The sequence below is a fragment of the Mercenaria mercenaria genome, unplaced genomic scaffold (assembly GCF_021730395.1).
Source record: "Mercenaria mercenaria strain notata unplaced genomic scaffold, MADL_Memer_1 contig_4193, whole genome shotgun sequence".
NCBI classification, from domain to species: Eukaryota; Metazoa; Mollusca; class Bivalvia; order Venerida; family Veneridae; genus Mercenaria; species Mercenaria mercenaria.
In genome coordinates, this window is record NW_026462404.1 from 10990 (window position 1) to 73674 (window position 62685).

Sequence of the window (62685 nt, forward strand, 5' to 3'; positions counted from 1 at the left end):
AGGATTTTTTTCTATGGTTGGAAGCATATTTCGTATCTGGTACAACAGATCTTGGATGCTCCAATAACATATCAATGAGCAAGGTACTTGGCTCTTAGACTACTCATTCCAACGAACATTATCGCCGTAGCCTTCCTGGAATGTATATAGAAATCCGAGAACCATGTGTAATCTTCTTAGCCGCTCGAAGTCGTTGATCATTGCAAACCATTTCATCCAAGCCATATTAACAGAAATTTAGACTACACGTACGGCAGTAAATGACTTTTTGAACATTTTATCGGTCATTATGGCTTTCCAACACGCTTTCATAGTGACCAAGGTCGGAATTTTGAAGGAGCAGTGATAGATGTTTATGTAAGGTTACAAACAATAATATGCCTGGCACAGTACTTAATCACATATAAAATAAGTAGATATCAATAAAATATGTCATTGCAGTAAACTAATATTGACAGGTTGTGCAGTTTATTTTTTTGTGAATAAATTACTTTCGATCGGAAGGCATAGTTTCTTTTTTAGTTTTGTCGTAAACTAACAAAACAAGTTTACCATACTAGTAACACTTTATGAATCACCCGTTTCGTCTTACAGTCTGATATTAACATAATTTTACTAACATGTTTTGTTTCAGTAAGGAAGAAATTTATTTTCTTTTTTGTGTTTGTGTGTGTTTTTATCTGACTGTGTATCAGTTTCTCAGCTCTACCTGGGGCGCTCCACATTTACACAGACTGGTAATTGTGGCTCCCTTTTTAAATTGAATGCATGCACAAGGAATACAAACACTTTTTATCTAAACACTGCCGGAAATATTCGCGTTAGAGTTAGCAATTTTCCCTATCTTTTATCTAATGTTTGACATGTTATGAGTGGAATACATCAATTACATAAGTTTGGTATTATTTAAATATTCTGGCTTCAAGATATTGAAACAAAATTCTGACTCCAAAATCACTGAAAAGATTTTGGCTGCAAGTCTGACAAAAAAGATATATTTGTTACTCTGAAAGCCATATTGTTTGCCTTTAAGATTTAATATTTCACAATTACATAATAATATAACTAGTAGTATATAACAAAATACTTTTTCTCTAGTAGGAAGAGCAGCATTTCCATCAACGTTGAAATATTAACATGATTTTTAATAATGCTGAAAAAAAGAGTGCGAGATTGATTTGAAAGAATTATAGCTATGTGGTTTAATTTTGACTGTAATGTTATACTGATAATTTTAGTATATGTAATAATCCATAGTCTGTATAATTAGGTGTAAGGGGAGGGAGGTGGGGGAGGGGCGCCACACCTATTGAGAATATATATATATTTCGTTCTTATTTATAAGATCATACTGATAAATTAATCCTTAACGCTCACTAGATATTGAAAATTGGTTTCAGCTATTATTACCATAAGTAAACAATCAGTTATCCTATGTTAGTGCTTAAGGTGTCAATGACTGCCAGACTAACGCTTGTTCACTCTTATTGAAACGTTTTTTGTATTCTATAAAAATACGTTACGTTAAATTGAACACTGAACACTAGGTCATTTCAAGACCAGTACATTCCTCTCATTTATGAATTTCATGTTTACCAAGTGACAAAATAAAAGAAAAAAGAAACTTCTTTTGTTGTTGTTTTTTTTCTTGTTTTATTTTCATATAAATATAATTTAAATCCATTTTCCGATTACAACATACAGCAAATACAGTGTAATCTTCATGTCATAGTTTTGTGTGTATGTATACTTTAATTGCCTATCAATCATCTCAAATAAAATAAGACGCTGCCTAAATCGGGAATCAACCTGCATTCAACTCATCCGAAATAATAATGAAAATGTAAGGTTATGACCAATGTGTTTAAAGTCATTTTCTTTTAGACTGCTTGTAACATATTTATGAAAGTTACAATATGCGAGCCAAATTACTCCTAAATCGTTATGACGTGACTTCCTCCCTCCCTCTTGAGAACGAAAATTAACTGTAATACTGTAGAAATCCACTGGTCCACGAGATTTATTTTTCAATTGCTGGATGTGGTAAATCACATTTGAAGTTTACATGTTTATCATCTTATCTTGCACATTTTTCAGTCACGCACGTTTATGGAAAGATACAAGATTACATCCTGGCTGCATATTTCAATTCCAGTACTTCTGTAAAGCTTGATAGTTGCAAAGAAGCTTATTAGCGTCTTCTTCCAAAAAATCCGAAGCTTACCGCTTAGTCGGAAGGACTCACTTTTTTATTTGATAGTAATGTTTTATTATGCTCACCTGTCACTACGTGACAGGGTAAGCTTTTTTGATCGCCCTGCGTCCGTCGTCCGTCCGTCCACAATTTCCTTGTGAAGACGATAGAGACCACATTTTTGTTTGATTTTAATCAAACTTACACTCAACTTGTACGGGCATAATATCTCGGTTCCTTTCGAAAACTGGCCAGATCCCATCATGGGTTCCAGAGTTATTGCCCATTAAAGGGCCAAAATTTTTCTTTTTTTGGCTTGTGAACACGATAGAGACAACATTTTGCAATCAACTTTAATCAAACTTGTATTGGCATAATACCTCGGCTTCTTTTGAAAACTGGCCATATCCCATAATTGGTTCCAGAGTGATGGCCCCTTAAAGGGCCAAAATTCGCCAACTTTGGCTTGTGAACATGATAGAGACCACATTTTGCAATCAACTTTAATCAAACTTGCACACAGCTTGTATTGGCATAATATCTTGGTTCCTTTCGAAAACTGGCGAGATCTCATCATTGGTTCAAGAGTTATTGCCCTGCATAATATCTTGGTTCCTTTCGAAAACTGGCGAGATCTAATCATGGGTTTAAGAGTTATTGCCCCTTGAAGGGCCAGAATTTGCTATTTCTGGCTTGTGAACATGATAGATACAACATTTTGCAATTAACTTTAATCAAACTTGCACACAACTTGTATTGGCATAATATCTCGGTTTCTGTCGAAAATTGGCTAGATCTCATCATGGATTTCAGAGTTATGGTCCCTTAAAGGTCAAAAAATTTTCTATTTTGGCTTTTGCAGTCATATAGAGACTTCATTTATTGTTTGATTTGATACAAACTTGCAAAATATCTTCAGCAACAATAAAGCTTGGATTCCATGATGAATCTGTCAGATCCAAAATGTGCTATTTTTTCTTGTTAACACGATAGAGACAACATTTTGCAATCATCTTTAATCAAACTTGCACACAACTTGTATTGGCATAATATCTCGATTCCTGTCGAAAACTGGCCAAATCTCATAATGGGTTCCAGAGTTATGGCCCCTTAAAGGTCCAACATTTTCTATTTTGGCTTTTGCAGCCATATAGAGACTTCATTTATTGTTTGATTTGATACAAACTTGCAAAATATCTTTAGCAACAATAAAGCTTGGATTCCATGATGAATCTGTCAGATCCAATCACAGGTTCTAGAGTTATTTTATATCTGATTATCTCACTTGATTTTAATCAAAATGGATTTATATCAGTAAGTACTTATAGGACTAATTTGAAATTTCATTTTTGTCATTAGTTGGACTGATACAATCAGGATAGATAACTATGGACTGATTTTATGTCAAATTACCTCCCTTTATTTCAAATTAAAATGAGTATATCTCCGTAACTAATACAGATACTGATCTGAAATTTCATTTATGCCATCAGATGGCCTGGGAAAATCAGTGGAGATACATGTTGACTGAATTTATAACAAATTACATTCCTTTATCTTCTATGTAAAAGAATATACCTAGCAGCTTCTAATGAGATTGGTTTGAAACGTTATTTATGTTTTCCATGGAAAAAAATTTCTACTTTTACTTACTTTGCTAATATGTTGTTGTAAAGGCTTGTACTCTGTATGTTCTACATGCATATACCAATGCATGATTACCTACCCTGATTTTACTAAAAATGGATTTATCTCAGTAAGTATTTATAGGACTCATTTGAAATTTCATTATTGTCATAAGTTGCACTGAGACAATCAGGGTAGATAACTATGGACAGATTTTATGTCATATTACCTCCTTTTGTTTCAAATTAAAATGGGTGTATCTCAGTAACCAATAAAGATACTGATCTGAAACGTCATTTATGCCATCAGTTGGACTCGGACATTCAGGGTAGATAACTTTCGACTGAATTTATGAAAAATTACCTCCGTTTACTTTATGTAATTGAATATACCTCAGCAGCATCTAACGAGATTGGTTTTAAATACTATTTAAGTCTTCCAAGGTAAGGAATAGTCAGGCTAGTACAAAAATGCAGCATTTGAGCCTAAGGCCCTCAGACTTGGTATGGAGATTGGCCCTGACTAGTATGTGACCCATAAGTCAAAAGGGACTGTTACAAAAAAATATCTATCCTAATGATATTTAATGTGTATGCCTATATGATCTATGTCAAAAAATGATCTTTTTATTAAGAGCAATGGTACTCAGGTGAGCGATATAGGGCCATCACGGCCCTCTTGTTTGATATTTTGCAGGTTACAATAGAGGGATCGATTTCCGTCCTTCTAAACACACACAGTAATACATCATTTCAGAAAAGCACACGTTAAAGAGCTGGGCGAGATTAAACCCCGTTAGGTAACCTATACTGGACATGTTACTCTTATGAGGCTTTCTGAACCATCAGCTATTGGCAAACATTAGAAATAAAGATTTACAACATATGATAACATAACCTTTTTTAAAAGGTTGTTGCAGGGTATACAGGTAACTGTCTTCACGGGGTCACACAGAACTATGACTATCTGGATAAAAAAATACCAGACAACAGCTTTTATCGGATTTATTAACTAATAATGGATAAGCAGGTAAGCAGAGTACACTGTCCCATCATCGAGCTTAAATCCACGAGTTCCAAGGGCTCATGCAGGTATCCACATAGTTTAAAACTACCTAACAAGTTCACAGAAATAAAGAGAAGAGTCTGGCGTAATAATGCTACAGAATAAATTATGGGGATAGAAATGTTGCTATTTCATAACATGTTTTATTTTATCAAAATGACTATCTAATCATGTAATTAGGGAATTTCGCCCCTATTTGCATAGGACTATGCTGTCAATAAGAAAGTTCAACAATTCATATAATCCGCTAGATCTTAGACACACTCGTTGAATTTCAATGAATTAAATTTGATCATGCTTTTACACGTATATGTCAACAGTATACAGGTACGCTTATACTTCAACTAAAGTATGGCGATATCTTCAAGGTAGTTTAATCTTTTGTAAGTGTCATGAGAAAAAAGTTTACTTCCTTCTTGGAAGCTAGTCATCTTACATTACGTTTTCGTTTGGGCCATAAATACAGCATTCATAGGAATTATTTGTTACGGAAGCATGAAATCGTTTTAAAAACTTCTACGAAAAACGGATGATTTTGTCATGTTTCTTAGTATCAAAAAATAAATGGGTCATAAACATGGATTCAAAGGCGCTATTTGTTTCCGGGATGGGGGAGATTTTTACATTCTTCTGAGAAAAACGGTTGATTTCATCATATTTCTAGGTAACCAAGATAAACGTAAGAGTAGATAAATGGACAATCAGTGCATGTATTCAAGGACGTCCTTTATTATAGAGGAGGGACACATTTTCAAATACCTCCGCGAAAAACGTTTAGTTCATGACACTTGTTGGGCTTGTACATTCAGTGGCGTTCAACTGTACATGAAGGAAATCTTTTCAGTTATCTTGTTTACCTGTGTCTGAATAACAAACTATCAATTTATAATGACTTTATTAGAAAGAATAAAATAATTAGCCATTGATATAATCAATATACAATACTACAGTTGAAAGTACACGAAGAGTTATTAATAAACTAATGTATTCACCCAGAAAAAATAGACCTCACACAAGTCTTCATAATAGGAGTTTATGGAAAAATCACAATTTTGATAACATTTGCACGAACAGAACTTTTTTTAACAATGTAGATTTTAATGAAACCTCTCACAGTCATAAAACATATGGTATATATTATGGTGAAATAAAATGTATGTACAAGTCCGTGTGTTTATTTTTGATATATTTGTCCATCATTAAAGAGATACGCACACTTGGAGCTCGTTTTAAAAATTGAACATGTCAAACTTTTCAATAACTTATTCTATCTTCCGAAAATAATATTGTAGCAGTTTTAGTTACTTTACGCACGTGCTTTCATTAATTCATAGGCGTTATTCTACGTAAACCGGATAAAAGAGATTGCGCCAAAACTTCTGGTTTATCAAACGTGCGTAAGTACCTTAAATTAATGAAATTATATTCAGTAATTAGAGCTACGTTGTTGTAAAATAGGGAAAATGAAACCCATCTGCAGGGACAAAACTTTTTGTAATTGCATATATTATTCATCAGTATAGTATAAAATGATTGAAGTGAAACAAGTAAAAAAAATCATCTCCAATAATGTTTCCGTTACACGAATTACATGTTCTTTGTGCTCTATCAATGTTACAAAATATGTAATTTTCTATTGGTAACTTATAATTCAGATATCTTAATTTGTAGTGTGACAGCAAGATAAAAAGGCGAAAGTATGTAGTAATTCTCAAGTACAAAGTCGTACCTCTTTGTCCTATAATTCAAATATTGTCCATTGTCGATATAATTGATCGTGCTATTTCAATTTTGCACAGATTGATCTATAATTCCAATATTAATAATATTATCTAGAAATCACAGAGTGGGTTTTATGTTCTAACCTATAATCAGACATACCAAGATGGTTCATATCATCACTAACATAATTTATCCAACTGAAGTTTTCATTCTGAGTGAAAAATAATACAAACATGTTCTGTAAAAGATGTTACTAATTTTATCTTCCTTAGGACTGACTAGTACTTTGTTCCAGAAATTCAAAACTCTACCCTTAATACTTGTTGAATGTGGAGTAATACCAAGGTCACCATAAATAATACAACTCGATATACTTTGATTCAAAATGATTTGCCAGAGTTTGATTAAATTCCATTATGTTAAACTCGATAAAATAGCAGAAGTACCAACTTAAAATTGACAAAAATATGCAAAAATAGACCTTGGGTCTGCTGAACAAGTATTCCTTTCTTTGAATCATGTTCTTTTGATTTCTCTGAGCATGTTTCAAATAGATATATTATTTTCCGTTATAAAAATGCTTAGATAATCAAATTTATGCTGATTATTGCACTTTACTGAAATATATTTTAGGATTACAGAAATTTTGAAAAATGTTTAAAATAGCACCGTATCTAGGGGAAAATTAAATTGAAACAAAGCTGGTGACCTAGTATTTTTATTTTATTTTTCAATACATCATAACATGATCTTTTAATACAAAACATTTCATCAAAATCTATTATTGTAGCGAGCGTCCTTAACATGTATGACAAGTGCTGTGAGCCATATCCGTTGCGACCGCCTCGGTAGCCTATTGGTAGTGCGCCCGCTTCGAGTACGGGAGGCCGTGGGTTCGATCCCTGGCCGCGTCATAACAAAAACGTAAATAATAGGGCAAGTAGCTTCCACGCTTGGCGCTCAACATTAAGAGAATAGTATTAGGACTGGTCAGCCCGTTGTCAGTATAATATGACTGGGTGGGTTATCACTTGTCTACGGTGTGATGTTCAAATGAGGCAGCAATATAAAGTTGGGCGTTAAGCTGATTGCTACAATTAGTCACCGTCGTTTATTTGACTGAAAAAATATTGAAAAAGACGTTCAACCCGAACACACATATATCTTTTGCGAATTTTCATAAGACATAATATCAGTTCCTAAAAATGCCTTTTCCTCTTTCTGCCTCCCTTCCTACCAGAAATACGAGATGTAGCCTGTTATCATCCCACAATTTTATGTTCCGAGCAGCGGGCTGAATTGCTTCAAATAGCTATTTCAAAAGCTCAACAGTTGGCACTCCGAAATAATGAAAACACAGTTCCTTTCTACTCAGAGTATTTTCAATGAATGGATTATAAACATCTGTTTGGACTGACTTATGAGATATGGTATTACAATCCTAAGGTTCACACTTTTCAAAGCTGTCTTTCTAACAGTTTTCACAATTATCAAGGAAACTGACAAAATTGTGTAGTTATGTTTTTAACATTTCAGACGAGCAGTAGGCTCTGGACATATTCAGAAGAGTCAGTAGTCAGTAAACGATGATTAGATTCATAGTTAATTCTACTGGGTGCTTTCCACTTGTTGGTGTTGGTGTTGGTTTTTCAAAAGGGCTGACTGGAATAAGATATAGCTGACCAGTTTAGTGCTGAAGATATATTGTATACAATATCAAAGAGGTGCATAGGTAATTTAAAAAAGAGGGGAGTATAAATATCAATATCATTTAGTCTTGAAGACCAAGATAATATAGACGTTCACAGTACTCATCTTTACAAACATGTCTGTATAAGCAATAGCGAATGGCCGTCCACTTGATCCAGAGTTTGCATCATTCAAGGTTAGTTTTTGGAAATGGTGAAAAGGTCACTTCTGACATGTGAGGTGTGTATTGGTATCGTTCGTCAGTTTTACATTGCCCCAATGCGCATATTTCTGTTGACATTTTCGAAGTATAGTCAGCGCAATCGTAACAGTCAAGTTATCGAAAGTTCGTACTTACGTCACGTGAACACATAACTGCTTGTGGTTGAGAACTATTTCAAATTTTATCTCCTATTATTTGTTCTTATACTAAGGTGGACTGACTATGTAATAACAAAATCAAAGTATACAAGATGGACATTTGAATGTAAAATATTGTACAGTGTGGGGGAAATATAGCGTTGTTGCTGTCCGTATATCCGTTCGTCAGTTCATACGTCCCGAAATCTTGACAATGTGTGTCCAAGTCTTACCACACTATTAGCCTGATTTGCCCCAAACTTTCAAAGATGAACGAGCTAGATGTGCAGCTGACCATTAAGGAAATAATTCATTCTATGAGTATTTTACAACAGTTATGACCCTTTTATAGTTTTGCTTTATAGAACATAAAGAAACAAAGCCTTGTGTGTCGAACACCTCCCATACTGTTAGCCTGATTTGCTTCAGACATTCATAGATGACCATAAAGGAAGGAATTATTTCTATAACATTTTACCGCAGTTATGACCCTTTGATGGTTTTTGCTTTATTGAATGTAAAGAAAAGTCTTGTGTGTGCAACTCCTCCCACACTATTAGCCTGGTTTGCTTCTAACATTTACAGATGAACAAGCTTAATGTGCTGATGGCCATACAGGAAGGATTTATTTTTTGAATACTTTTAACGCAGTTGTGGCCCTTTTATTTTTCTTTGATATCGAGAGAATTGCACAATTTGTGAGAGCATCTTTGCCCTATAGACACAATTCTAGTTTGAAACTATATTTATCAAGTATTGAAAACTATATTATTAATTGTATGGTGTACAGTAAGTAACATCTTGTTGAAGCTGTAGTTCTTGGTACATTATTTTGTGTTTTCTTAGTGTATTTGAACTCTTGTAATTACCGCATTGAACATTTCTTTGCAAAATGCTACTGCTTTCTGAATCATTTTATTCCTCCTTGTGCACTTTAGTTATTTTTTTGGTATATCATGTGTGAATTTAAATTATTATTAGTCTGGCCATTAACTATTAACGCGTGTCATTGCACTTTATGAGTCATCCGTTCCATCTTATAGCATGAAATACTCATGTGTCAGTCCACATATTATTATTAAGTTAGTTTTCATGACTGCATGCGTCTTAAAGTGAGCTTGCATAAATGTTTACACTAACATTCTCTGTCTGGTATACCACTGCAAGCATTTTGCAAAGTTTGACAAAATTAAAAATACGAACATCTTTAAAAGATTTGAATACGTATTGCTGTTGATTTTTTATTTGTACATACAAATATTTTATGTCTCGAATACAATTCATGATTCATTTATACAATGATATTGATATGAGTTTATTTCCTTATATCTGTATCAGCTACTTATCTCCATTTGGTAATATGTCAAGGGTATTTGTTGTAAGCATAATTGTTATCTGCATGTATCTGTTTCTGAATGCACAATGAAGATAGGTACGATTACCTTAATACTTAATTTACGGAAATAGTCGGTCAAAAATATGCGATTTTTCCTCTATCTTTTTTTTCGTATGTTTGACGATACATATTTAATCAAGTGGAAAACACCCATTACATAATTTTGATAAAACACCAGTATAATAACACTTTGTCGTTGATATGGTTTATATTACAAATAAGCTTCTTCAACAGGGCTACCAGTATTATAAATTACGTAAATACTTTTCAAAGTTTTACTATCGTAATTCAGATTTTATTTTGAAATACACACTTCTGCGAGAAAGTATATAAAAACCCGCTATTTATGGGGATGTGGTTTACAGACTTCGTAAGATTTTGGGTCATGGCAATTTTCTAAATGTATCTAGTAAAGTCATTAAACGTTTATCAAAAGAGGTTATGACCCAACTGTTTTGAGACACACCGCATGTTTGGTGTTCAGCCCTTTTACAGTTGGACGCTACGTTTTTCTCTTTGATTGTGTCTGACGGAACAGGTGGAGGACTGTATGACTAGTAGTTCTTAAATCCCAACTGGACTGAGCTATTGTGATTTCCATCTTCTGGCCTGTTTCGTCGGGCGCTTAAGGGTGTTTCCCTTGTTGCTCTGTCTTCTGCAAAGGCATTGAGTGCATGCGTTTTAATTTCCTAAGGATTGCATTTTTATATATTTATACAAAATGTACAAGAGCATTTTTGTCTTTTACATTACATGCCCTCTGTTGCCTTTGCGTATGTTAGGGTTTCACCTGACGGGGATAACTTTTATTTACACTGTCTTGTGACTTTGGAACATGGTGGGGATAAGAGTGGGGTAAGGTGTACCATAAACCGGTTTAAACTCTCCAGTGGTGGTTTTGCCATTGACCTGAAACTGAAACTGAATAATTTGATTAAACGCCTAATTTTATACAATGATATATTCAATGGCGTTGTACATAATAATAATAATGACAATAATAATAGCAACCTTATTGTGATAAACAGTCCTGATCGCACCCCTCCCCTTGAGGTCATTTTACCTCTATTGCCAATACCAGTACTTAAAGCATCTGGTACGCCCAGACGGGCTGCATATGGAGGTTCAAACCCCACGGTTAATGGTGTCACCCACAACTATTTAAGAAAGAAATACTACGCACTTCCCTACCCATATAACCTTAACAACAAGTGCGTTTATTAAACAAACCTTGGAGATATAAATGTTGAAATGTAAAACCTTTTACAAAATTTAATAACTATCACCTGCTGTTTTCGCATGATAAAGAGTTATCAAAAATTTAAAACAATGCCGCGAAATCTCTGAATTACAGTGTCTTAAGAAAATTATTTTGAATGTGTCAAGTGATTTACTTTTGCGTAGTTCTAACGGCAGTTCATTCCAAAGTTTTGGACCAAAAGTACAGAAACTTCTATCATTGAATGTTTTGCACTTGTTGTTCGGAACAACATAACAACATTCAGAATTTTCAGACGTTCTCAAACCTTGTCTATTTGGAATATACTCTGTAAGCAATTCTGTTAAGTACTGAAGTGCTCTGCCAGTGTGACAGCTATACATGAAAGAGAGTATCTTGAACTCAGTTCTTGCTTTCACCGGCAACCAATGTAAGTGGTACAATGCTTGTTTAGAACTGTCAAATTTCCTCCTGTTAAGGACAAGTTTGACTGTTCCAAGGCGGTGCCCCTCTGTGTTTCTGTATTTGTTTGCTTTGTCCTTGTGTGTTTATTTTGTGTGTGTGCGGTGTGCATGGTCTCGTTTGGAGAGGCTGTGTGTTTGGAACGTGGCTTTCCCTGTAGGATATTCTTCCTTGATTTTAGGGTATTGGTAAAGTTGGCCGAAATGTCTTTTTTATAATAGGTAAAGACAGAAGAAACTATAATATTTTAGCAAGAAGAGCAGAAATGTGATAAAAATAATATTATATTTGTGTATTTCCATATTTAGTTTTATTAAACTTTATGAAAAACCTTGATTAAATGCTGGACAAGCTTCCCTTTGTAGTTTTTTATTCAAATCATTTATAAAATCCAATATGAAACTAAACTCATTTATGCTATACCTAACTAATTTATTCTGTACCTTTTTCCAATCAGCTATTTACACTTGTACTACATGACTGTCCATTATATATCCGTACTAAACGATTTAAGCCATAACCGATTAAAGTTCCACATGAACATTACACTTATATCGGATCGTTCAATATACTTTTTGGAATATGTGTACTCGCCACCTTGTCTGTCCGTCCGTCCGCCACACTTCTTGTCTGGAGCATAATTCAACAAGTGTTGAAAGTACTAAGTTGTAACGTCACACAATGATAGAGCTTATTTAAAGGAAGAGCACTAATAAGGAACCTTAATCTGGGAGGTCCAATTTTTTAATTATCTCCCTTTTTGTAAAAAAACTTGTCCGGAGTCCAAAACTATGAAAGGGAGTGACTTGATACTTTACATATTGATAGAGGTAAGTTAGAGGAAGTGCATTTTCAAATAATCATAACCTAGCTACCCAAGCTTTGATTTATCTCCTCTTATGTGAAATAAAGTTTGTCTGGGGCATGATTTGATAACAATATGAAGGAATGGATTGAAACTTTACACAATACTAGAGATTTTTGGGGGGATGAGGACACTTTGAGTTGCATTTATTTTCGTCCGTCCGTCCAAGTTTGTAATAGTCATCTCAAAAAAGGTATTCAACCCAAAGTCATCAAACGTCACAGGATTGTTATTCTGCATGGGAAGCATTGCATCAGGGGTTTTAGTTTTGATCTCAGTCAGACCATTGATACGGCCCTTGACCTAGTCAAAAATAGGCATAAAAATGGCCCAAGTTTGTAACGCATGTATATAAAACAGTATTTGACCAAATATTATGAAACATTACAGGAATACTATTAAGTATATAAGGTCCGCATCTGGGGTTTTGTTAGAAATATTACTCAGTCAGACAAGAGTTACGCCGTTGACTTACAATATAAACTTAAAAAGGCATTTGTTGTTGTTGTTGTTGGATTTAACGTCGCACCGACACATATAAAAAAAAAAAAAGAAAAAAAAAAAAAAAAAAAAAAAAAAGGCATTTGAGTTCTGTTTCTGAATATCTCTGAATCATATCATTCAGCATGTGAAGTTCATTCTCATCTATCAAAGGTTCGTCAAAATCCCGATACGAACCTCTGATTTACTTCTATCGATTATTTGGTGAGCATACGCGCTCGTAATTACTACCGGGTGTGGTTTCAGCCAATTATTGTTCGCCATCATTCGGCAAAAAAAACAAAGACAAATATCAAACAGGGAATGCCACGTACCAAACACGCAGCCTCCCCAAAACGAAACCCACAGCACGCAGACGCGTACACCACAAGCACACACACACACATACACATACACGCGCACACACACAAAGCCAACACATAAGGACAAAACGAACAAACAAAGGAACACAGTGGGGCACCGCCTTGGAACGGTCAGTGGCAAAAACACCACTGGGGAGCTTAAACCGGTTTATGGTGCGCACCCAACCTCACTCTTACCCCCACTATGTTCCAAAGACACGGGACAGTATAAATAAAAGTTATCCCCTCCAGGTGAATCTCTAACACACGTAATGGAAACAAAAAGGCATGACATGTAAAACACAAAATGCTCGTGTATAAATATATAAAAAGCAAACCTTTAGAACCAAAAACGTATGTACTCAATGCCTTTGCAGAAGACAGAGCAACAAGAGAAACACCCTTAAGGGCCCGACGAAACAGGCCAGAAGACAGATATCAAAACAGTTCAGTCCTGGTAGGATTTAAAAACTGCTCATCATAGAGTCATCCCCCTCTTCCGTCAGACACAATCAAAGAGGGAAGCGTAGTGTCCAACTGTAAACGGGTTGAACACTAAACATGCGGTATGTCTCAAAACAGTTGGGTCGTAACCTCTTTTTATAAAACGTTTTATAATTTTACCAAATACATTTGGAAAATTACCATGACCCAAGATCTTACGAAGTTTGTAAACCACATCCCCATAAAAAACGGGTTTAGAAATACCTTCTCGCAGAAGTGTCTTTAAATTACTATTGAATTTTAAAACTAAATCTGAATTACGATAGTAAAATTTAGCAAAATATTTACGCAATTTGTAATAACAGTAGCCTTGCTGAAGAAGTTTACTTGTAATATATTGATTACGTTCATTGAAATGTTTGACATGACTACACGCTCTAGCAAACCGAATTAATTGAGAAATATATACCCCATAAGATGTAGCCTGAGGTACATCCCCATCCAAATGGGGAAAATTTACAATACTAAACTTAAAATCATCTCTCTTGTCATAAATTTTGGTATGTATAATATTGTCATAAATAGAGAGATGTAAATCTAAAAATGAAGCATCAGTATCCGAATTGTTAGTTTTAATTAACTGAAGCTCCCTAGGATAAATAGTACCCACCAATTGACCAAAAAACGGATTATCCATATTAAGAATATCATCCAAATAGCGTGATGTATTATTAAATGCAGTTATAATATCTGCCTGCATATCTGGAGAAAGGCTCAACATAAAGTCTCTTTCATAACAATATAAAAACAAATCTGCGAGAAGGGGTGCACAATTTGTTCCCATGGGAATACCAACTACTAGTCTAAAAACTGCATTCCCAAACCTGATGTAAATGTTGTTCAATAAAAAGGAAAGGGCTTTACAAACTTCGTCATAGGTCCACATTGTATAATGTTTAATAATATTGCTAGTAAAAAAAGCTTTATCAAAATTGCAAGCGAGAAATGTAGCATTCTCTCTGGCAAAAGTCTTTTGAATTAGGGCAGTTAGTTTGTCATTTATTAAGTTATGTGGTAAAGTAGTATACAAAGTAGAAAAATTGTATGTACTGACTGTAGATACCTTATAATTATTAATTTTAAACTTATCCAGGATTTCGCCAGAATTTTTAATCGACCAAAATAAGTGTTTACCAGAGTTTTCGTATACTTTATCGCAGTATCTTTCTACGTGGGCTTTCACAGCAGTTAGACATGATGTTAATAGTTTTGAAATATTCGGCAAGCCGAATTGAAACTTCAAACAACATGTAATGAAAAAATACTTGCTTATGATGTGTAAAGGCGATATTTCATGATTGCGATTGATACAGATTTATTCCTGTAATACGATGTTAAGAGATTTACATCAGAAAATAATGATATTCTTCGTAATTCGACATTGATATTGGAATGGACGCGGTCACGCTTTTCACGGACGATTTTGATTGGTTCGCACAATTGTCTGAAACGTTTTACCTGTAATGTAATCAAATCATAAATGTCGGCGAAATGTGCCAGAGGTCCACCCATGCAGCCATGGTATGCGAGAATAGTGAAGTTGTGCACATGGGATTTTGTTCCGGATTTTCATCAGTTAGATAGGGTTATGACCCTTGATTGTCAAACATATGCATAAATCTTATAAGTTTTTGTCATATGTATCTCAAATACTAGTTGACTAAGAGTTTATTTGCTGGCCTCTGAAGCTGCACACTAGCGTTTTTGCTAGAGATTTCACTCAGCAAGATTGGAGTTATTGTCTTTGACTTAGTGCAAAATACACATAAAAGTGCTAGATTTGCATATATTTGTAAGAAAAATGTAAGAGTTATGGCCGTTGACTTAGTAAAAAAAATAAACGTTTGTGCTGCATAAATGTCATAAAGTGTTGCACCGGGTGTTTTTCCTTGGGATTTTACTCAGCTAGGTCAGAGGGATAGTTCTTTACTAACTGAAAAAAACAGAAAAGGTTTTTAAAAATATGTTTTTACGCATCTTAAAAATGTTTACCCTTGAGTCATGTACTGTGAATGAGTTGGAGCACCTGTGTCCTATAGTCAGACATCTAGTTTTGAATGATCTCCCTTTGAATATGAACACTTTACAGTGTTCTACTTGAAAAGTATATAACTGATTGACGCAATACTTCATACATAAATAGAAAACAGTGTGAGGAAGTACAATCACTAAGAACCATAGCTCTCGCTGGTTTCATTTTTAATTACCTCGATTTGTGTTACAAATTTTGTCTAGAGCATCTTTCATTTAAGAGATACATTCTGCAAATTTTAAATTCTTATAAAACACATTGACCCGTCTCAAACTTTGCAAAGTTTTTAGTAAACTTTCGTCTTATATGTGTAAAAAATTCAATAATTTCACACGTTTTATTGCTGCATTAAAAATGGGATGTTTTCTTCCCCCAGAGCGTCTCATTTTTTATAGAAATTCCATGATGTTTCATATTTGGCATTCTGAACCAAGAACACGAATTATATTCAGTTCTGAAATATCTCATGCCGTCATTGGTATACATATCTGATTTATTACTTAACTTAGGGGAAGTAGTAAACATCTGGGAGATATTTTTTTTTTTAACTTATGGTGTTGATTTGAATGTTGAAACTAATCATTTATTCTAATCTGATTTTACTTTTCTGGGATATATTAAGGCTCCTACGTGTGGTTTCGTTTGAACCGAGCAAGAGAGGGATTCAAATAATACCACGAAGAATTTGTCAGTATGCATTACTGACCAATCTGCAAATCCAGTTATGATGAAATATGTATAAATATCAGGGTGGGAGCAATAGACAAACCGTTCAATTTGTTGGTAGCAATTCTATGGTGTTCAATTTCCAGAAGAAATCCCGACGTAATTTATAATCACCATGTCTCAAGTATATCGCAAAGTTCCTCGCTATCAAAACAACGTCTCCTTTTGTTACATTCTTTGTTAAATTAGCATTCAATGCTCTCAAACATGAATGGATAAAACAAGGTATGGCTGCAGCCAATGATATCATAACGAGGTTCTTAAGGATTTATATACAAGACATTTTTGTGTTGCATTACATTCCTTTTGTTGCATTTGCGTATGTAAGGATTTCACCTAGTTGGGACAACTTTTATTTACACTGTCATGTGACTTTGGAACATGGGGTAAGAGTGGGGTTAGGTGTGCCACACACCAGTGGTGATTTTGTCACTGACCATTCCAAGGCGGTATCCCACTGTGTTCCTATGTTTGTTTGTTTGTTTTGTCCTTGTGTATTTGCTTTGTTTTAGTGTGTGTGTTGTGCGTGCGCGTGCTGGGTTTACGTTTTAGAAAGCTGCATTTTAGAAAGTAGCCTTCCCTGTTGGATATTCATTTTTACTTTTTAATTCGTTCTTTTCGTACGTCAAATTTAAAATGCTCAGAGCTGAAAGAGAATATCTGGAGGCGGACTCTGAAACTTCTGTAATCAATATTCTTTTTAATCAGGCCATTACATAGTATTTCATGAAGATACGCTGTTGTGAAAACATTTACGATGAACATAGATCTAAAAATGATGATCACTTTTTCCTCGGAAACTTCTAAAACGAATCATGATGTGTAACTCCAGTTTAATTCAAGAAACCACAATTTTCTACTGAATTTTTAGAGGTTAGATTTAATATATAAGTGACAAGTTATCAATGAAAACTAATAAATAGGTATTACAAATTAAACTGCCTAATTTGTATTTGAAATAACCTTTTACCCAACTATATTCCCAATAACATCAGTTACCATCATCAGTTTTCTTACATTCCGCATAATATTTCAGTATAACTACATAAAAGAATCAAAATATTGATCATTATTCAGAGCAAAGGGCTGGTAAGAATATTTTATAAAATAATGGCTGTTTGAAAATAGTTCAAATAAAGAAAATGCACTGAATTACGTACTTTCAAAATAAAAGCTTTCAGTTTTGCGAGGTAACCGACACGAAAGATCTTCATGTTAATGATGTCATTTTAAGGCAACACTGTTTTGAAACATTTTCGTCCCTTTCTGCATTATTAAACAATTAAGCATCAGATCGGAGTCAGGTTCATGATTTTCGTTCAGAATAATTGATCTACAAACACACAAATATTAAGGTAACCTACCTCCTTAAAAGGCTGCAAACTGTTAAAGTTAAAACCAAGTCCTATTTGTGTGATAAAAACAGAATAGTCTTATTTGCATATCTACAAGGTCTATTTGTCCTAGATCATTGTCTCCGCATCACAAAGCCCGGTTCACACTCATATATCCATATTTGTCATTAATACATCAGAATGTAATGTTCAAAGGTTTTACTTATTTTTTTTACTTATTAGCCAGGTAAACATGCATTGAATATAGACCAGTCATAACATAGACTAATGGATCTACGCTTTATAGTCATGCGCCGTGATTTATCTGAATGATTTCTCATTATCAGCATTCTAGCACATACAATTCTCTAGATAAGAAAGGAAACCTTCACCAGTTTTGTACTGTGTGTATTTTGAGAGCTACATCCTCTTGATTTTATTTGTGTAAATCAAATTCATCATTTTATGAATGTTTATGCGTGTGCAGTCTGTGCCTTGATATATTTGCGATGTGGCCAGACTACTTCATGTGCAGACAATTACTTTGAATTAGGATATTGTCACCAAGTTAAATGGTATCTCATACATTAACAAACATTAAATCTGAGTGTTGTTTATTTCAATGTACTTGAATTAATTATGTTTTCACGTCTGTATCTAAAACGTTCTCTCTGTCTGTTCTGGGGGCTTTATCTCACTCTGTCCCTCTGGCCAGATGGCTCTGTGTCTGTACCAGAAGAGGATGAATTTCGCGCCCTATTTCTTCATTTAAAATGTAAATTATTACAAGGATGTCAATTCATATGTATTTGAGGTTTAGCACATACTGTTTTGAGTAGCAATGTCTTGATAAGGTGATAATGTTTTAATTACCGCTATAATTTAGAATGCCAGTTTCTCAAAAATGAAACACTGGGATCTGTATTTTTTACTTTTGTTACTTGATGGTCTCACACTGAAGAAACTTTTGTCTGTTTTATCTTTTTGTACTGTAACTGAGTAGAAAAAATAACGACATTTGCATTTGTTTCATTGACATAATGGCATACTTGAAACTGATATTTAAATGTATATGAAATACGGTGAAAACAACAAAATAAGAAGAAATGGGCATCTCTTTCCTTTTAGAACCGAAATATTCATTGCAATATTTAATTGAATTTCATATGTTGTTAACAAGAATTCTAATTGAGTTTTACATATTTGATGAAGATTTGCAATACACACGACACCCTACGTTTTCCCGGAATTACCAGGTCGGTGTTAAAAGCTTGTTCATCTGAGAGTTCAAGGAAAATGCCTTCAATTGGTTGTCAAGGAATGCCAAGCTAACCTAGGGGGTCTTTCGCAACGGCTTTTCCGGAGGGTTTTTTTTTTTTTTTTTTTTTTTGGAGGGGTGGGATTAGCGGGGTTTTTTTGTTGTTGTTTTTTGGAAAAAAAATGCCTTTTAAAGTTTGTTCTGATTGGTACTGATCTCAAATCATTTTGTCCAGTGAGCATTCTTTTATGTTTCATTCAATTGGTTTTGCTAGTATTTCATACCCAATATATTGTACGTAATTTCTCGAGTTTCGATATACACTTGATATCAAACAGTTGATGATAATTATGCTAGTATGCTGTTTCCGGATATCATATAGCTTTAATGTACCATAAATTTTCATTCTTTTATGCTTTTCGCTGATTCATCTATATAAAATGTTAGGGGTATAGATCTTATCACGAAGGACAGCAATATACTCTAGGCTAACAAAGTGCATAGCAGTTGGCCGCTGATTGGCCGCAAATATTGCCTTACATTCGGCCGCATGACCGCAGAATAAGAATGTCCACGAAACAGCAATTTACATATATTTAAGCAGAAAGAATAGATATTTACGTTTCACATAAAATCATTTTCGTTGCATCGAACAAAAATTTGGAAGGATTCAATAAAAATATTTAATTTTTTAATAAATATTTTGTGATTAGACATTGAATAAATATATTAAGATAGACATTAATCATAGAACATATAATATTGCAACACATTACACGCCATATATATTTATTCAACGTCTTAAAATATTCATTTTAAAACAGAAATATTTTATCCATGTTTTCATATAATTGTTCTATCTTTCGAAGTATTTATTGTAAAACTGAAAACAAAATCTGCACTGTGACAAAATATTTATTCCACGTTTTCAACGTATTTATTCAGTGCTACAAATGTTTCAAATATTCATTGTATATCACAAAATATTTATACACAAATTTAATATTTTTGTTCAACTCTACAGTATTTTTGTTCGTTGCAACAATAATAATTTTGTGTAAAACGTAATTATTTATTCTAAGTGCTTATAAATATTTGTTCAAAAGAATTATGGGTAAATTTCTGTTTTGTGGACATCCCTATTATGAGGTCATTGTTCATTTGAATCATTGTCTTTGATTTAAAACGTTTCGATTAGTTGATTTTTGTTGTTATTGTATTGCCTTCTATGGCGTGTAATGTGTTGCAATAGTATATCTTCTATAATTACTGCCTATCTTTATATATTCATTCAATGTCTTAAAATATTTATTGTTAAACAGAAATATTTTTTTAATGTTTCATATATGTTTTTTTATATCTTTTGAAACAAAATTTGTGACAAAACATTTATTCATTGTTTTCAAATCATTTGTTCAATCCTAAAAAAAATCTATTCGATGCACCGGTAATACTTTTGTGGAAAATGTAAATATGCATTCTATCTGCTTAAAATATTTGTTCGAAAGAATTCTGGGTTAATTGCTTTTTTTTGTGGACATCCCTATTCTGCGGTCATGCAGCTAAATTTTATTACCTCAGTGATAAATCAATTACATGTATTTCATGCTTAACACCGATTTTATCAGTAAAAAACGTTAGAGGGTATAGATCATATATTATCATGGAGAACAGTAATATATTAAACAAGAGCTTCGCCTAGCGGGGCAATATACGCCCGAAAGGTTTTTAGAGGAGGATGGATGCAAAATTTAAAGAAGACACATATTTAAAGATTTTTGTGGTTGGGCATGTGAGGGATTGAGATGGGAGGGGGAGAAGGGTGTGTGTATGCTTTGCTGGTGACAGTTTACCAAAGAGCAAGAAACTAAATTACTGAAATGAAAGCGATAGGTATATTTGGAGCGCAGATGTGTATATTTCATAGCAAATATGTTTATTTAGCCGAGATTTGTACCGTTAATTCTTTATACTTCTGTACAATCTGGCGGAAAAAATTGTACATATTTGAGATGATCCCATCATGTACAATGCTAATTTTGATCAAGTAATGATTGACAACTTCATATTTAGAGGGCTCAGTGCTTCTTTAGACAACATATGCATATTTTCATACAATTATTCCCGTCAGTTTCCAAAACATTGGCCGGAAACCTAACACAACTCGCTTTCCAGTGGGTCACTACGCAACGAAATGAAGTGGATACCGTTCTGTATCTTACTCGCCGAGGCTTATGCCTCATAAAAATGTCATCTTCACACAAATAAGCTTAGCGAGTTTAATATTATTATACTGACCATACAATTCTATTTTTCTCGTGTTTGCATTTTCATTTTCGCTTAACGATATATTATTTTCGGAATCTATCAGTGAAAATAACAAGGGTGAATATTAAGTAGGGAATGTCTCCCCATATTGCAACTCATAGCAAGTGGACGTGCACATGATCAAGCGAAGCACACACAAGGTCGAAACGCAAAAACTATCATGCCTTTTCTCAGCCAGTCTTAAGAGTATGGAGAAAGAACATTTGCAATGTACTAGGTAACATATAATAATTGTAACAATGTAGCTCCTCGCTAGTGTTTCCGTTACATTTTCATTTTTGTATTCAGTATAGTGTAACCAAACTTCTCCTTAGGTAGCATCGGAGAGCTAAATCTGGCTAACAAATTCCCGCATGAAAATAATATTCAGCAGGTCAAAAATGAGCACACAAGAATATAGATTTTATTTCAACTTCTTTCAATTTTTCATCCATTCAATTCATTCACACATTTACGATTTTTATAATCTGGTAACATTTGACAAATATTTCCTAAAATAAACAGCATACTTTCAATGGATTACACCGGTCGAAGTCCAACTCGAACAGTTCCTTTCTTTTCTTTTTTCTCTATTTGAGGATAAACTTACTATTTATACTCTTTAACATTTCAGGTATACCTGAGAAAGGACTATAGACTAAAATTTAATAAGAATAAACCATATATAAATAATGTTGCATAAATGACCTGAACATAGTGGGTAGGACCTGGAAATGTCGTTAATTCATTTAGAATACATGAAGAGACCAGGTTACCCAGAAACTGCAATAAATCTAGATAACAGATACACAAGTATACAGATAATTGACCCTACAACCTTAGGTACTGTGCTTAGCAGATTGATTTATGGAAACCTGAAAGTGCAATTAACATCTACTCCAAATTATATCTTATTTATGAAAATATATAGAAATGTACATTTAATACTTGAGAATGAAAATAAAGTCCCTGTCATAATTAAAGGTAAAATAAATCTCCACAATCAATAAACTATAAACTGTCACAATAGTTACATTTGGTTCATATTTACATTCTTTAAACAATGCATTGTGCCATTAAATTTTTCTTACAAAAAAAAAGAAAGGAGAAAAAAAAGAAATTGTGATCCATGGTAAAACTTCTATTAGGGCGTCATTTAAAATAACTGAATATCAGTCTAGTCTGAAACATTCAATTTGATAATAAGTTTAAATAGCTGCATGTATAGATAATATCTGATAATTGTAACTGTATGGCTGTATAAAACGTATTGCGCAGCTCATTAGCTTTTTTGTTACATTAGCATGTAAAGAATCTGCGTATGGTCAAGCATTTTCTTGCTTTCGACATAGAAACTTTCATTATCAAAGATGAGAAAGTGATATGTGACAGGTTCTTTTTTGTGATATGTGAAAGGGCGTTTTTTCACCAAACATTTATACACTCCATCTGAATATGGTATGCAATGAAATGAATTTATCAGTGTTTGTAGGACTGGTATTGATGGAGATATTCTTCGCTCGGGTAATTGTTTTGTGTTAACCCTGCAGAGCCATCTTAACAATTATTACCCTCGAGCTGGATATGTCCACCTGCACCTATGATCAATGAAATAGTCTTATGATTTAGTAACTGGAAAAAAAAACATACCAAGGACAAACAATAATACGTGAATTCATTCATAACGCTAGTTGTTCATTACTTTCTCATATCAACAAACATTTTGGCAGATGAATGTGTTCCAAATAATGCTATACAGGTCAATGTTTTAGAGGAATGGAATAGAGAAAATGTAACTAAAAAGACGTTCGTATGAAATTATGAGTGTACTTATGATAAGTATAGTGCAAAACTAGGTCATGGATGATAATAAAGGCTCGGCAGATAAGAAGCAAACCCAAATACTTATGTGAAAATATGCATGGTGTGTCCCTTTATTTACGAAGTTTTTCAATTATTACATCGCCAACTTGGCGCAAAAAGTGAACAAGTCCTTTTTTTTAAAGTCAATGTAGTAATATACTTCATGCGTTGAGGTGACGACATGATCCTAATAACACCGATCTTAAAAATGACTTTCACTGACCACGAATATAACATATAGTGGACGCAACTTGACCCCGATGGTTGACCTTTGCATTATAATACATAACAAGGCACAACCTATTATTGAAAAGGAGTGTACGAAAACACGAGCTGCACGAGAATAAGGAAATATAAATTTGTGTAAATATAAATTAGTGTATTGGAAAGTTTTAACTGATTAAATGTAAGTATATATACTTTGATACTGCACTGTATACAAACTAATTCCATATAAATATACACGGCTACCCTAAGCACCCCTGATTTCTATAATGAAATAATCGATATGAATAATCAGCCTAAGGTCAACCATCGCGGTCAAGTTGCGACTACTATACTGTCGTACTTTCTATATATTTTAGCATCCGTTTGACATTGGAAACATGTATCTCATATAACCAAGGTGAGCGATCCAGGTTCATCATTTTTTTATTGTTATTAGTATTTTTTCGGCATTAAGATATAGAACTTTTATTGCAGCATCATTATGTTAGAAAAGCGGGATTTAAATCATTCTCTGTTCAGTTTTGTAAACACAGAAAAAAACACTGAAAGTAAGATTTGGAATCTTAATACATCTATGAAATGGTCTCCTGTTGAAGTTTAACATGCTATAACCAGTAAAACCAGTATAACTATACACATTTAAAGTTGTTTATGTCATGCTCTGATTAATTTTATTTCTGGACAGTGACTTTAAATGCTCTGAAGATATTTTTAATTGATCCTTTTCATATTCCTTGTTTTTTGGAGTTACTGCTCTTTGCGCACCCGGTAATCATAAACCAAAAAGATCCTAAAAGACATGATTAACAGTAAATACACAGCATAATTACTGTACGAGATATCTATATCGAGCAATATACTGTAACCCCTTTAGTGGTAACTTTGAAATTGCTATTGGGAATTTGATTTAAACTTTAGATAGTGCAAGAATACGATGTGGGAAAGTAAGAGGGCGTAAATAAACAGTCTCCACTTAAATATCTATCAATCTATCAAGTCCTTTTCTACTTTCTACTTGATGTGCCTTTATTATTGTAAAATCAATGAATTATAGAAGGGAAAATATTAGGGTAGAGAGAGAGAGAGAGAGAGAGAGAGAGAGAGAGAGAGAGAGTTTACATGATACATAAATTATTTGTTGCGTATGCACCATATAAATTACGGATGATTTGACACTCTTATACTCATTTAATAAGTTATATTTTACATTAAAGAGCTGACCCAGTCAAATCTAATCTGCTATCAATCTACTTGCTTGCGGTATACACTTTCAATGCATCCTCTTAAAGATTTTATCAACTATTACAATAGCAGTATTGTATGACATTAAAAGACTGACAAAGTCAAATCTAGTCTGCTATTAAACTACTTGCTGCGGTATACACTTTCAATGCATCCTCTTAAAGATTTTATTAACTATCACAATGGCAGTATTGTATGACATTAAAAGAACTGACCCAGTCAAATCTCGTCTGCTATTAAACTTCTTGCTTGTGGTATACAATTTCAATGCATCCTTTTGAAGATTTTATAAACTATCATAATAGCAGTATTGAATGACGTTAAAAGAACAGACCCAGTCAAATCTAGTCTGCTATTAAACTTCTTGCTTGCGGCATACACTTTCAATGCAATCCACTTGAAGCATTTTTTAACTATCATAATAGCAGTATTGAATGACATTAAAAGAACTGACCCAGTCAAATCTATTCTGCTATTAAACTACTTGCTTGCGGTATACACTTTCAATGCATCCTCTTAAAGATTTTATTAACTATCATAATAGCAATATTTTATGACGTTAAAAGAACAGACCCAGTCAAATCTAGTCTGCTATTAAACTTCTTGCTTGCGGTATACACTTTCAATGCAATCCTCTTGAAGCTTTTATTAACTATCATAACAGCAGTATTGTATGACATTTAAAGACTGACACAGTCAAATCTAGTCTGCTATTAAACTTCTTGCTTGCGGTGTACACTTTCAATGCAATCCTCTTGAAGCTTTTATTAACTATCATAACAGAAGTGTTGTATGACATTAAACGACTGACACAGTCAAATCTAGTCTGCTATTAAACTTCTTGCTTGCGGAAAACAATTTCAATGCATCCTCTTAAAGATTTTATTAACTATCATGATAACAGTGTTGTATGACATTAAAAGAACTGACCCAGTCAAATCTAGTCTGCTATTAAACTTCTTGCTTGCGGTATACTCTTTCAGTGCATCTTTTTAAAGATTTTATTAAGTATCATTATAGCAGTATTGAATGACATTAAGTCAAATCTAGTCTGCTATTAAACTTCTTGTTTGCTGTATACACTTTCAATGCATCCTCTTACTGATTTTATTAACTATCATAATAGCAGTATTCTATGACGTTAAAAGAACAGACCCAGTCAAATCTAGTCTGCTATTAAACTTCTTGCTTGCGGTATACTCTTTCAGTGCATCATCTTAAAGATTTTATTAAGTATCATTATAGCAGTATTGAATGACATTAAAAGAACTGACCCAGTCATATCTAGTCTGCTATTAAACTTCTTGCTTGCGGAAAACAATTTCAATGCATCCTCTGAAAGATTTTATTAACTATCATGATAACAGTGTTGTATGACATTAAAGAACTGACCCAGTCAAATCTAGTCTGCTATTAAACTTCTTGTTTGCTGTATACACTTTCAATGCATCCTCTTAAAGATTTTATAAACTATCATAATAGCAGTATTGTATGACGTTAAAAGAACAGACCCAGTCAAATCTAGTCTGCTATTAAACTTCTTGCTTGCGGTATACACTTTCAGTTCATCATCTTAAAGATTTTATTAACTATCATAATAGCAGTATTGTATGACCTTAAAAGAACTGACGCAGTGAAATCTAGACTGCTATTAAACTTCTTGCTTGCGGTATACACTTTCAATGCATCCTCTTAAAGATTTTATTAACGATCATAATTAAAAGAACAGACCCAGTCAAGTCTAGTCTGCTATTAAACTACTTGCTTGTGGTATACTCTTTCAGTGCATCTTCTTAAAGATTTTATTAACTATCATAATAGCAGTTTTGAATGACATTAAAAGAACTGACGCAGTCAAATCTAGTCTGCTATTGAACTACTTGCTTGCGGTATACTCTTTCAGTGCATCCTCTTAATGATTTTATTAACTATCATAATAGCAGTATTGTATGACGGATGTGAAACGTCTCCCCGTACTTGGACTCAGTAATCTCTGGCCCTTCGGAATCATCGAAAACATTATATTTACTATAATAGAATTCCTCTTCACCCGGTGGTGAGGGGCTTATGGATATTGCACAATTTATTTCCTGTTATGAACAGACTAAATGAAACCGAGTCTATTTTTATTCTTCCATGGTTGCGGTCTGTGCTCCCAAAGGATCTTTTCACAGATTTATTAACTGGCATAACATCATGGAGAATATTCAAATACTATAAATGAGATTTCACTTAAGCCAGTGCAGAGGGGGAAGGGGAGGGTTGCATCTCATGAAGAGACTCAATCATATTGAGACTGCATTATTTATCACTTCTCTATGTGGGCGCAGAATCTAATCAGGAACTGACTGTCTCACAGCGATTTCGTATCTATACGCTGTACAATGTAGTCCAATGCGGAATAATTTAACACCACTGACATTGTTACAGACCGGAAAATTTGACCTACTCTATCATCACCTTGAGGCAGCCTTTGACTTGATAACAAACTCACAAGTACTCGTGCCTAGTAAAAATAGTTCAACATACTTTGAATATATACCAATGGCGCAGTACTTTATTACGAATCACTATCGACTGCGTGCCTTTACTTAACATCTGTTTATTTTACAAGGGGTTTGAATGCATAACTGTATATATCACCAAATGGCAAAATCGTAGTATCATATTGATGATATAGTAGTTAGCCGAATCATATCCTATATGTATTGGGTTTCTAACTATCAAAGAGCTGTTAGCGCTTATGCCAGTTTTGGAATGGATTCTTTTCAAATACGTACTAACATAAATCATCTTCCATCGGTACTGTACTCAGTACTTTGATTTAATTTTTGATGCGTATTTAGGGGTATTTAACAATTGCCAGTAAAAATGAAATGAATCATAATATAATGCATTTAGTTAGGGACTCTAAGAATCATTTGTAGTCTGAGTTATTTTCAACATGCGTTTATTCTTTTGATTGTTTAAATATGTACGCAAATCTTTATCATATACACACACATTTAAATTAGAATGTAACATATATTTCCTTCCATTATTTACAATGATAGTCACAATTCTCAAGGAGAAAAGAATACCGGTAACGATTTGAACAATAGCTCTCGGAAGTCCACTATTATGTTTTCCGTCCGTGAAGTATGACTCATTTCTCATTCCGTTGGTATATAACACGAAGTTTTTACATGTTAAATTTGAATATCGCCATAACCGCCATAACTTTCTTTCGGACCAGGATACTAAATAAATTGACTGAAACTTCTGCCTTTTAACTAGATATATACTACAGAGATGTATCAAAATATTTTGAAATCGTCGTGCATGCAATGGCCTGTTAGCTATAAATCATTTTTGTGCAATATCTTAGAAATGTCTTTTAAAAAGCGTTAGTAATAAACTAGTTTCTGGTTTTTCAAGAGCATCAGAAAAATCAGTTGTCCAATATTCAAATTGATCTTGCATTTAAAATATATTGTTACTATTACAAATTCCGCATTAAATGATTCATGAGTATTTGGTTAAATGCATTCTGTATCAGGTAGTAAAAGCTACAGCTTTAATATTACTTACCATCTGGGGAAAATAACGAAGCTTTTGTTGACTGGTGATTTCAATAACACTTATCATAGTTAAACGGGAAGAGAAAATAACAGACTTTACCAGGATATATACACATGATCATTTTTGGGAGGTGGTCTTTTTAACAGGTTTGAACGTATTTGATCTGGATCCTACAAATAAGCTCTCAAATCTATATTCAATACTTGTCGATAAACATTCTCAAGGAGGCAAGTGGGAAGGCAATTATTCAAACAATAGCTCTCGGAAATTCATCCTTTGACTTCAACAGCAAGTCGTTCACCAGTTCGCACGACATCCTATTCATAGGATCTGAAGGAAATTGAAACTATATAATATTCTTATCACAAATACCAATATTTCTTTTCAGACAATTTAAACAACAGGAAACGTATACGGTCAATATTTATAAATGCAAGTACTGATCGGATCTGTACCAAACATTTCAGTAAAATATTTGCTTAGACCTCTCTCTTAGGTTTGCTTAAGTGATGCCGTTTAATTCCTTATAAGGGCTGCCTGATATTCATATTAAACGAAAACTTTTAGTCAAAACAATTGATGGGTCTTCACCAAACTTGACCTTTAACATCCATGTGCTGCGTTTTCTCGAGTGTGCTTAATGCGATGTTTTGGTCCTATTTCAGGGACTATCAATGCTAAAAGTAGAATATTTCTTTATCAACTTCTTAAATCTCATCACTCAATTGAAAATTTGGTTCTTAGTGTTCCATATGGACTTTAAAGGTTCCGCTTTACGCAAGAGCTAAAAACATGAAAACCTTTTACAAACTTTTCCTTACGAACAACTTTTCAGCATTTTTCCCGAAATTCCTCAAACAGAAACATCTAAATAAACTTGAAAGACATCCATCAAAGTTTGCGGACCAAGATAGGTGCGGATTTGTAAAACTTTTCGACATGTAGAGAATTTAAAAGTATTACGTAAAAAAAAGGCCACCAAATCAGAAAATAGAACAAAAATCATACACTCTATCTTATTTACCCGTTCGTGCTTATTTTGATGAACTCAGGAACTTTTCTTTATGCGACCCTCTCACAAATTTAAAGTTTACTCGACAGAAGGTCCTGACCGGGTAAAGAAATAGTTTCGCTGTAATGATGTTTGTGTTACACTCTGTAACGATTGTTCAAATACCGAATACAATATCACTCGGGTTAGTTACAGTACCATGAACAAGAAGATATCGTATCTGTTTATATAGCACACACGATCAGCATGAAAGCTAGTTGAAATTGGCCGCTATTTGCAGCATGAAAATATATTTTTCAATATTTGTCATACAGGTTTCACTTTTGTTACGAATAAATATTTAACAAAAATGACATCTAAACACCTACATGGTTATTTCAAATCTCAAACTATAAATAGACAGTTCGGGCAATTGATCTCCGCTAGCAGTCATTTGTTTACTGTTTTAATGGTGCTTTTATTTTCCCTGATCTTCTACCATTATTTCGAATTATTTGCCACGTTTGTTCAGACTGTTGTTCATAGCATAAATGAATACACCATAATTTCTAATGCCATGGACATGACGACGAAAATCAACACTAGTGACTAGGTAGAAGGACAATTTAAAATACAAGAATCTTTTCCAAATAGTCAAAATCAAGGCAGACCATTAAATATTTTAATTGTGATAGGCGTTACAAAGATATGTTGTCTGTAAAACGATTATCCAAAGAACTATTATTAATGAAATGTTATATGCTAGGTAAAGGGTTTTCAAGTTTATATTTTATGTTTTGTTATCCAAGCGTGCCATTTTAGCGATATGTTAATGTTCTCGAATTTTACTTATTAAGACTTGCCTAACCATTCTTTTACTTCGACAGTTTTAGTTCACACCTAGCGACAACCATAAAGAAACAAGTAGAGAAAGTGCAACATTTTGTAAATATGGCAACAGCCCAGCTATTACAAGAACGAAATCATCTTTATCGCCTCCAAATTCTAATTATAGATGGAGGCACTACAGTCACAAGGAACATAATTCATCAGAAGAGCTCCGATGTTCCGTTTAATGTGATTCTTAGCCTTGAAAAAAACGCAGTAAACAAACTGAGAGCCAGGAAAGTAATAACGAATGCACAGTATAATTTGCTGTATCCACAAGAGGGTAATCCTTCTTCTATCACTGACATCGACCTACCTCTTGCGATATGCCTGCTGAGAAACCTAAAAAGTTTCGGGCTAAACACTCAATATAACTGGAGAGTAACACCACAGCAAACTGACGATTCCCTTGAGGCAGATTTATGTCGTCTAAGACATATACGAAATGAGGTATGTTTACCTGACTACATTAACTCTGTTCTAACAGCAAAATAGTTCCCATTTTTATTCTTCTAATTTAACATTGAAAGGTAAACATGCTTAATATCAAATGAAAGTATAAAATTTGCATGTTTCTCTTTTTTGTCTCTAAGACGATACTTATATTGATCATATCTTATGATAAAAACATAAACTAAACATGCCAATGATAAAATGTAACAAATGAAACGGTCCATGAGAACTTTAGAAGATACATTATCATTGTTTCTTTCAGATAACGCATAGAGGGTATACTACAGGGATAGACAAGAAAAAATTCCAGTATAAGTGGAATGAGGTCGAACAGGTATCTATACTTTTTAATCGGCGTGACCTTTAAACGAAAATAGGTATGGCAATTTTGAGTAGAAAATGGACTTACAATGTTTATTTATAGAATGCAGTAAGCACTCTATTTCTCTTACAATTTACTGTGTTACTTATTCACCGAAGTCTCATTTTAGACGCCTTGCTGATTGCTCCGGTTTGGTGTCTTATCAGTGAAAAATCCCGTTAAAATCTAAAATATACTATAATTGTTCCCCAAAGACACAAACACTGTAGATTACAAACACGACATAATGGAAATACTCAAGGTAATTGAGATTTGAAGAATAAGTTAAGGTCAGCTCAGTACTCGAGTTACTTTATAATTATGCAGATATGTTAAAAAGTATCGGTTTTTAACTAGTTAGGCATATGAATGGTCTGTAGCTGGAAAGCAATTATGACAAAATCTTTCTTATCTAGAAAATAGAAGTTTGGAGCAGTTGATATATCATATCTTATAATTTTCATATGTAAGGCTTGATTTCTCAAAGAACTATATTGTTTCTATTTCAAAACTGAATTATGTTCCCCAGTACGTTTAATTTTATTTGTACAATATTCAGTGTTTCCCGTTTACAAATACTAATACTAATAAATCAAATCAAAGAAACTATGTTATGAAATCATTTAGAAACATTAAGCTGAAATAAAATGGTAATTATCCATTGGCAATCAACCTCTTGTGTTGTTTTGGGTCTATACGGCTACATATGTGATAGAAAATGAAACTATATACTATCAGATTAACGTAGTTCTGCTCGTTTGATAAACCGGACGTGATGGCCTAAAGCATATACCCGGAAAACGTGAAATAAAGCCTGGATTTGGCGTACGAAATGAAAATCATTTTATGAATTAATAGCAACCTATGAGTAAATTTATTACAATGACACTGTTACTGTCTTTCTAAAGTTAAAACATGATATTAAAACATCTGACACCTTAAAAAATCAAGATAATGTCTTAAAATTAGCGTGCGGTTCACTTTAATCATGGTCAAATATCTCAAAATTAAGCACACGGACCTATACATTTTATTCACCACATTAAGGGCCATATGCTTATTTACAACTGTGGGAAGTTTCATTGAATTCTACATTGTAGAAAAAAATCTATTAGCGAAAATGTTATGAAAGTTATGATTTTCCCATAGACTTCCATTATAAAAAAATGCGTGAGGACCATTTTTTTTTCAAATCAGTCTAGCAAAAAAACCAAGCACACGACCCTATCTTTTTTATTTGCTGAATTTTCTAGGTATATTCTAAAGTTTTGAAAAATCAGAGTTTAATCAAATTCTACATTGTAGAAAAAATTTCAATCCAAACGTGCAGAACTACCTTAAAACAGCATCATGTGTGTCGTTGTGACTTTAAATCCAATTGAAATATATTTCTAATACAAATTTGTATGATGTTACTGGCGTTTGGAAAAGGAAAAATACATGAACAAACGTCCAAAATATTATTAGGTGAAACTTAAATTGCAAGTATGAGATGGTCTTTAAGAAATATGAATATTGCATCAGTAGCTGCAATAATAGTGCTTTAAGAATCAATACTCCTTTCCTATATAGATACACAAATATGACGGACTTATATTTAGAATTGATACAAACGAACTCATTGTAACTACCATAATTGTAGCAAAAAGAGTCAAACAAAATATGAAAACAGTGAAATGATAGATCTGAATCTGACCAACGCAAAACTAATAAAATACAACAAAAGGCCCTATATGTAACGTTACTTACAAAAATTGATTAGAAAGAAATTTCCGTACAAAAGAGTTTATATTTCTTTAAAGTTTACATGTGTGACATAGTTTCTGCAACAATGAATTATTTTTCTTGGGATCTTTAGAATCATTGCATGAATGTATACATGGCACCTGTTAAGACAGAGAGTTTTTGTAAAACATCTACTTCCACCTTAGAAACAAATGCTATATAAATGAAACATAGGCTTGTCACAGATTAAAAACAAATATTAGTTTTGCCTGAAATGTAATTACTGTTATTCTGTTATCATGCCAGTAATAAATGTTATATTTTGCATTTATTAGTACTGAAAGAAGTTCGTCTGGGAAGTAAAATCTACTAAAATTGAACTTGACCTCTGACCTCAATATGTCTCCTAGGTTCAACATAGCATTTCCGGATTTGACATAGTGTTAAGTTTTGTTGTCAGGAGTGAGGTAACAAACCATGCAATCAGAGGCCACTGTTTGAAAGTACATAGTTCGACTATAACAAATAGGTCAACGTGGAGTAAAAATAATTTGTTTTAACATCATATATCAATTTAATCTTTAAGGGATCAAGATATAATGTTGAAATCAATTCAGGACTATAAATTGAACTACCAGGAGTATATAGTGGTTTACTCTTTGTCAAAGAAACACCTCATTTGACATTTGATCCCATCCTGTCCCTAAAAGAACACCCAGTGACTAAGTCTGGTCCTTATGATTACTTGTTACGAGTATCTAGGCATTAATTAACCAGGCACATAAATTATATACATGCAATAGGCTAATACTGAAGCATGTATTTGTTTCATCCCGCAGGTTCTTCTCAGACTTAATACCTCTGTTCCAAATCCAATGCCAAATCTTCAACAAGAGCTTAATGCCTATAAAAACAGCCCTCTTGATCCAGAGGCAGAGGAAAAAATAAAAGAAGAAATAAAGAAAAACTGGATACATTTGGAACTGCAGATTATGTTTGAAAATGTTAAGGGAAAGGTTAAAGTCATCGAGGAAAATGTTGATGGTGTTAAGGGGAAAGTTAAAGAAGTAACGGCAAATGTTGAAGAAGTGAACGAAAATGTTGAAAAAGTTAAGGGACATGTTGAAGAAGTTAGGGGTAATGTTGAAGAAGTCAAAGAAAATGTTGAAGAAGTGAAGGAAAAGGTTGAAAAAGTTAAGGGACATGTTGAAGAAGTTAGGGGTAATGTTGAAGAAGTCAAAGAAAATGTTGAAGAAGTGAAGGAAAAGGTTGAAAAAGTTAAGGGACATGTTGAAGAAGTTAGGGGTAATGTTGAAGAAGTCAAAGAAAATGTTAAAGAAGTTAAGAAAAGTATTGCAGCTGCACATAAAAGGATTGATGAGGAATTGAAATTGCGAGAGAACACAGGTGAGTAATTTACCTTCTCCTTCGTCGTTTGTTAATGTACTCTTAAATCATTGGTATGACGTTTTCGTAATTGTATAAAAACTATTAGAAATCATGAATCGTTTACATGCCGCACGAAACGAACTAAAACCTACTTGCATGTTTGTTAGAGCTGAATTATTTGAGCAAAAAAAACAAAGATTAAATGTATCATTCATAATTGTCACTTATATTCCCCTAATCTTTCTAGTAAGTTTCAAAATATGTCATTCAGAAATACATTTTAAAGAAGATTATTAGGAACTACTGCGCACCATAATGATGTGAAAATTATATTGTCAAATTCAGTTTCTCAAATATTAAACTTTTTGTATGAACGACAAAAAACACAAACTTTCGGTAAAATCGTAAAAAAATGTTTCATCTCAAGAATTTAGTAGTTATCACTCCCCCTTTGGAAGCAAACATTCATTTAAATCTCATATTTAAAAGTGATTGGCTGTGAATAACTTTGTTATATGTAAAGCGCCTTCGAACGTGTTTTTCATTAAAAGGGCGCTATATAAATCTGACATTATAATAATAATAATAATAATGATGATGATGATGATGATGATGATGATGATGATGAAAATGATGATGATAATAAGTCCAAAGATACAACAAGACTTAGTGGGAATGTCTGCTTTGACCTTTAAATTAAAGATCTTTTACAATTTTAAAGTTTAACGAGCTAGATTATATAAGTTAAGCATTTCATATGAAAAATAACTCTTATTGGCTACGTATTTGGACAATACTTTGATTGTTAATATTGAATTCTTTGCTCTATCATTCTAAGGAGGCAGAGCGGTTAAGGCCGTTGAGTTAATATTAATTGCCCCTTTTTGTTTAAAATCCTGTGTTAGATATAAAAATTAATTAAAGTGTGAAAGCCATTATGTTGGCTGGAAGAAGTTCTGTCGGTGATGTTACCTATCTTAAACTAGTGCCGAAAACTGTATTTTGAGGTACGCTCTCCTTTTATAGAATCGCTGCAACATGTATTATAATACATCTTTTGAAGAAATATGTAGATTTCTAAGTAATATATTACCATTAGTTCGCATCCCATCCCATACATTCTTTCTTCTTTTGCAACTTCATTAATATAATCACAACAGAACATCATCCTTTCCTTTTCCCTTCTATATGGAACATACTACTTCAGAGTCCATAATTTTCAATTATCAAGCGATATGTCACCCTTTTCTAGAAAGGACAAAGGTTAAGCAAACAGCCCCATTCGCCTCAAGTTTTATTCATTTTAAAAGGGATTCCTATGAAACTTCATACACATGATTAGTCTGAAGTGTAGTTGGGCATGTTCATGGAAACAGGCTGAGAGATCCTATGTTCTTATTCCCTTTTAAGATTGTGCGGTAACTTATTTAACAGTTCCTGGGGTGACCAAAGAATGGGGCGCCCATGACCTTATCACCAGGAAGAGTAAATGGTAAACACGTATGCACATATCCTCTCTCAAGTTGGCGTCGTACACTACATATACATCAGTGATATCTAGAAAAATGAAACTCCATACATATGGTCACCATAAAACGAAGAAATGTCTGATGTATTTATTTTAATAATAGTGTGTGTTCCATATTCTTACTTCTTCTCTCCAACCTCAACCGCATAAAGTATTTCTTTTCACTTATTGAAACTTTGAACATATAACTATGCTGTCAAAGAGGTGAGTTTTTACGCAAAATAATTGAATAAAGATAGGTGGCAGCCAATTTACACATGTCAACCTGCCACAGTCCCGCAATGGGAAAAAGATAACGATAACAGGCGGTGCATGGTTGCAACATTTAGATATTATTTAAGCTCCATACTGTGACGTATCTTACCATACAATATGACTTAACAGGGTTGTCAACGTTATGTAACAAACAACAAATTGATTATAAGCCTGATATGTCTCATTTATTTTCGTTTATGTGGCCTTGAAAAATATCAAGGGGACAGATCAGCATATCAGCTTATGGGATGAAATAACGATGTAGTAGTTTCATTTAACTGGAACTGGTTAGTGCAATTTTAATTCGTATATTTTCCTTATATACCTAAGTTACACAAACCCCATGAAACTGTGTAATGTTTAATGCAATTGTGTTCAAAATAATTAATTACCTTGAAATTGAAAGTTTTGAGGTATGGTTCAAAATATTTAATTCAAGTAAAGCAAGTAGACAGACATACAAATAAACAAAAATCGTCAGCAGAACATTTAAAATGATGTTTCAATATAAAACATATGCAACAAAACTCCCTGTAACTTAGTGTTTCCTTTTTGTAGACATCATTGCTTTCAAGTTAAGTTGTTAGTTAGACATGCACTCCAGATGAAGTAAAACTGCATGTATTTCCTGAACCTAATTGTGATGTTATGATTAAATTTCTAATCTTACACATCCTTTTTAGAGTTATTGCAGCCTTTCTCTTCACAGTCACTGCCCTTGTGATAAATAACGAGAAAAATGAATTCCGTTCTCTAAAATTCAAACTATATTGAAGTGGATAAAATGTGTAAGGGACAGGGTACCTCTGTCAAAAAAGTTCGTGCTGTAAGCGAAAAGCCCCGAGTTCGAGTCCTGGTCACGCTGTACATTTTTCTCACCCAGTGACATATTCCTCATGAAGCAGCCTATAAGTCATTTTCGAAGCAAAACACGGTATTATAAGTTCACATTTTGTGGCAACATACATAGAAATGGCTGTTTAAATATTTGACATATATATGAAGATAAGGTCTCACAATTCTTTCTACAACACGCACCATTTGAAATATTAATGCTCTATCGAATGATATACACAAAAGTTAATTGTGCAGAATTTGATCATATTTGCATCATTTTTTTCTACAAACGTTATTTGTACTGTTTTGAAATTACTTTAGCCATGCATCCACTGTTGTCATGGTCAGAGCAAGATCTGTATCAGAATATGATAAAATACAGATAAATAGGCTCCAACTGATGTCATGGTCCTGTAGCAACAGCTAAAGTAGGTCTTTACAAAAACTATAGATAACCAGGCCCCATCTATTGCCATGGTTGTGTAACAACAGCTAGATCATGGTCTTATAAGTACTATAGATAGCAAGGCCTCAACTGTTGTCATGATTGTGTAACGAAAAATAGAGCATGGTTTGTATTAGTACTATTGAAAACAATTCTCGGAATGTTGTCAAGGTTTTGTGTTAAAACAGCGAGAGCATGATCTGTATCAGTACAATAGATTTATATGCCACGGCTGTTGTCAGGGTCCGGTAACAACAGCTAGAGCATGGTCTATATCAGAACAATAGATAAACATGCTCCGGCTGTTGTCATGGACCGGTAACAACAAATAGAGCACGGTTTGTATTAGAACAAAAGGCCCCAACTGTTTTCATGGTTGTGTACAGCAGCTAGAGCTTGGTCTGTATCTGTACTACATATAACTACGCCCCAACTGCTATTATTATTGTGTAACATCAGCTTGAGCATGCTCTGTATCAGTACTTTAGATAACCATGCCCCAACTGTTGTTATGGTTGTGTTACAAGAGATACAGCATGGTTTGTATAAGTACCATAGATACCCAGGCCCCAACTGTTGTCATGGTTGTGTTACAACAGCTACAGCCTGGTCTGCATTATTACTTTAGATAACCAGACCCCAACTGTTGTCATGGGTGTGTTACAACAACTACAGCATGGTCTGTATCAGTACTATAAATAAGCAGACCCCAACTGTTGTCATGGTTGTTTAACAACAGTTAGGGCATGGTCTGTATCAGTACTATAGGTAAACAGGCTCCGGCTGTGGCCATGGTCCGGTAACAATAGCCGGAGCATAATATGTATTAGTACTAAGATAACCTGGCCCCAACTATTGTCATGGTTGTGTTACAACAGTTAGAGCGTGGTCTGTATTAGTACTACAGATAAACAGACTACGGCTGTTGTCGTGGTCAGCCAACAACAGCTACAGCATGATCTGCATACGTTCTGTAGAAAACCAGGTCCCAACTATTCTCATAGTTGTGTAACAACAACTAGAGCATGGTCTGTATTAGTATTATAGATACATAGGCCCCAGCAATTGTCAAGGTTGCGTTACAACAGCTGAAGCGTGATATGTACCAGTACTACAGATGAACACGCTCCGGCTGTTTTCATGATCCGGAAACAACAGCTGGAGTATGGTCTGTATCAGTACTATAGATGAACAAGCTACGGCTGTTGTCATGTTACAACAGCTACAGCATGGTCTGTATTAGTACTGTAGATACCTAGGACCCAACTTCCCTCATGGTTGTGTTACAACAGCCAGAGCATGGTCAATATCAGTACAATAGATTAACCTGCTACGCTGTTGTCATGGTCCGTAAGAAACATCTTGAGCAAAGTCTATATCAGTACAATAGATAAACATGCTCCGGCAGTTGTCACGGACTGCTAACAACAGACTGAGCATTGTTTGTATCAGTACTATAGATAACCAGGCCTCAACTGTTTTCATGGCTGTGTAACAACAGCTAGAGCATAATCTGTATCAGCACTAAATGTAACCAGAGCCCAGCTGTTTTCATGGTTCTGTTACAACAGCTGGAGCATCTTCTGTACCAGTACTTTAGATAACCAGGCCCCAACTGTTGTCATGGTTATGCTACAACAGTTAGAGCAAGTTTTGCATCACTTCTTTAGATAACTAGGCCCCAACGGTTGTCATGGTTGTGTAACAACAGTAAGAGCATGATCGATGTGGGCTCGCGCCTAACTCGGGGCGTAGAATTCTTCATGTGAGGAAGCCATAAAACTGGATTACGGAAGGATGGTGGTTCTACCCAGGTCCCCGCTTGTAATGAAATAATGCATTGACGGGCACATGGGGAAGAATAGCCAGAACATGGTCTGTATCAGTGCTTAAGATTACCTGGCCCCAACTGTTCTCATGGTTGTGTAAGAACAGGTAGAGCATGGTCTGTATTAGTACTATAAACAGGCCCCAACAAGTGCCAAGGTTGCATTACAACAGCTGAAATGTATCTGTACTATAGATAAACATGCTCCGGCTGTTGTCATGGTCCGGTAACAACAGCTACAGCATGGTCTGTATCAGTATTGCAGATAACCAGGTCCCAACCATTGTCGTGGTTGTGTAACAACAACTAGAGCATGGTCTGTATCAGTACAATAGATAAACCTGCTCCGGTTGTTGTCTTGGTCCGGTAGCAACAGCTAGAGCATGGTCTGTACCAGTACAATAGATAAACATGCTTCGACTGTTGTCATTGTCCGGTAACAACAGATAGCGCATGGTTTCTTTGAGTACTAAAAGACGCCAGGCCCCAATTGTTGTCATGGTTGTGTAACAAGCGCTAGAGCATTGTCAGCACCAGGACGATAGACAAGCAGGCCCAAAATGTTATCATGGTTGTGTTACAAAAGATAGAGAATCGTCTATATTAGTACTATAGATAAACAGGCCGCAACTGTTGTCATGGTCGTGTAGCAACAGCTAGAGTATGGTCTGTATCAGTACTATAGATACTCAGGACCCAACTATTCTCATAGTTGTGTAACAACGGTTAGATTATTGTTTGTATCAGTACTATAGATAAACATGCTCTGACTGTTGTCATGGTCCGGTACCAATAGCCGGAGCACAGTCTGTTACAGTACTAAAGATTACCAGGCCCCAAGTGTTGTCATGGTTGTGTTACAACAGCTAGAGCATTGTCTGTATCAGAACTATAAATAACCAGGCCCCAACTATTCTAATGGTTGTGTAACAACGTTACAGCTAGATCATGGTCGGTATTAGTACTATAGATACCAAGGGCTAAACTATTGTCATAATTGTGTTACAACAGCTGGAGAATGATCTGTATCAGTACAATAAATAAACGTGCATAAATAGCTGTTGTCTTGGTTCGGTAACTAAAACTATAACATATGGTCCAAATTTCTATGCTGTATCTTTAAAAACAAGAAAGTAGATCAGTAGGTCAGTAGACCACAGGGTCATGATTTGAACAAACTTCACCACTAGAGCATGCTAAATACTATATATCTAAGCTGTGGGACTTATGGTTTAAGACAACATTTTTTAAAGACTTCTGTTTAAACCATATGCTCCCCACACGCATGGGCCTGGCCAGTTTCAACCCCAGGGGGGAATAATTTGTACAAAAAGATTTTCAAAAACGTTTTCCATATATAAGTCTATATAAACCATGTGACCCCCAGTGCGGGGCAATATTTGACCATAGGGGGATAACTTGAACAGGACTACTAGATGATGATACATACCAAATCAAAGCCTTAGGGTTTGGATAAGAGGATTTATAAATTTGTTCTTTTCGGTTGCCATGGCAACCAGAGGTCTGTATGGAACTTTATTTTTTGAGAATTTTTAAAGATTACCATCTAAGGAACATTCCTTTGAAGTTTCATTAAAATTGGCATAGTGGTTTAGGAGGAGATGTTCAAGGAAAATGTTGACGGACGACGGACAATCACTGACCACAATAGCTCATCCTTGTAAACAAATTAACAATAAAAAATGCTGTGTGTGTTTTCTTCGGAATGTGTTAAAATGTACAGTATGGACTATGAATGAAGGAATGCATAAGTACCTTTATGCAAGTTGTGTCAAAATTAACTACGTCACTACCATGTGCGAACGAATGCTAAACAAGTCTATATTAAAAAGCTGAGTGTACAGTATAAAGAAACACTTTATATGTAATGCTACTGCAATGATGAAACATTGCCAAAAAATAGAACAGGAAATTGATGACCTCGCGACTAAAATATTATTACTGCATATCTAGAAACATGAAACATCACATATGCTGCATAAATGCATAAATGCATAAATTCCATTTGCCATTGGGCTATCCGTGCTGGTCTTATTTTACTCTACATTATTATTGATCTTTTGCAAATTATAACGTCCAACTCAGACCTTGCAAAATCATCTCCAACGCAGTGCGGCTTCCTATAAAAACGGAGATCACATATACCATAACGCATCTGAAATATATAAAATATTAAGAATAATTTTGTTTTCAGAAAAAATAGGTTTACCAGTTCTTCATCTTCTTCCGGTTCATGCCGCACGCTGGGCAACAATCTTTAACATTCACTGAAAAATGTAAATGATGTCTAGGGCACTTAGTATTGTCATGTTTTGGAGTAAAGAAGTAACTTAGTATCCGAAAACATCAATTTGGAACTAGGTTTCGAAAATCTATTTGATTCTAACAAAAGATATAAGTAAACTAGATAAAGGATAGAATATAACTCGTATTTTTGTTGATATAACGTCATTTTCCCCTGAAAATACAAGAAAAAACCATTGTTTCATACCCATCCGATGTTAAATAATATTAAGCAATCAGACAATTACGGGCTACTCCGGATGACCCCCTGTGGGCAAAGATCTAATGAAAGCATAGAACCCCAAAATTACAACACTTCTATTTTTACTAAATCTGTTTCTCATAAAATTCACTGTTATAAACCGACTGCAGAAATTGATCATGTACCCACACATGTATGTATTGTAATGTGTATGGGCTGGAGGCCAAAAACGCAATAAACAAGTTTTAGTTTTTAAAGTTTTTTTCCTATAAGTGTAATGTTAATGTGATCCGTTTTGGTAGAGAACCATTAGGTTATGCGACATACCAAGTATGAAATGCCTAGGTCTTGAACTTTAAGACAAAATGTGTTATAAAGACTTTTCCTGTAACAGTATGTGTAAAATTTGTGACCTCCGGGGCGGTGTCACTTTTTATTACAATGTTCATAATTAAAAAATTCTTAGACATTGGTGAAAAATTAGTTATGTACCTATACCCAGCTTTAAAGCAGGAACGTATACTTCACGAGTAAAAAAAAAGTAGAAAATTATATGTAAACATTCCACACATTCCAAACAAAGGTTTATGCCACTTAGACAGATCAGTGGGGCATATTGTTTTTGCTATGCTTTATAGAGTTTTATTTTTCAGAGGATGACAGAACATATTGAGTAGATTACCCATGCAGAATTTTGGGTCATTGGATCAAAGGTCAATGTCACAGGGCTAAAATGTCATATTCTTCAGCACTCAATATCTTGATAATCCTTTGACACTGATACATCTGTCCATCGCATTTCGTGTCCGTTCAATTACTTCATGATTCACGGATCGATCTGCAAATAAGTTGGCACAAGTGCTGACCACATCATGACATTGTGTAGTGTGCAAGTCCAAGGTCCATAGCATAAATATCAAGATCACCGTGCACTTTGAACTTTCTTTTCACTGTATAAGAATATTGATGGAGCTGTTGGTGTCTTCAGCATTACTTTGCTATGCATAATGGGTTATAGAATGACTTGGCAAAATGTTAACAATAACACATGCCGTCCATTTACAGCCAGATGCTTTGCGGAAGGGTAGCCGATAAAAGTTTGCTAGTTTCGGGAACCTTTCAGGATCATTAATCAATAAAATGGGCGTAGCCTTGCTATCGGGCTCATTCGGCATGTATTAGAGGAGTAGCATACAAACGAAACCTTGTGGTTTAAACGCTGAAACCTATCCGAAGTAGCCGAATGTTTCTCGATCATGCGATAAGGTTGCAATAACATTGCCGAACATGCTGAAGAGTTGCCAAATCGTTACCGATAGAATGCTAAAATGTTGCCGATTTGAGAGTCGGGGTTATAAATGATGCCGAACTAGTATCTTATTATGATAGCTCAATGGTAGAGCGCATAACTTGGAATCTAAGGGTCCAGGGTTCGAGCCTAACCAGGGGCTGGCGACTTCAAACTTTGGGGCTAGGTACTGGTCTTTCCCAGGAAAGAAAGCCCCTGTGTATCGTCACGTTACAGAACCAAGGGAGTCTATTCGAAGAAGAGCTAGGATCTGGTGCCCGGGTTTCATGTATCTTCACTCTGTCTTGAACTGCTGTCCCTTGAGAAAAATCTGTTAGGTAAGTCACCTACCCATACCTCCAAAAGACCGCTCGGGATGGCTAAAAAGATTAACTGGTGTTAAGGGACCATGTCAACAGTTAGAGCATGGTTATTTATAGTACTCATATATACTATGCTGCAGATGTTATTACCGGCGTGGCCGAGTGGTTTAGGTCGCTGGCTTCAAATCACTTGCTCCTCGTCGATTAGGATTCGAACCTCACTCGGGGCGTTGAATTCTTCATGTGAGGATGCCATCCAGCTGGCTTACAGAAGGTCGGTGGTTCTATCCAGGTGCCCGCTCGTGATGAAATAATGCACGGAGGGGCACCTTGGGGTCTTCCTCCGCCATTTAAGCTGGAAAGTCGCCATATGACCTATCAAACCATGACAACAGTTGAGGCATGACTATCTATAGTACTTATATATACCGTGCTTCAGATGCGCTACCAAACCAAAACTATAGTTGGGGCATGAATAACAACAGTACTGATATATACCATACTACAGCTGGTGCCAACAGTCAGAGTATGGTTATCTATATAACTCATATATATACCATGCTGTAGCTGTTCCTACCGAGCTATGACAAAAGTCGGAGCATGTACATTATTCATATATACTCTGCTCCAGCTGTTGCTAACGAACAATAGCAACATTTTGGACCTGGTTAACTACAGTACATGTCCTAATATATACTAAGCTCTGGCTGTTGTTATCAAACTACGACAAGAGTCGGTACATGGTTATTTATATTACTTATGTATACCAAGTCCCAGCTGTTGCTACTGAAGCGTTAAAACTGTTGGCGCATGGTTAACTATAGTACTGATATAAACTATGTCCTAGCTGTTGTTACCTAACCAGGACAACAGTCGGTTATGTTACGTTTTTCATGTATACCATGCCCCAGCTGTTGCTACTGAACCGTAACAATAGTTTGGGCATGGTTTACTATAATTCGGATATGTACCATGCTCTAGATGTTGGTACCGAACTATCACTACAGTTGGTGTATGGATAACTATAGTACTGATATATAAAATGCTCCAACTGGTGTTAATGGACCACGACAACAGTCAGAGCATGGTTATCTATAGAACTCATATATATACCGTACTGTAGATGATATTACCGAACCATTACAAACGACGGAGCATGGTTATCTATAGTACTCATATATACCATGCTCCAGCTCTTGAAACCGAACCACAACAATAGCCAGAACATGGTTATATGTAATACTGATATATACCATGCTCTACTAGATCTACTGGCACATACTGGCACATAAGTTACATTCAGTTAGTTAGTTTTCTTTTTTTAATTGTTAGAATATTTCATTAAAAGTAGGAAAACGTTATAATTTCTGTCTTAACGTTTCTGTTTACGATTAAGCTATTTTCCTAAACTGCGTAACATTTGAATTAGACCATCAGAACATTGTAAGGCCCCTATGTGTGATCCGATTACAAGAGGTTGAGTTTCATAGAGAATCGCGAATGACGTCAGAGCGAGTAAAATAAATAACACGCCTCTTACCCCTCCTATAGACAGCGCTTGTAAAACGTTTTGCTTAAAACGTAAAGAATGTGACTTACCGGGTCGACTGGAAGTAAATGCTGATTGACAAAAATAAATTTCCCGAAAATTTGAAAAACACTGCAATGCCATTTGACAAAAAATAATTTCAAACACTAAGTAAGTTTAGCCTCTATTATATTGGACATAAACTTTAATTAGCTTAGTTTTACCTGGTAAGGCTAATGAAATCAAATGAATGTATTTAACAAAGTCGGTTGTAAAGACTAACATTTAACAACATAAAAACAGTCTCCTATGTAACAACATTAAACAGTCTCTTAATATTTTTAGAATTAACGGTAAACACTATTCACAAGTAATTCATATCTGATTTCGATCATCTTTGACCGTTTGCGTTTTTTAAACAACTTTGGAAATAAACTGCTTTAATGAACAATAAGAGTAAATACTCTTCCAACTTTGACAAGCACCTCCTTTTGTAAATATTATCTGTAAAACTTTATAAACATAAATGAGCCTTTTGCTTATTTGATACCATAATTATGAAATAGTGTTGACTCTTTATATCTACGAAATAATCGATTTTTCAACCCCGTTTGTTCGTTCATGTTTTCACACAGCCGCCGTCATTTTACGAATTCTCCCATGTAGAAATGACGTGATAAATGTGAGTGTGCAAATCACCGGGTTTAATAAAACGTGCATGTTTTCCTTGATTTCTTTTAAACTAGAAAGAAATATGTTTAATCGTAAACATAAACGTTTAGAATGAAATTAAAGCGTTGTTTAGTTTTAACGAAAAATCGTAACAACTAAAAAAGAAAGCAAACGAACTGTATGTCTACTTACGACTCTAGTTAAATTCCAAGAGAATACTCTCATCCGGTCAATTACAAATGAAGATCACTTGCTGTAGTCCAGAGTCATGTTTAGTGTCACCTTCACAGCGCAACAGTTACTGAAACTATATAACTTTAAAAATTAAAGCAGGCCAACTAAACTGTCAACTGTTACAGAGTCTGCAATATTTAAACTTCAAAGATCATTTTCATCCCGTCATTTTAATAATTACTAGATTCTTTACATAGTTAGAAACATTAATCATTGACGCATCATTCATGTAATCGTTACATGGCACAACTTGTTGATCAATTTCCGCTGTAACGTTGTAAACTGACCCACATAGAATAATGATCCCCCGGTCATCATTCTATATAGAATAATGACCCCCCAGTCATTATTTTATATAGAATAGTGACTCCCCGGTCATAATATTATGACCGAGGGGTCATACTATTATGACTCCCCCACACGTAGAAAAATGACCCTCACATAGAATTGTGACCCCTATAGAATTGTGACTCCCTAACCCAAACCCTAACCCATCTAAGGTACACTTACAACATAATTATCCCCCACCGATAGGCATCGGAGGAGAATATGGTAATGGTACCGTGCGTGTGTCTGTGCAACATTATTGTGACCGCAACTCCTCATTCGTTATTGGACGGAATTGATTAAATCTTTCAGGGATTACTAATACTGATGCTTAGTTGTGCAGGAAGAAAAAAAATTGAATTTGCTCCACCTGTTCAGGAGTTATGACCCTTTGTTAATTTTATATATATATATATATATATATATATATATATATATATATATATATATATATATTTATATATATATATATATATATAAATTATAGTGCAAAGTTTTGTGGCCGCACTTCCAAAATCACCATTATTATAAGTTCCAGAATGCTTACACTACATTGTACAGAAGGTAAATTAATAATTATTTACATGTATGCGTAACATAATTATACGTTTTACATGTATGCGTAACATAATTATACGTTATACCTTGCATATAATGCGATGTCACAAAGTTACGAGGCTGTAAAAGGTACTAAATTAAAGGTACTGTTAAAGAATCTTGGAAACATCTTGCTATTGTAATACTTGAAGCATGAAACTTTTATCATTGTTTATAGGTAAAAAAAAAGGATTTAGATCTAAAACATGTTCTAAACAAAAAGACATGCACCTTTTAAAGCAGAAGTTTCGTGATCTATGTTCTAAGTATGTTCTACCGTGTACCTTGAAAGTTGCAGGGGTTCCAAGTTGCAAAAGGATTCCTTTATGTATCCCCCTTCCATTAGGTCATCTGAATCTATTGGCAAAGGTTTGATACGGCGAAATATTATCCCTTTGGGGAGACCTATTGGCTTTAATAAGAAAAATGCGCTACCAATGCGCCACCGAGGCTCACAAAAGTGGTAAGTATTTAAAAGAGGATGCGTAATTCGACCTCAACCGGGATAGCTGGTTTTTAAGATGCTTTGTTATGCCTTGGCAATTCGAAGAATAGAGTGAATTAAGGTGGCTTGCCAGTCTTCTTTGACGCCGGTCTTCGTAATAATGGTCGAAAAGTAAAGATACCGTATTGCTCTGATATTTGATATTTGGTATTCATATACAAGGACACCTATCCTTCATTTTGTACGATTCAGATCTTTTATATTCCTTTCTTTGTTTAGCAAAGAGCTGTTTCTTACAATTAATGAAAAGTTGAAGTATCTGGAGTAAAAATGGCTTATTTCTTTTTCGCTGGATTAATTTCAAAAACAACATTCGGATGCTCTTGACAAGGGAAACGGAATGGTACAAGTCAGGATTGTCAATCGGAAATTTCATAAAATGTCACTATGAAGAGCGTTAAATTTTCTTAAAAATGTGCGATTCTTTTGATCTTAGAGTAGCACCATACGAGCTTCGGTGGACGATTTGGTCGACGGAAAACGATTCAGTTTACTAACGACTTACGCAGTCTTTGTGCTATGAAAATTCAGAACTAGTTTATGAAATAAAAAGGGGCTCTTTCCGTGAAATATTTCACAAAATGCGGTAGAAGCATATATTTGCATCGCGTGCATCACTGAAGTAGCCTAAACGTCATCTGACGTAACACAAGTTTCAACGTTACAAAAATTAATGTAATTGCTGTTTGTGAAAAAATTCACGGTAAGCTATCTTGTATTTCATAAATTAGTTCATATCCATATTATTCATATTCAGTTTAACGCCCTCTTTTAGGTAGCCAGAATTGGCTAGTTTTCAGGCGGCGAGGATGCCTGGGTTTCAATCCAGTAATGCTGTTGTGACAGGGTGATGTTGATAATGTAATTTTTTATATTAAATATAATGTTTAAAATGAATATTCAATATATATTTAGCATTTAGGCAATCAGATTATCTTCAGGCTGATAGTAATTGATAAGTCTTTAAATGCTGGTTCCATACAGGTGTTACAAATTGATGCATATAATCTGTGTCTAGAATACTGGACCAACTAGGGAGAATAGTTATGCGTGATTAAGGTTCAAAGAAAGTAACACCTACTTATCAAGTTCTTTGAGTCTGGGAGTTATAGGTAGCAGAAACCATATTGGGCTGAAAATAATTAATCATGATTGATATAGGAATCTACATATCTATTGGATAATAATTGTAAAAGGGTGTGTTCATACATAAAAATCTTAAGGGCTGAGGAATGAATGAAAGAAGGGAGTTGAAGAGAGTTAGAGAAAGGTTGTAGTGATGGAATGAAGTAGAGTTTGAAGGTTGAAGGAAGAACGATAGTGAATAAATGCAAAATTATAAATGATGGACATGGATATCAAATTAGTGGAAGAAAATAAAATAGTAGATCACAGAAAGCGAGTTTTATAATTATGTAGTATTTCTCCAGATAAGTAAGAACAGTCGCAATACTAGGCGACCCAATAACGAGCCGGTTACACTGGGTTGCTTACCAGAACTCCTCTAGTTGTGTGGGAAACATATGTTTTATAATTTCCAGCTTCCCCGCCCGGAATCGAACCTGGGCCGCTGGATTAGGAGTCAACGACCTCAACCACTCGACAACTCCAACCAAATACTTAAGCAAAATCATTGGAAATCACTGTAAGTGACAAGTGGTTTGAAACATTTTCCGTAGGCCAAATCTCTCACCAAAGTTTGTATAGTGAGGCTTTTGCTTTATTTTTAAAGGATGATCTCAGTTGCTATCAAGAAAACATGATCAGAATCATTTCAGGTGACTAATAAAAGATGATAATACACTGTTTGTAAACAAAACCTAATTATCCTCTAGCCTAAATATCGGTTCTTGCTATTTCTATAGTAACCTTAAAACGACTTAGGTATATCTTCTATTATTGTAATACTTCTCTTTATGTACAACAATGATAGTTCAAATGAAAACACTTTTAAATTTCATTTTTCAATAGATGTACGCTTATTTTGTAGCGGGGCCTCTAAAATATACTGCTGTTGTGTCAGCTGTAGAGGCATCAGTTGCAGCAGAAACAACAACAACAATAACAAATATAAGCAATAGAAATATAGTGACTTGGATTAATTAAAGAGTATGTTAGTAATAGGCTAGGTTGGGGGTGGGGGGGGGGGGGGGGGGGGTCAATATTTTATAGATAAAATCTGGGGGGGGGGGGGTCATTATTAGTCCCTACTGGTTGAAAACCAGTTTCGGGGACTATAGGAATGCGCTTTTCCGTCATTCTGTCATTCCGTCCGTCCGTCCATCCGCAATTTTTTGTCCGGTCCATAACTCTGTCATCCGTGAAGGGATTTTAATATTACTTGGCACAAATGTTCCCCAGGATGAAACGACGTGTTATGCGCAAGACCTGGACCCCTACCTCAAAGGTCAAGGTCACAATTGGAGGTCAAAGGTCAACAGGGCTTTTCTCCTGTCCGGTCCTTAACTCTCCCATCCATGAAGGGATTTTAATATTACTTGGCACAAATGTACCTCATAATAAGACAATGTGTCATGCCCAACTTTCAGACCCCTAGCTCAAAGGTCAAGGTCACACTTAGCAGTCAAATGTTAGCATGGCATGAACAGGGTGCATGGAGGGATTTTGATGAAACTTGGCACAAATGTTCACAACTATAAGACGGATTGTCCTGCGCAAGGACTAGGTCTCTAGGTTTAAGGTCAAGGTCATACTTAGAGGTCAAAGGTTAAATTTAAGAATGAATTTATCCAGAGCATTTCTTCTCCATGCATGGAGAGATTTTGATGTAACTTGGCACAAATGTTCATTGCCATGAGGCACCTTTTTTTAAGAATTACTTCCCTTTGTTGTTACTATAAATAGATTATATTGTTACTTTTTTATTACTGGCCGTAGGGAAAAATCGAGACCTTTTTTCTGTGGTACAACATGCATGTTACATTAAATTTGTAGATGTATTTTGACATATCTCTACCTGGTAAAGAGTTTTGTGTGGACTTGTAATATATTTTTTTCTAATAGATTTTTTTTTAATTTTTTTTTATTGCTTTCCCTTTGTTGTTATTATAGATAACTTATATGATAACTTTTTCATAATTGGCCAAAATAAATACATATGAAAGCAACTATAGGTTTTTCATGTATGCAAATTTTAATCCAAGTGTTTTGTTATAACATATTGTATATATAGTACAATATTATTTATACATCATTGACATATATCAATTCATTATGTTATACTGCAGTAAAAACAATAAGGTGCCTTCCAGTATGGGACTTTGTATTGCATGGCAATACTTCATTCACTTGTTTTAGAAGGGGTGTCAGTATTTTATAGAAAAGGGGTCATTATTTTATATAAAATAATGACCGGGGTTCATTATTCTATGGGGGTCAGTTTACAACGTTACACCGGCATCTCAGAGACTTGTTCGGACTTGACGATGGGAACTTTATCATTACCGCCGGCGCGGTTACTGGTTATTGTTATTTAATTTCAGTTTTTAATATCCGGCTCCGGAGCACCGCTGATATATTATTCAAAATCAAGCTGATCGAAGCTAGCCTCCATGTCTTTCTCGTTATTCATTCATAATTATTGCCGTATTTGTTAATGAAAATGACCCGGTTCCTAGTGATTACATCAGCTGTTCTACATATATAACTAATTTGAATAAAGCTAGTACCATCGCCTTGGAAGATAGGTGCGCGGGATTCGTTTCAACTAGACACTTTGACTCTACCAGGTAATCAAGTACACAGCGCGTTTGTCTGTAGGCGAAGCTTAAATTTGTAAACAAAAATAATTTCAAACACTAAACAGGTTAGTGTTTATTAATACACAGCAAACATTACATTAGTCGTCTATTATTATTTTCATTTGACAAATGACGAGTTATAGCCTCGCCCTCTCACTGACCAACTTAATTTGCAGGACGCATTTTTAGCGCGACTATACGAAGTATATGAGAGCTATCATACACACCCTGACGTCGGCGTCGGCATCCTTCAACGTCCACACCTTGGCTAAAGTTTTGATGCGCTTTCTCTTTTTTTTCTCTTCATCTTTGTAATTACTTGATGGATTTGCTTCAAACTTAAAATGGTTATTCCTCATCATCACCAACATCATATGGCACAAGGGCCATAACTATTGCAGCAGTATTTTATGAATTATCTTCCTTTGTACTTAGAATTTCAGGTTAAAGTTTTGGTGCATTTCACTCTCTATTTTAGTTATTAATAAATGGATTGGATTCAAACTTGAAATAGGTGTTCCACATCATCACTAAAATCATACGACATAAAGACCATAATTCTGGCACCATTTTTTTTATGAGTTATGCCCCCTTTGTACTTCAAATTTTTATGTTATTTTTTATGTATTTTATGTTAATTTTGATGTATTTTCGCTCTTATAACAGAAGGGATTTGATTCAAACTGAAACTTATTGTTCCATATCAGCATCAACAACATTTTACAAAAGGGCCATAACTCTGGCACCAATATGTTTTGAATTATGGCCCCTTTTTACGTACAATTATATGTTAGTTTTGATGCACTTTCACCCTGTTACTGTTATTACCACACAAATTTGATTCAAAATTAAGATAGTTATACCACATCATCAGTCACATCATATGACACAAGTGCCATAACTCTTGCACCAATATTTCATGAAATTGAATTAAGCCCCCTTTTACTTAGAATTTCAGGTTACTGTTGGTGCACTTCAAACATATCTTTGTTATTGCTTATAGATTTTTATTCAAACTTAAAATAGTTCTCGCACAACATTGTCCTCATCATATGACACAAGTTCCATAACTCTGGCACAAGTATTTTCCCTTTTTTGCTAAGAATTTTAGTTTAATTGTGATACCTTTTTCACCATAGATCTGTTGTTACTCAATTGATTTGATTAAAATTTAAAATAGTAATTACACAGCATCTGCCGCATCATATGACTTAAGTTTCATAATGCTGGGACCAAAATGGTATGAGTTGTGTCCCCGCCCCCATTTTACAAGAATTTCAGGTTCCAGTTGTGATGCACTTTTGGTCTATCTCAGTTATTACTAAAACGTAGAACAATCGTTCCACATTATTAGCCACATGATATGACCCATGGTGCATTTCTTTATTTTGCAGAATATATTGTCCCCCATGAGTGGTGGGGGCATATAGATTTGGTCTTGTCCGTCCGTCCGAAGTTTGTGACGTGCCTAGGTCAAAAAGTTTTTGATATAAACTGATGAAACCTTGAGTCTTTATCATGATATGAACTTGCGCACCTCCTATTTTTCGTCTGGTTTCGCCCCTTATTATGGCCCCTGAAATAACATGGTTGCCAAGCGGTTGAATTATTTTTTCCTATGTGATTATATTGTAAATTTCAAAATTCTTCTCTGAAACCTAAACACGTAGAGCTTAGATATTTGGTATGTGGCATCATCTTATGGTCTTTTACCAAGATTGTTCAAGTTATGACCCCAGGGCCAACATTAGCCCAAACCCGTATTCCCTTTAATTTACCTTGAGTGCTATAGGGAAAACATGAAAAATGTTCTTCTCTTAAACTGAGAGGCACATAGCTTAGATATTTTACATCTGGCATTGTGTAGTGGCTCTTAACTAAGATTGTTCAAATCATGACCCAGGATACATATCCGCCCCGGGGTCACATAGTTTTTATATGGGTTATATAGAAAAAAATTCTTAAAACGTTAGCTGATCATATTTCCTATTTAACTATAATTACCTGATAACCCCAAGTAATTAGGGTCACATGACTGTGACCTTGACCTACTTTCTTGTTTTTTTTAAAAGATACAGCCTTGAAATTTTGATGACATATACAGTTTTGCGCACCGATCTTAAAACTGACTTTCAGTGACAATGAATGTGACTTACTGACCTACTTTCTTAATATTTTAGCACTAATTTGACATTTGAAACATAACTGGGAAAGATTTCAATGCCAACATATATTTGAATTTCTTACCCGATCTCTTACACTTGTCCAGGGTCATCATGACCCTCTTGTTTTTATGAAACCTGGTAAATAGATAAACTTATGGAAAACATTACGTTTTAGCTTATCTGAGCACTAAGTGCCCAAGTGTGGGCTATTGTGGTCAGTGATTGTCCTGCGTCCGTCGTCCGTCAACATATTTCTTTAAACAACATCTCCTCCTAAACCACCAGGCCAATTTTAATGAATCTTCATAGGGATATTTCTCTGATGGTCTTCTTTAAATGTTGTTCAGAAAATTGAATTCCATACAGAAATGATCAGGTTGCCATGGCAACCAAATTGAAAATCTATGAAAATCTTCTTGTCCAAAACCACAGGTCCAAGGGCTTTGATATTTGGTTTGTAATATCATCAAGTGGTCCTCTAATATTTTTTTTTTCAAATTATTTCTCTAGGGCAAATAGTTTATATAGACTTGTATAGGGAACAATTTGAAAATACTGTTGTTAAAAACCAGAGGGCCTAGGGCTTTGATATTTGGTATGAAACATCATCTAGTAATTCTCTACAAACGTTATTCAAATTATTTCCCTAGGGTCAAATATGGCCCGCCTAAGTGAAATGACTTACATTGGCAAAATTTTTAAAATTAAAAAAAAACTACTTGTCCGAAAGCAGAGGTCCTATGCCTTTGATATTTGGTATGTTGCATCATCTAGTAGTCTTCTATAAAATATTTTGAAATTATTTCACTAGGGTCAAATATGGCCCCGTCCTGGGGTCACATGGTTTAAAAAGACTTACAAGGGGAAACACTTTTTTAATTTTGAAGTTATTGCATGATCGGACTGATATATATATGCAGTTAGATGGACAGATGAACAAAACATGTACAGAGAGACAAGGACAAAAATTAAACATCCTGAGAATATAACCCAACAACAGTGTATGTGAGGCTCTGTAAATGATTGACACCTATACTAAAACAAAGTTAATCAATGAGACAAAAAGTACATAACAAGTTGGGAACAAGGTAAATTCCAAACACGCTTCTTCTTCTTCTTCGTTCGCGACTACACTGTCAGACCAGTAGCCTCGATGAAACTTGTTGTTTTTCCAAAGATCCTCAATGCCTCCATACAGTTTCTGGTGGATTGAGGTATCTATCGGCCAAGTCGCAGCTCACTCCTGGTCATGTCTTTTACATCTCTGAAGTATATGCTCCGTATTTTGACCTTTCTCACCACATGGACAAGATGAGGCAAGTCTGTATTTCTTGTACATGTTAGCACTGAGCTTGTTGTGCGCTGAGCGAAGACTGACTAGCATAACTTGTACAGACCGATCAAGGAGATGAAAAGCATTTTACTCAATCCTTGTTATCGTTAGTGCCTTGATGGTGGTGACTTTCTCTTTGTAACTCACAGGTGTTGTTGGTTGTTCTGACTGAGCTCCAAGCTTAGCCAGTTGGTCTGCCTCTTCATTGCCTTCAAGTTCACAATGGGATAGAATCCACTGAAGTGCTACTTTGCAGGTTATACTCAGGCTCTTCATTCTCCTGGCTAGCTGCGGAGCTTTATTGCTGATCAGAGCTCCCATGACAGACAGTGCATCTGTGAGAAAGACGACTGAGGAGCTTTCTTCAGCCGAGTCTTCAACCATTGAGACGGCCTTTATGAGTATTTCAGTCTCTGCCTTGTAATTGCTGCAGTGTTTTCCTCTGGCTGCATGTAGTGTTTCTCTCTTGCCACATGGGTATTGAATGAAAACTCCTGCTCCTCCATCTTTGACGGCGCATGTGGCTGATCCGTCTGTATAGACATGAATCCATGATTCCGGAGGATAATCTTCATTGATTATAGCAAGTGTGAGGCTTCATCCTCTTGCTTCCCGCGGTCAAGACGAGGAACAGCAAGTCTCACAGTCACGGAGGACAGATCATTCGCTAGTGGGTTCATAATGTCTTCACTACCTGGGAGAGTCGTTGGTATGCTCAGCTCAGTTTTGAACTCTATGTCGAGTTTCTTTGCCTCATGTACAAAGCTGCTACGTTTGAGCCAAATCTTTGTGTAGCCATCTAGCTTGGCTTTCATGGGATGGTCTTGGAAAGACCTGAACTTCTCTGCTTGAAACAGAACCTTTGCATGTCTTCTGTCTTGTAATGGCTGTGTGCCACCTTTTAGCTTCTCCATGCAATATCGCTGTGTATTATATGAACTGAATAACCAGTGTTGGAAAGACCATGGAGATGATTGTGAATGCACGCCAGAGGTGGTACATGGAGATTTAGAACCTACTCGCAACGCAACAAGCTGTCTTCAGACAATTCTGCTCTACTGAGGACCAGACCACTAATCTATTGCAGAGATAGAGGACGACTTCCAAGAGCAGAAAGTCGTGCGTACAGCATGGATTGATTTGCAGCGAGCGTTTGACAAAGCCGGGACTGATGGACTCCTCGTCAAACTGATGAGGAGTGGAGTAGGAGGTCACATGCTGAGGTGGATTTATTCATACCTCTACAAAAGGATAGCAATAATCAGCTTTGAACATGCCAGCAGTAGGAAGTTCCTGTTGCGTCATGGTGTCCCGCAAGGCGGAGTCTTATCACCTACACTCTTCCTGCTTTTCATTAATGATCTGGTGTCTGAACTACCGCGAGGAGTTAAGACTGCGGTCTACGCTGACGACCTGGTGTTATGGTGTAAGGAAGAACATGCCACAAAAGCCACACACAGGATGCAAGAAGCCATCAACAAGCTTTCAACTTGGGCTGAAGATTGGTGTGTCTGTATCAATATATAGAAATCGTCCACCACACCATTCTCCCTGTCGTCAAAGCAGAGCGCGGGAAAAATGGCAAATACTTCGCTAACAGAAGCAGACGAGGCAAAATACCTTGAAGTGACCTTTGACAAACGGCTTATCCTGAAACCCCACATTACTCAAGCAGAAGGGAAAGCCCGTAGGAATCTTGCCATGATGCGCAAACTTGCTGGAACAACGCGTGGAGCAACTGAGCAAATAATGAAGACAGTATATCAGGGAACAGTGAGACCCTATTTAGAGTATAGCTCAGCTGCCTGGTCCACTATTGCCAAAACTAACCAACAGGCTCCAGACAAGGTTCAAAACCAAGCATTGCGGATCATGACAGTTGCTACAATGTCACACCAATCTCCTGCATGGAGAAGCTAACATGTACACAACCGTTACAATACAGGTGAAATGTAAAGGTCCTGCTTCAAGCAGAGAAGTTCAGGTCTTTTCAAGACAATCCCATAAAATCCAAACTGGAAGGCTACACCAAAAATCGGCTCAAACGTAGAAGCTTCGTTCACGAGGCAAAACAAAAACTCAATCGAGAGTTCAAAACTGAGCTGAACAAATCAACGACTGCCCTAGGTAGTTAAGACATTATAAACCCACAAACGATTTATCTGTCCTCAGTGTCTGTGAGACTTGTTGGTCCTCGTCTTGACCGCGGGAAGCAAGAAGATGAAGGTATTCGGAAGATCTAACACTTGCTATGATCAATTAAGAATATCCTCCGGAAACATGGACTCATGTCTATACAAATGGATCAGCCACATGCGCCATTAAAGATGGAAGAGCAGGAGTTCTAATTCAATACCTATGTGGCAAGTGAGAAACACTACATGCAGCCAGAGGAAAACACTGCAGCAATTACAAGGCAGAGACTGAAACACTCATAAAGGCCGTCTCAATGGTTGAAGACTCGGCTGAAGAAAGCTCCTCAGTCATCTTTCTCACAGATGCACTGTCTGTCATGGAAGCTCTGATCAACAATAAAGCTCCGCAGCTAGCCAGGGGAATGAAGAGCCTGAATATAACCTGCAAAGTAGCACTTCAGTGGATTCCATCCAAATGTGGACTTGTAGGAAATGTAGAGGCAGACAAACTAGCTAAGCTTGGAGCTCTGTCAGAACAACCAACAACACCTGTGAGTTACAAAGAGAAAGTCACCACCATCAAGGCACTAACGATACCAAGGATTGAGTAAAATGCTTTTCATCTCTTTGATCGGTCTGTACAAGTGATGCTGGTAAGGCTTCGCTCAGCACACAACAAGCTCAGTGCTCACATGTACAGGAAATACAGACTTGCATCATCACAAACTTGTACATGTGGTGAGGAAGGTCAAAATACGGAGCATATACTTCAGAGATGTAAAGACATCGCTCAGCGCACAACAAGCTCAATGCTCACATTTGCAAGAAATACAGACTTGCATCATCTTGTCCATGTGGTGAGGAAGGTCAAAATACGGAGCATATACTTCAGAGATGTAAAGGACATGACCAGGAGCGAGCTGCGACTTGGCCGATAGATACCTCAATCCACCAGAAACTATATGGAAAGATTGAGAATCTTCGGAAAAACAACAAGTTTCATCGAGGCTACTGGTCTGACAGTGTAGTCGCGAACGAAGAAGAAGAAGAAGAAGAAGCGTGTTTGGAATTTACCTTGTGGAAGTTTGTTTACACAGTTGGAACTTGGTGTGAGTTAAGGTTAGGATTGATATGCACCATTAACGGTTAATAAAACCCAGTGGAGATTTGCTTCTGACTATTCTAAGACTGTGCCAAATTTAGTCCCTTTACTTGTTTGTTTTGTACGTTTTGTCTCATTGATTAACTTTGTTTTAGTGTAGGTGTCAATCATTTACAGTGTCTCACATGCACTGCTGTTGGGTTCTATTCTCAGGACTTTTGATTTTTGTCCTTGTGTCACTGTACATTCTCTTTTCATCTGTCCATCTAACCGCCTATATATGTCAGTCCGATCATGCAATAACTTCAAAATTAAATTTATATATTTCAGTGCAATTATATAGTGTAAGCAATCCATGGTGGGATTATTGACTTCATTTTGAACAGGAAAACAAATATTTTGGGGTCTACATCCAAATTATGCATGATTTTTTCTTGAACATCGTTGAGAACAATTCTGGGTGCTGTAGGAAGAACAGAAGTAAAACCGAACGAAATATGTGAATGCTGCAGTGTATTGAACACTATGGTAATTTTATAGCTTAATTGTGGTTGGATAATTGAAAAGAAAAGTATGCGGCCACATATGTTTACAAACGTTCCAACTAATCACTTTTGTCTTTTATGTGCATACACATTGTGAAGCTGCCAAGAGTAACGATACTTTATTCGGTGATCTTTTTTATTAGAAGCATCAAAGAAGTACGAAATGCCTACAATTGATCGTCCACATGACGGAAGACTGATAACGTTAAGTAGAGATGTATTAAACGGACTTCTATATAACTGTGGTGCTCCTCGGAAAGGAGGATTCGGTGAAGTATATGTTTGTAAGTGTTAGATAAATTTACATGTAGATTTCAAAATGATAGGCATACATTGACAATTTATATCATAGGAATTTACTGAGTTTTACAACTGTAATCAAGGCATAATGACAGTATCATAAAGGTAAGCAAAGTTGTACCAGTGATTGTGTAGAAGATTTAATGTCTTGAAGAGATGTAAAGACATTTTGTATCTGTATGCATGTTTAATGCAAATCCATTTTCAACTGATTTAATAAACACTTCCGGAAACATGTTACTAATATACTTGAGTATGGCAATTTTCGAATTAGTATTTTATATCGTACATACTATACCAGAAGATGATTTACATACAAACGCTAGCATTTAAGGCGCCAGATCAGTGCCTAGACTGATATTCGAACCAGGAACTTTGGATTGACAAAAATTCTGTCCGTAGGAAATGTTTTGCTTATATACATGTAGGAAACTGTCAAATGTGTATTTAAATATATCAATCTCTATCATGGTAATGTTATCTTAATGACAGCCCTGTTAGAGCATAAGATTAAACACAAGACTATGAAATATGAGGTCGCGAGTTTGATCAATACATTGTTATCTGACTTTTAAAAAAGTAACGGACATGTCTTTCAATTCATATCTAGCAAAGACGAAAGTTCCTGGATTAGATTTCCGTGTAGCAATAAAGAAGGTGGACTATCAGGAAGAGCAAAAAGATCATTTGGAGAAACTGCGATCAGCATCTAATGTAAGTTCATCGAAGAACTTTTGTAAGTTATATGTTGATGCATGAAAACCAAGTTCTAAGAATTATAAGCTTGTTTATGCTATAGGAACTGCATTTTACACCGGGTATTCATGGAATTTGTTCAGAATGTTTGTCAGGACGAAATCCCTAGATAAAAATTCCATATAGGATATTTCGGGTCAAAAACTAGGTCATCCGGTCAAATTAAAGATAAAGCTTGTGTACGCAATAATAGCTGCAATTTGCACCGGATATTTTTAAAATTTACTCATAAGGATTGCCTAGATAAATTCTAGGTCAAGTTCGAACATGGGTCATCTGGGGTCAAAAACTAGGTTACTAGGTCAAAGCAAAAAAAAAACCGTTGTGTATGCAATAGGGACTGCATTTTACACCGGAGCTTCATGAAATTTAATCAGAATGTTTGTCTAGATAAAATATGGAGCAGTTTTGAATATTGGTCATCTAGTGCCAAAAACAAGGTCACCTGGTCAAATTACAGAAAAACCTTGTGTATGCTATATGGGCTGCATTTTACACTGAATATTTGTACAATATAGTTAGAATGCATGATTGCCTTGATAAATTCTAGGTCAAATTTGAACATGGATTATCTAGGGTCAAAAACAAAGTCACTAGATTTTATCAAATGAAAAACTTTTGTAGCAACAGGAACTGTATTTTACACCAGATCTTCATGAAATTTGATCAGAATGTTTGTCTGGATGGAATCTAGGACAAGACCGAATATGGGTTATCTGGGGTAAAAAATTAGGTCACTCGGTCAAATCAAAGAAAAACATTTTTACGCAATACGGGCTGCATTTTACAAAGGATATTTATAAAATTTAGTTGGAATGGTTTCCTTGAAAAAATCTAGATCAAGTTAGAATATGAGTAATCTTGTTTCAAAAACTAGGTCGCAAGGTCAAATAAAAGAAGAACATTGTGTATGCAATAGGAACTGCATTTTACGCTAGATCTTTATAAAATTTGATTAGAATATTTGTGTTGATAACGTCTAGGGCAATATTGAATCTGGGGCATGTTGGTTAAAAGTCTGGGTCATCTTGGCAAATCAAAGGAAAAGCTTGATAACACTTTAGAGGCCACGTTTATGAACATATTTTCATGAAAATTTGGTCAAAATGTTTATCTTTATGATCTTTGGCTCATTTTAGAATCTTGGTTATCTGGGGTCAGTAACAAGGTCACCTGTTAAATTTAAAAAAAAAAAAATGTGTATGCTATAGGGCTGCATTTTTCATTTATAGTGCATGAAACCTTGTCAGAGTGTTTGTTTGCATGAAATCTCGGATTAATTATACCCTTCACCAAACATGTTGGGTGGGGGCGTGGGGGCTATATAGGAGTCAGTTTTGTCGCGTCCCGTCCCGTCGCGTTCCATCCCGTCGCGTCCCGAAATCTATTATCTCTGTTATTACTGAATGGATTTGATTCAAACTTAAAATAGGTGTTCAACCTTATCACCCACATCATTTGACACAAAGTGCATAACTCTGACACCAAGTTTTCATGAATTATGTCCCCTTTTACTAAGAATTTAAGGTTGATTTTGTTGTATTTTCACTATATCTCAGTTATTACAAAATGGATTTGATTCAAACTTAAAATAGATGTTCCACCTCATCACCCACGTCATGTGACTTGTGGTGCTTAACTCTGACATCATTTTTTTATGAATTATGTCCCCTTTTACTTTAAATTTAAGGTTGATTTTGATGTATTTTCTCTATATCTCAGTTATTACAAAATGGATTTGATTCAAACTTAAAATAGATGTTCCACCTCATCACCCACATCATGTGACACAATGTGCATATATTTTCTGACACCAATTTTTCATGAATTATGCCCCTTTTTACTTAGAATTTAAGGTTAATTTTGATGTATATTCACTATATCTCAGTTACTACTGAATAAATTTTATTCAAACTTAAAATAGATGTTCCACCTCATCACCCACATCATGTGACACAAGGTGCATAACTCTGACACCAATTTTTCTTGAGTTACGTCCCCTTTTACTTAGAATTTAAGGTTAATTTTGATGTATTTCCACTATATCTCATTCTGATTGGCTTAGAGCCAAAGGGAAGTAATCTTTTTTAAACTTTTGTACTGAGTTTCTTCCCCTTAAATTCCAGGAAATAGTCTATGTTTAGAAATCCATTTTTTAGATTTTCAATATTTTAGGCATTTTTCTAACTTTTTTATTATAAGTCCTATGTAAAAAGTAAATACATTTTCTGTGGTAACATGGGTCAGTAAGACACTTTTTTGTATACCTCATCCCTCATCCAGGGCACATAATTATACTAGTATTACTTATATATGGAAGCCCAGGATGAAGTACTCCAAAGACGAGTAAACTTCTTTTTAAGTATTAAGCTTTTTGACATTTTTATATTATTCTAAGTATTTTAAAGATTTCTTATGGTTGCCATTCTTCTTCGACAAGACCGTATGGTGGGGGTATTAGTCACTCCTGTGACAGTTCTAGTTTTTATCTGGTTTGCTAGGGGTTAAAACCTAGGTCACCAGGCAGATCAAAGAATAAGCTTGTTGACACTCTTGGGGCCACACCTTTTTATTCCACCTTCGTAAAACTTATTCAGAATGTTTCTTATTATAAAGTCCTGGATAATTTCGAATCTGGGTCACGTGGGGCCAAAAACTATGTTACTAGCCTAAGGTCAAAAAAATCATAGCAAAAGCTTGTATACATCCTAGACCCACTTTTTTGCTCTTATCTTCCCAAAACTTTATCAGAATGTTTGTTTTTTATGGAATCTCGGACAAGCACCAATCTGGATTTTGTTGGGTCTCAAACTAGGTCACTAGGTCAAATCAAAGAACTATTGTTTACACTTAAGAGTCCACATCTTGGTCCAATCTTAATGAAAATTGGTCAGAACATTTGTTTTCATGAAATCACTAAGTCAATTATGTTTACACTGTTATGGTGTGTTTCTCAGATGAGCGACATAGGGCCATCTTGGCCCTCTTGTACAGTATAGTCGGCTACTGCAGCATAATGCTATATGTTTCATGTCCATACAACATTAATTGCCGCATTTGTGAAGCATATATGGTATCTGCAGTATAATCAACTATCATGTTGAAAAAGCACTACAGCACTGCTTTATATAAGCGGTACGTTTGCAGCATGAATATATTATCTGCTTCTTTGCATTATGCTGGTTTTTTTTCCATATTATCAGGGGACTAAGGGATTGTTTTATAACCAATAAAGGATTAACTATTTCGTAAACAGTATTTGGTTGTAATTCTGTAGAAAATCCCCTCTACTTGTCTTTTAGATGGAGCCACAAGATGTTACAGAAATTATCTTATTTGTTTTTATACGGTATTTTATTTGACTACCAGCCTCAGAAACGGACCAAGAGTTTCTTGTATTTCAATGGATTTAG

At 35.1% G+C, this 62685-nt stretch overlaps 1 protein-coding gene across 1 annotated transcript; it reads left to right on the forward strand.

The window, feature by feature from the left end:
* Positions 1-30383: 30383 nt before the first annotated feature.
* Positions 30384-59252, forward strand: LOC128553685 (uncharacterized protein MCAP_0005-like; the record flags this gene model as incomplete). The annotated part of the gene is made up of 5 exons (XM_053534860.1): positions 30384-30824; positions 31090-31161; positions 33753-34320; positions 58360-58500; positions 59127-59252. Coding segments are annotated over exons 1-5 (1294 nt in total), but the record flags the coding sequence as incomplete, so codon positions are not given.
* Positions 59253-62685: the final 3433 nt, after the last annotated feature.